This window comes from Dipteris shenzhenensis, chromosome 28 (genome assembly GCF_047967505.1).
Source record: "Dipteris shenzhenensis isolate YYH24624 ecotype China chromosome 28, Dip_SZ_1.0, whole genome shotgun sequence".
Classification (NCBI taxonomy): Eukaryota; Viridiplantae; Streptophyta; class Polypodiopsida; order Gleicheniales; family Dipteridaceae; genus Dipteris; species Dipteris shenzhenensis.
In genome coordinates, this window is record NC_141623.1 from 19,314,653 (window position 1) to 19,386,741 (window position 72,089).

The 72,089-nt window shown below is 40.9% G+C and overlaps 1 protein-coding gene across 4 annotated transcripts; it reads right to left on the minus strand.

Moving 5' to 3' along the window:
• Positions 1-17,754: 17,754 nt before the first annotated feature.
• On the minus strand, positions 17,755-25,570 carry LOC147883280 (uncharacterized). 4 transcript variants are annotated; one of them, XM_087400031.1, is made up of 5 exons: positions 25,267-25,570; positions 24,507-25,183; positions 18,688-18,833; positions 18,501-18,606; positions 17,755-18,402 (listed from the first exon to the last, which is right to left on the minus strand). In XM_087400031.1, exons 1-2 carry the CDS (start codon positions 25,484-25,486, stop codon positions 25,038-25,040), a joined length of 366 nt encoding a protein of 121 aa, XP_087256157.1. In that variant the 5' UTR covers positions 25,487-25,570; the 3' UTR covers positions 17,755-18,402; positions 18,501-18,606; positions 18,688-18,833; positions 24,507-25,037. The 4 variants fall into 4 exon arrangements, with proteins under 4 accessions (XP_087256157.1, XP_087256159.1, XP_087256158.1 ...); XM_087400030.1 differs by lacking the exon at positions 17,755-18,402 and having other exon boundaries at positions 18,460-18,606; XM_087400033.1 differs by lacking the exons at positions 18,688-18,833; positions 24,507-25,183; positions 25,267-25,570 and adding an exon at positions 18,845-18,877.
• Positions 25,571-72,089: the final 46,519 nt, after the last annotated feature.

Here is a 72,089-nt window from a genome sequence, read left to right on the forward strand (position 1 = left end):
TATGTCTCGCTCGGTGTAGTGGATTGGCCCAACAAAAGAGAGAAAACAACCCATTTTTTCAAATAAGATGTTAGTGGAAGGAGGAGATTACAAAAGCAACTTCTTGAAGGGAGGAGATTGAGGAGACAAGGAGAAAGAGAAGGAAGAGAAATACAGAAAAAAGAGGTGAGTTTTCTTTCTTTCTTGAAATCTCGTTTTTTGTTTCAATCCTTTCAAAACAAGCATGAAAACTAGTTTATAGGTTTAGCAATACAAGAAGAAACACTCACAAAACTAAAGCTAACAAACAAACAACTTACATTGTTGAAACAAACTCACCTCTTGAAGAACTTCCTTTCAAGAAACCAAAGAGGGAAAAGGATAGAGAGGGAGTACAAGAGGTAGGAGAAGAGTGAGGAGTGGAAAATAGAGTGGGAGGTTGCTTCGAATAGGTTGGAGGTCGTCGAAAATAGGTGGGAGGAGATTTTGGTTGCTTACTTGAGAGATTAGGGAATAGTATGAACAAAACACCGCGCGTTTAGCGTTTCGGGTTTTAACCCACAGCGTCGCTATAGCGTCGCTATATAGCGACGCTTATTCGTTGCTATATAGCGACGTTTTTAATTAAAAGCGTCGCTGTATAACGACGCAACAGAGGAAAGTGTCGCTATATAGCGACGCTTACTGTCACTTTTTTGATGTGGCATCAAGAGAAGCTCAAACATGCTATTTTATAACTGTTAATATGTCCTCTTCATGCTTATGTTGTGATTTTATAAGTGTAGATGGAAGGGACGAGTGGAAGCTCGTTCGATGATGCGCCAACGTCCGGGAGCACGAAGTGGCTTACGGAGAGGTTATACTGTCATTGCACTCATTGCAAGCGAGAATTACGACATCAACGTCGTATTATCATGCGTCACTTGCGGATGTATGGAGAGAAGTCGGAACCAGTATTCCCCGTTGGTGTTGCACATGTTGATGGATCATCGGTAAGTCAAAGCTATTTAAGTTCGCAATCTTATTGTATACCAGGAAATAGAAGATCTTATATTTACACGAAATCTTAAAACAGGATCAGGAGGGTGACGAGGGTACACATATAACTTCTCACTTTCAGCAAGACTAGTCTCTCGGATGACGACGAGGGTATGGTCGACATGATGGATTCTGTTTTTAGGGACACTACATCCCACGTACACGTGATGTCAGAGTCTGAGGTCAAAATGCGAGAGTTGCAATCAATACAACTGTACGAGGGTGCTAGGATGTCTAAACTACGTGCTTGTCTCTGAATCTTGAATCTACAAGTACAGTATGGGTGGTCGGATACAAGTGTCTCGGCCTTAATGAGGTTAGCCTTGCATTAATTTGACTCATTATTTGGATATTTTTTATTTTGAGAATCATCATTTAGATACTGTCTTTGTCATAGGTTGCTCCAGAAGATGTTGCCTGCACCAAATACCATGCCCGTATAAAGAGATGAAGCGAAAAAGATGCTGACAACGGTGGGTATGGATTATGATACCATATATGCTTGTTGTAATGATTGTATTTTCTTTCGTCGTGAGCATGGAGATTTGGCTAGTTGTTTAAAGTGTGGGGAACAACGATATAGAGATGACTTGCAGGGTGAGCGGATACCGGCAAAGGTCTTAAGACACTTTTTCATCATTGCAAGAATACAACACATGTTTCGATGCAAATCCATAGCGGAGTTGATGACATGGCATGCATCTCATCGGTCCACTGATGACACATTGAGGATTCTCGCAGATTGTGCAGCTTAGAAGCACATAGATAATCAGTGGTCAGACTTTGCGAGGGAGCTACACAACTTACATCTTGGGCTAGCCATGGACGGCGTGAATCCTTTCGGGTTACGCTCGACATCTTGGTCGACATGGCTCATACTCGTGAATTACAATATCCTACCATGGCTAACAATAAAAAAGAGACACCTCATGCTTGCACTACTTGTGCTAGGAAAGTATAAGACAAAAAACATGGACGTGTACATGGCACATTTGATAGAAGAGTTACAGATATTATGGAGAGGAGTGCAGGTCTTTGATATTTTCAGAGCTCCTAGACATACCAATGATATTTTGGTCAGAGATATCTTGATGTGGACCATGCATGACTACTCAGGATATGGAGAGTGCGCAGGTACGTGGTTGTGTCTTTACATGTACAATCAGGGATTATGCTTTTTTTACTCTCTTTTGCACGCATGTTTTGTACTAACACATTCATGCACGCGTGCAAGACTTGTTACAAGTGGGTACCATGCTTGTCCTGTTTGTGGACCGGCTCTAAAATCGCTTGCACGCTACTCCAAACATATGAGGAAAAATGTTTATGAAGGTCATGCTCGATACCTTCCGCTCGACCATCTCGCACGTGGAGGTCAGCTTGATCCACCACCATCATATTTGAAGTCAAGTGATTAGATTCAAGCTTGGAGGGCGAATGGAGAGGAACTTCCTCCTGGTATGAAGAGGCTATCGATCTTTCACGAGCTTCCTTATTGGGGTCAGTTATAAATCAATCATCTCTTGGATTCCATGCATATCTTCAAGAATGTGGGGGCTACTATTTGGGCACACTTGGTTGGTTCCAAGGACTCGAGAGGAGTGCGAGAAGACTTGCGTGCTATGAATAGGATGTCTCGTTTGTGGTCCCAAGTGCATGCTTCGGGAAAAGTTGTCCTTCTGAAAGCAACGTGGATCCTCTCTATGAGAGATGAGGCAGCGGTCAAGGCAGACATTGCCTCTTTTCAAACACCGACACGGTACATGCGTTGCTTGAAAGGAGCATTTTCAAAGGACAATAAGCTTAGTGGTCTCAAGTCCCATGATTGGCACAAGGTCTTATAGGTATTCCAAGTAATATTATTGTACCGATAATAGTGATGCGTTAGCATAATTATTATTATGTTATATTGTTGACATGACTTCATTGTTGCTTTGATAGTTCATCCTCCCAATTACAATAAAAGGGTACTTACAAGAACATGTTAGAAATGCTATATTCAAGATCTGTGGTATTGTGAAGTATGCTTACTATCAAATCGCATTATGTATTTTTTTCATGGACATGTGAAATAGGTGGATATCTCAAATATCTTACATATGCATGGACATGTGAAATAGGTGGATATCTCAAAAAGATATCTCTATATCGAGCATTGACAAGGCTAGGGTGGAATCCATCGAAGTCGTATGCTTGCTTGAGAAGCACTTTCCCTCGAGCATTATGACAACTCAAGTCCACTTGCTTGTGTACATAGTTGATGAGGTGGCTATAGCAGGTACCGTTCATAGTCGATGGATGTTTTTTCTCGAGCGGTTTATGAAAACTTTAAAGGGGTTTGTAAGACAAAGAGCAAGATCGGAAGCAAGCACGGCAGAGGGATGGCTTGTGTAAGAGTCATTAGTATATATCACAGAGTTTCTTGCATCCACGGATCTCGATATGCCGCAAGCTTGGCACAACAAGGATGATGATCGCATCGTTGGCGAGGTTCCCCAAGGAAAAGGGATTGAAAGAAAGATGAGCGAAGAGCAAATGGAGAAATTCAATAAGTTTTGTATCCTCAATAGCCCTGAGATGCAGAAGTGGATTGAGAGATATGAAGTGACAAAAGCAGAAAGAATAAATGCAAGGACGAGATTCAGAGTAATGTAGAGGCGATCACAACCATATTCACGAGATCTGGATATTCTCCTTACTCACATGTTACTTGATTGACTACAACTGGCTCTACATAAAGTCGAACGTGACGGAGAGACAATAAACGAGCGCGAGCGAGAGTTATCATCTGGATATATGGTGCATGTAAGTTTCTTATCTCTTGACGTAATTAAGTAATTATTTGTGGCAATATATGCTATAAAATATGTGCATCTTCATTGTTTTAATGATACTCTTTTACAGTACAAAAAGTACAGTGCATTATGGTCATATGGACGACATTTTCACGTGGAACGTATCGATTCAAAGAGAGTCACGTATGATTGTGGAGTCATGGCTAACTTCACACAAGATAGCCGAGCAAGTGCTTCGGATACCAATCTTCTCTCCTCACAGTTGGATTATTGATTGTTGTGGAACCATACGTGACATCTATGAAATTGATTTCAGACGATTTACTATTTTCATTCTTGATGTAAAATGGTTTAGAACTACTTACAACGGTCCCCATGCGACAGTGAGAAAAGATAGTAGCGGTCTCTTTGTAATAGACTCCACCAAACATTAGACCGATGAAAGTGATACTTTTGTTCTTTCCGAGCACTGTGAGCAGGTGTATACTAATGATTTAATTAGTCGAAGCTTTCGTTTTTAAAGTCCATTGATACATGTACTTGAGCATAATTTCATATATATAATTGACGACATTTGGCACCCATCTTCAATATAGGTGGTTTTTCATCCGGAGCGTTCTGATCCAAGATGGTGGTACGTGATCCAAGTTGCACCACGAAGTAAGTAAATTTTTGAAGATCGAGATGTGGATATGGAGATGCCACTACCAATGCCGGATCCAATTGATGAATCTAGCGAAGAAGATGTAGATCACCATATGAGCCAAGAGGAAGATGCGCATAATGACATCGCACGGGAGGAGGATGGAGATCACGATATTGACGAAGAAGACAACAATCATCAAGATCAATCACCACACTTAAGCTTTATTGAAGAAGATGATCAAATACTTTTAGGTGAACGTACGATCCTAGAGTACGATGATGATATAGGAGATCAACTCGGTATAGAGTTGGAGATAGACTTGCTTGGCGCCTTAGACTTTGCTCAAGATGAAACAGTTGATGTAAATGCTCTTATTTGATTTTTCTCATCTCAAACTTGGACATGAATATATGAGCTTCAAAGGCTTGATGTACACGCTCTCATTTTTTTATTCTCTATGAGCTCAAACATGTATGAAAATTTAAAAAAATTTGTTATTGGAAAAACCTAACTTTTAAGGCCTTAAAAAAAAAAAACCTCTGTGTAAAAACGTCGCTATAATATTTTGTATCAGTGTCGCTATATAGCGACTTTTACAAAAGTCGCTATATAGCGACTTTTAGCAACAGTCGCTATATAGCGACGATTTACGAAACCCGCTTTTCATACCGACGATTAACGCTAAGCGGGCGCTAAACGTCGGTACGTAAACGTCATAATAGGATCCGTGTGTAGTAGTGATTTTCGTCGAAAAATGGCCTATGTCTTGTAGTGATAGATATTTTCATTAACAACATTTCTTTATATTCAATCCTAGACATTATGGCTTTCAATTTCGAATTAATTTGAGGTCGATTTCAAACCTCTAAAAACATATTATCATCACCATTATGGAGTAGGCACATTCTTGCACAATACAAGCATGTCCATTGTAGGTTTTGAAAGATATGATGTAGGAATGTGAGAGTCATCATTGAGAGTCGATTTCAAAACTCGAAAAACACAATCTTGGCTTTGCTTACTCTCACATTATATCTCACACTACATATTTGGACTATAAGTCGACCTTGAAATGATTTCAAAACCCAAAATACATGATCATTCAATACCATTGCTTCATAGATACTTTTAGACATCACATAGTTCAAGTTCAAATAAATCTTAAGTACTTGCATGGCTCACATTTCCATATACTACTACGATGTTCATTGTAAACCAGACTTAGTTTAATTTCTAAACACAAAATACATGTTTTCATCAACACTATTGATTCATAGACACTTAGACATTAGGTCTTTCAATTGCAAATCGACCTTAGGTTTATTTCAAATCTCTAAAACCACATTCCATCATTGCTCAAATACATTTCGATGTAGTAGAAGCATGTTCATCATAAATCGACATAAATCAACCCCTTCGGTCAAATGTAGTAGAAGCATGTTATAAATCCATCTTGGGTCCATTTCAAAACTCTACAAAAAAAATTGCATCACCATTGGCTTTGGTTACTCTCCCACATCAGTGGCTCATATATATTTCCATAGAGTACACACATGTATGATTGTAAATTGACCTTGGGTCAACTTTAAAAATCTAAAAATACATTTTCATAACCATTATCTTTACTTAGTTTCCCATGTCATATCTCACATCATGTATTTGAAGTATAAATCAACCTTCAATTGATTTCAAAATTTCAAATACATGTCTTTATCAACCTAGACACTCTTTGACATCACATCTTTCAATTGCAAATCGACCTTAGGTCAACTACAGAGCTCTAAGAGTACATTATCAGCACCATCGTGTCTTAAACACATTCCTATTCAATACAAGAATTCTATACTAAATTGACCTTAGTTTGATTTAAAAACTCTAAAATGCATTCTCTTCATCGTGTTCTTTGCTAACTCTTCCATATTGTTTTTGACTACATATGCGAAGTTGAAATCAAACTTAGGTTAATTAAAAAGCAAATTGGATGTTTTTATTAATAGCATTGCTTCTAGATATCACCATTTTATATGTTCTCATCACCACTGACTCACACATTTTCACATAGCACAACTTCAAACTAAAATTAACATAAGGTCGATTTAAAAACTCTTAGCTTGCTCTTATTAGCACAATGGATCTCATGTATTTCCGCACCTTCAAATTGCAGAAAGGACGTTGGGTAGAGTCCATTATCCTCTTAATAGCATCATGTTTCACTCTCACAATAACATATTTAAATCTCAAATTGATCTTGGATTGATTTTAAAATTCTAACTTATCTTTATGATGACTCTCACATTCCTACATCATATCTTTCAAAACCTGCACTTTCTCAAACCATCATGGATCAAACACTTCACACATCATTTCTTTGAAATATAAATTGACTTTTAGTCAATTTCAAAACTCTAAAAACATGACTTCATTAGCACATGGAATATTTCTACACCTGATATCTTTTAAATACAAATTGACTTTGATTGTTTTTCAAAGCTCTAAAAGAATAGATTTATCACCAACAACACACGCCCACACCTTATTCTATCATCACATCTTTGAAATGAACATTGACCTTGGAGTTTTTTGAAAACTCAAAGGACATGTTTTCATCAGCACCATGGTTTCTTGAACACTTCCATAGACTACATCCCACATCACACCCTTGAAATGAAAATCAATCTTGGGTCATCTTAAAACTCTATAAATATGTCTTTATCACTTAATGTCTTAATGTACTCTCTCCCACATCACATCTTTTAAATGAAAATCAAACATAAGTCGATTTCAATGCTCTATGAATATGTTTTCATGAAAACCATGGCTTCATGACCCTCTCACCCATTACATCTTTCAAATATAAATCAACCTTAGGTCGATTTCAAAAATAAACTAACATGTTTTCATATACCTTAGGCTTCAAAAGTACGATAACGTGGTTTTATAAGCCTCATGGATCTACAAATGCAACACTCTCACACATCACATCATTTACATTTAAATCAATCTTGGGTCAATTCAAAACTATAAAACATGTTTTCATAATCCTCATGGATTCACACACACTTCCACAAATCACCTCGTTCAGTTTCCATTAGGCTCCCATATGTGACAACATTGCCTGTAGGCTCCTACACATGGTATATTTCAATTGCTACATTTGTTCACTCTAAAACAGCAGGTCCTAATCACCACCAAGCTCCATACTCACACATTTTGAGTTTCATTATTTTCTAATGTATAATTTTGGTCTTGTCTAGAGCATCATCAAAGAAATTTAAGGTGTAGGTTAAACTCAACAAGAGTGGAGGAGGGAATGATGGAAGTACTTGAATTAAATAGTTGTACAACTGCCATTGTATAAATTGGAAAGTGATAATATGGATACATACGGGATTGACTATGATAAGACGTTAGGAAATGCCAATCTCTTTAACCATACAAAGAAAAATGATTGAAGTAATTTGGAATAGTACTAGAGATGACTAAGGATATTAGTGATAGGGGAGTAAGTTGCCATTCAAAAGAAAAGAATGATTTTATTGAGTTTAAGGTCCCGTTTTGACACTTACAATGTTAAGATGATAGTGGCAATCTTGGGCAATAAACCAGATTCAATGAAGACTCTTGGATGTGACATAAGGGCAAGCAATACATGAGTAGGGTGTGGGATTTCTAGTATGGTAGACATTGTTTGATTAGATGTAGAGAGTTAGACACTATGACATGGATACTATCCATTTGGGTTGGAAAATATCTTCAAGATTGATGTTAGAAGTGTTTTTTGATAGATATGGGTATGCTTATAGAATAAGTGTTAAGGCTCTAGCAATGGACTTTTGTAAATCACATCTTGTGGATGCTCACAATTGCAAAAAGAGATGTTGATTTGATCAGTAATTCATCTTGTTGGTCATTATAGGGACATTATACCTCTTGCTTTGGAGGTTTGGTGCTTGGAAAAGGAGGATATCAACAAAGGAAGAGCTCAAAGAGACCGTAACACATGAAGCTAGCATCAAAATGTAGCACAGGCTTGACAATAATAGATCATGACTTCTCACCTTGGAAGCATTGGAAAGGGTTGCTGTGTTTGTAAGTATCTTTCCATACTATCTTGCTAGCTAATGCATTTTATTTCATGTATCTTTGATGTACCTTGTCATTTAACTATTCTTTATGCACATAATATGCAAGTTCTCTTTGGAAAGATTAAGATTAAAGAAGTACACCTCGATTGGGATGCAATTGTGTTTTAGACACTCTTATTTTCATAGTATAACTAGCTTCTTTTAGGTTATATAATATTGATGTACGTAATAAACTTTTTCATTTGTAAGAAGTCTAACCTAGGTGATCTCTTTGAAGAGGAGGAGGGATTTAGAGTGAACAAGTTATCGAGAGGCAATCAGGGATATGGACTAGAGATGAGGATGAGATAGATTCCTCCTCTGTGAGTTTATAGATTAACGTGATGCAGATCTCACTTTTTTATTGTATATATTATGATTTTATAGACCGTTTCTAGGATTTCTTGTTGCAGCCTTATACATGCATGCTCCTGTGAGGGAAGTTTTTTACTCATGCCTTTGAGCATTATCTATTCATACCCCTTTGAGGAGTTATTCCTTGAGAATGGTTTTGGGGAAAGTGCATGCCACTTCTATACTTGGTGTTTATTTTGCCACTTCTATACTTGGTGTTTATTTTTTTAATTTTTTACTTTTATATCCCATCAAATAATTTAGAACTTGTTTTTCTAGAGTTTCAAAATGATCTTATATTGAATAATAAATAAAGAAATAAAGGACTCAAACAATAGCTACAAAGTGGATAGATGACGTCAAGAATGTGGAATTGGATCATTGCTAATAAAAATACCAGCTATGAACTTGTATACAAGCACATGCAAAGAGAGAATATGCACTGCAATATCTACAAAATAAGAGCATACATGTAAATTCTAGTATAATCAAATTATGAATGTGGGAAATGACAAATAACTTGAAATTTACTTACCAGACTTATGGAAACATTAAAGAAGATTTGCAAAAAGAGGTCTTTGAATGAGGGCATCCAAACAATATCAACTTTACAATGTCTATAAAACTCCTACAAATCATACAAATCAAGAAGACACAAGTGAATTCTAGTATAGTTGAACTCAAAACTCACCTTAACGAAGAATTCATTGATTGTTGGCAATATGAAGTATTCATTGGTTATACTAATTTTAATATGTACTCATGAATGCAATAAATTCATATGATTGATGCTATATAGCTTAAAAAAAACTTATTTCAAAGTATATATATCTTTGTATCATGAATTGCTAAAGTTTGATATTCTTTTTTCTTAAGAAGAATTTGTTTCACAATACCTCTTTGTATTATTTCATAAATTGCTAACATTTATAAATAAAGAAATGAAATTGAAAATATGGACAAATAATAAAGGATTTGAAAACAAACTTTCCATAGATTTTTGGGAATATACCTATTGGTCCTATTAACTTCAATATGTACTACTTTTTCATACATTTTTTAGATTTACACCATGTAGCTTAAGAAAAATCCATTTCCAAAATCCTCTTTTTGTGGACCAAAGTATAGCATCCTTTAAAAAGTGGGATTTGGGATTTTTCCACTTTTCCTAATAGGGTCTTTTTTTCAACGTATGGGGCACATCTTCTTCTTCTTATCTTCTTACTGTTCCTTAAGCATCTTATCTTATCTTACTATTCCTTAAACAAAAGGTGCCGTGTGGCAAAGGAGATGCCACATGGCACCCTCTCCTTCCTCCTCTCACGTATACTCCTCTCCCACAAACACGCATGACGCATTTCAAAGCTTTGGCTGCAATCTCACATGTGCCGTAGCTAAGCCCCACCAGTCTCGAGTCTCGACATTTATAAGAGCCGTTTAAATTTGAACTTGGAGCGTCTGTCTTCAATGACCTCGATTTCTTGGAACTGTCAATAGCTCCTCTCACATAACTGCACCTCTATTTCTTCCTTGGCAAGCTTCCGGATGTGCTGCACTCATGATTCTTCAAGTAGCTCTATGTGCCCTTGGTGAAGCTCCCGAGTCCTCCTGTAGCCTTCCTTCTGTTGGAGATCCTTCTGCCTTACGTCAATGGTTTGGGGCCTTTGGGCTGCCTGGCTCCATGTCTATGTCACGCCCAAAGCATCAAGCACCATGCACGTATTCTATTTTCTAATCTTTTTAGATGTTAAGTTGTTGTTCAGTGATTTCCACATAAAAAAGACACAGGTGACAGTATGGCGGTGAAGCAAGCAACTGAGGAAGGAATAAGGGGGAAGCAAAGGTGGGATACAAAACATTATAGAAAGGTGCACAGCTAAGGTGAACTCTTTGAGCTTACATCTATATGTGTACACAAGTGATGTGCAAGAAAATGTGCAAGTGAAGCGTGAATTGCTGGAGAAATAATCATAGCAATCATTGACATGCAAAAGCTTGCTGGAACTATAGTGCATGCAGACGGATGAGCCCTGCTGACTGGAAGGTGACTGTAGTATCATGTTCGAAACGCAAGCGCTGCTCGGCTTTGTAATTTCTTAGAAGAGTTGTTGTCGGACATGAGTGTGGAAGCGGTATGCAATGCAATAGCATTTAACTTGACTTTGTTTGGCATATGAAGCACAAGTTTTGTACGACAGCAAGAGGAAGTCGAAAAGGCAGTGCGGTTGGTGCTCACTAATGGGTTCGGTGCTCTATATAGATTATTGCATCTTTTAGTTGTGGGACATTAAGGTGACCAAGATTGAGAGCAGAGCCTTGCAGCCTCAGGAATGAACTTCTGTGAAAGGTGCACACTTGGTGGATAGGCAAGTGGGGAGGAAGCGAGCATAAAAATAGTTCACGCTCTGTCAATGCGAAGGTTGCTGGCAAAATTGAAACGACGAAGCTTGCAAGAACTCTGATAGCAGTTGTCGGATGCTTGAGAATTGACGGAAATCAAGAGGATGATGCAGTCGGATGCTTGAGAATTGACCGAAATGATCATTACTGGGCATAGACTGTAATCATGGCAATCCATGAAAATAGTCAGAAGCTAAAGGCGTGGAGTAATTGTTTTAACATCACCTCTGTTGGCGATTCTATCTGTTAGATGCAATGTATCTAAATGATTGAAAGTCTGTTGTCTTTCTGGCTGCAAAAACGAAAGTCTGGTGTGTTCCCAGGTCTACAAATCGATTAATTCCCATAAGCCGAGAAAGCCTCAACGGTTACAAACCTCCAAGATGTAGACGACTTTTGGATAGACGTAAGCGGAAAATGCTTAATCGATCTCTATAAGCCGAGAAAGCCTCTCCAAATCCAGCAATCTATTTGGTTCTTTCATGCTCATTCTCTGAGTCGCAGGAGCTTCTCCTTCCTATGGATTTTCTGTTGAAATCCGGCATGGATTTTCTATTACACGACCACCACCATGGGCATCCGCATTGCAGCAATCGGTGCATTATCAAACCACATACTCACAAATGTGCTTTTGATGCAGAATCTAAACAAAAACAACCGGTGATCACTCTTGAACAGCAGCACGCTCCAGATAGCCATGCGTTTGTGCCATCAGGATAGCTAGGCATTTGTGCCGGACAACGTTGGCAAGGATAAAGACCCGAGGATGAGGTAAGAGGAAGAGGGGAACGATTGGGTTACGGTGTCTTGATGAGCCGTAGGAACAGTTTGCAGAAGAGTTTATGAGCAAGATATTCAATCTGCGTAACTCGATTTTGTCCATCCAATTTTCTTGGGCAATGCTGGTGGCAAACATTAGTTGCAAATCTGCACTACCGAATAATTATCGAGGTGCCTACCGGCGAGTAGGAAATGAGCAAGGCGGGGAGAAAAATAGCTAGGTGGTGATAGGCGCAATGCAGTAAATTTGATGGCGGGTGAGAGAAAATACACCCATATCACACTTGCTTTGTCGGAGAAATGATTGATCCCTCAAACTGCAAGCCTCTCTTGTTAGCCAGACAAAATTACACTATGTAATAAAACTGATGTCTTTCCATCAGCATCTGCAAATGTATTAGATGATGACAGCGCATTGCAGCCCAACATCTTCAAAGTCGTCAATCAGAATAAGCTGCAAGTTTCCTGGAATCAAACCACCCACATATGATCAAAAGCTTTGCGACAAAATCTGCAACTTGCTGTTGTCAATGCTTCAATGGTACTGTTCAAACTATACTTTGTTCGTATTGCACACGCCTGACAATTCTTAAAAGCATAGTCCAGGCAACAATATCGATTACCCTTGAACAAATTTGATCATGTTGTACTTGACGTGCCATGGGTTCTTGAAGTCCCTTCTATACGTATCAAAGATCAGCGATGTGCCCATTACGAGTTCTATCCATGTGCGGCCATTTCTAGAGAAACTCTTGCTAAATCGTTGGTCTTAATCCATGGTGAAAACAAAATTTTATATCAAATGAGAGGGAGATGGATTTCTTCGTGAAATTATCAAGACATCCTTTCTGATGGTGTCTCTTTGTTTTACAAAAAATTCTATGTGTTTGTCCTCCTTCAAGGTAAAGCTCTGACGGTATGATGCCTTCTAGATGATTATTGGAAACTAAATGAGTTAGCAGATTTTGAAGTTGTTTGAGTTCTGAGGTTAAGCCAGTTTTGAAATAGCTTCCATCTCCTCGTTCATTCCATCTCACGCTTTTACACCCTGAGCTAATGATGATGGTATGCATTGAGGGTGGGCTTGCAGTTAGGGCGATGAGGAAATAAAAGCGATGGGAGCAAGGAAGAATCCATGAACGAATATATACTTTTTCCTTTTGATGACGGTGCTCCAAGGATTGTAATTCTAACAGCAAGGAACTTGCACGCTCATGTTGTTATTGAAAATATTCATCAATTGTGACTAATCATTGTATTGTGGCCATTCCACTCCGAGTCCTTCAATGCTTCATCGAAATTTTACCTTCACATCCACTACTTCTCTCGGTGCCTGCTAGAATCGTGATGAGAATCCAAACATGTATTGTGTATGCGGTGGGAAGCGGTGAGTAAACAGATGAGGACTACTAGATTTGGTGCGATACAAAGAGCAACTAGACAACATGCTAGCCTCCTCATTATTGCATTTTCAATATTAGCTAGGAAGCGGTTGTTTTGTGGGGGTAGTCTTTGTTTTATGAAAAGTTCACCCCATGGGCCATGAGAGTTGAGATCTTTCATAAATTGGATGAGGAAATAAAAGCGATGGGAGCAAGGAAGAATCCATGAATGAATTTTTTTTTCCCCCTTTTCATGACGGTGCTTGGTGTTTTAAATTTAGCTCGAAGGATTGTCAATCTAACAGCAAGGAACTTGCAGGCTAATGTTGTTTTTGAAAATATTCATCAGTTGTGACTAATCGTTGTATTCGGGCCATTCCACTCCCAGTCCTTCAATGTGTCATCGATATTCTACCTTCGCATCCACTACTTCTATCGGTCCGTGCTGGAATTGTGATGAGAATCCAAACATGTATTGTGTAGGTGGTGGGAAGTGGTGAGTAAATAGATAAGGGCTACTAGATTTGGTGGGATACAAAGAGCAAGTAGACAACATCCTAGCCTCCACATTATTGCATTTTCAATATCATCTAGGAAGCCATTGTTTTGTGGGGTAGTCTTTGTTTTATGAAAAGTTCACCCCATGGGCCCTGAGAGTTAAGATCTTTCATAAATTGGATGAGGAAATAAAAGCGATGGGAGAAAGGAAGAATCCATGAACAAATTTTTTTTCCCCTTTTGATGACAGTGCTTGGAGTTTTAAATCTAGCTCCAAGGATTGTCAATCTAACAGCAAGGAACTTGCAGGCTGATGTTGTTTTTGAAAATATTCACCAATTGTGAGTAATCATTGTATTATGGCCATTCCACTCTGAGTCCTTCAATGTTTCATCGATATTCTACCAAGTTCGCATCCACTACTTTTATCGGTGCTTGCTAGAACTATGATGAGAATCCAAACATGTATTGTGTAGGTGATGGGAAATGGTAAGTAAACAGATGAGGGCTACTAGATTTGGTGGGATACAAAGAGCAACTAGACGACATGCTAGCCTTCACATTATTGCATTTTCAATATCATCTAGGAAGCAATTGTTTTGTGGGGTAGTCTTTGTTTTATGAAAAGTTCACCCCATGGGCCATGAGAGTTAAGATCTTTCATAAATTGGATGAGGAAATAAAAGTGATGGGAGCAAGGAAGAATCCATGAACGAAAAAAATTTTCCCCTTTTGATGACGATGCTTGGTGTTTTAAATTTAGCTCCAAGGATTGTCAATGTGACAGCAAGGAACTTGAAGGTTGATGTTGTTTTTGAAAATATTCATCAATTGTGACTAATCATTGTATTGTGGCCATTCCACTCCTAGTCCTTCAATATTTCATCAATATTCTACCTTTGCATCCATTACTTCTATCAATGCTTGCTAGAATTCTGATGAGAATTCAAACATGTATTGTGTAGGTGGTGGAAAGCGGTGAGTAAACAGATGAGGGCTACTATATTTGGTGGGATACAAAGAGCAACTAGAGAACATGCTAGCATCCACATTATTGCATTTTCAATATCAACTAGGAAGCGATTGTTTTGTGGGGTAGTCTTTGTTTTATGAAAAGTTCACCCCATGGGCCATGAGACATCACTAGATACCGATAAATTCTTAGGGCTTCCTCCTTCATCAAAGACTTGGCTTCTTCAATGAATTGTCACTCCTTCCATTTGGGCACCCTGTTGAAAATGTCTCAAATCTTGACCATCAAATGTATTCTTGACAATAAAATTTCCCTTACCATACCTATTGTTGACCAAATCTGAGCACATGAGTGGCCTCCTAGGTCAAGACCTCTACCAAATGCCATGAGGTGTTGAGGAGTTTGAATGGCCAAGTGAAGATGGCTTTAGAGGAAGCATTTTGAGAGAAAAAATGGCATGGCTTTCATTTGGACATTCAGTTTGCAAGTACCAAGCAGATAACTTCACCCATTTCATCTTCTAAGATTTGATACTACATCTATACTATCTATTAAGGAAGGGTTGGCTCGGGGAGCAATTCCGGAGCTTCGGCAAGATAAGACAAAGCTTCGCAGGAGGCTCGGGGGTAGGCTCAGGTCTCCCGCATTGAGTAGTCTTTGACATCCCAATAACGTCGTAGTAGAGAACTGAGCACATATGCATGATGGAGGTCATCGGGTAAACATTGTGAGCACACATCCATCATGAAGAGTTTGACTTTGCTATTGTTCATGTAGAAAATGCCCATAAATTGTAGATTGGGAACACACCTTAACATATTTGTAGGTCGCCTTGAGATGACATCAAGTATTGGAAGAGGCCATTGATGGGGAAAAACAACAATAAGCAGTGGGCATTGATGGGAATGCCATCAAAATTTTCATCGCGAGTATGGCCATTTGGGCTATCTTAGGTTCAAGATTACTATGTCAAGGAAATGGCCTTAGTGAAGTTAGAATTCTCCCGCTAGTAAAATGGAGATACAAACATGGTAAAGGCATGAGAGCGAGTACTTGGGTAATTGAGAGTCTATACAAAGGCATAATTTCTCTAAAAAGGAGAGCTTGACATGTCAACATTTTCATCATTTCTCTATTACCAATATTCAATCCTGAGGTGGATAATACTAGGGCGTGCTTGGCTCCCTACTCATAATCACCCCTTTACAAGCCCATCTACCCTATGTAAAACTAGAAACTATGACAAGTTCGAGTAGGGGTGGCCTTGAAAAGAGTTTCATTATTTCTTTCGCAAAATTTGGGGAGTGAAAATGGAGATTTATAAATCACATAGGGGTAGTTGGGGCTTAGGACATGTATAATCAAGTTTGCCAGATTTTCTAAGACAATAGAAATAAGAGTTGCCCATCCATGTAAACAAATGCACAATTGTGCACACGCATGCACACACACATATGCACATACATAAGCATAGACATGCACATGCATAGAGACACATGTGTAGCCACACCACATGCACACATACATGGATGCACTCACTCACATATGTCCAAATAATCAACACTTACATATGTTAAAATACATTTTCCATTTTGGAGTGCTTATCCCCCTACTTGATCGATTTTCTATTCTTGCTCCCATTGGATGATGGCTTTGCCCTAGGCATGATGAATTTCTTGCATGAAACCCATGGTTTCCACTTGGGGTATTCAAAAGTCTACTAAACCATGACGAATATTCCAAGCATTTGAGAGGAATAAAGGTGGCAATAACTACTTAAAATTTTTGCTTCCTCTATTTCCTAAGTAGCACTACAATGAGATTGATACTAAATTTATGGCACAATCACAACACTCGCAACTCACAAATTGAAGAGATAGGGTCTTCTAACTTGAAATTTTATTTTCTTAAAATTTAGATCCTGCCTTGAGACCCAGTGGAACGGGTCTCCCGATGGGTCATGCTACTCGTACTTTCTTAAGTTGAGAGAAACAATGATTCACACGTTGTTGAATGCACACTCAACATGCTAATTAGTGATTCACATGTTGAATGCATACTCAACAACATGCTAAGTAGTGATTCACACGTGATGCTAAATAATGATTCACACGTTGTTGTGAATGCACACCCAACATGCAAAGTAGTGATTCACACGTTGTGGAATGCACACTCAACATGGGACAAGAGCAATAAAAAATTTGAGGAGTTTCTCTTACTTTTTCTTTTTGTTCTTAATCGATATAGGAGGCTAGAGCCTCACAATGACAAAGTGCGTTTGATTAGTGCTATTTTGCATGTCGATCTACAAGAGCAGCTTGTCCTCCCCTCTCTCAATTCAAAAGCCTTGTTCTCCCCTTCTTTGAATTCAACAGCCTTGTTGTGTCTTTGCTGCACCCACATTCTTGGTGCTACTGATTAGAGAGTATGGCCTGGTTTTTCGACGAGGCAGCAGACTTGTTGGGAGATGAAGCTGGGGATCATTGTTATATCGAATTCCAATTATGGCCTAGTGGGTTCTGTGCTGAATGCAAGAGCGCCAAAGAGCTTCAACAGGTAGCTGAGTTGCTTCCCTCAACAGCCACCCTGGCTTTGTGGTGCAACAAAGACATTCCAATATCAGAGCTCACATCCTTCATGCTCTCTTCTTTAGGCAGCCGTGTTGCAACTTTATGACTCTATTTACCTGCAGATGTCCAACTGCTTTCCACTCTGCTTAACAACCCTCACTCTACCCTCTCCACTCTCCAGTTTAGATTCCTTGACTTGAATGTCATCTCCTTCCTGGCAACATTCTTGCTCAAGCAACCCCCCCACTCTCACCTCCGATACATTCGCCTCAATTCCAAACGATTCGGGAATGCTCTCCGCCCCTGGGAGGATCTCACAAAAGCTTTCCACAGCCCCCACTGCAAAGTAAATGGCAACTCGGAGAACAAGGAGGAGCAACTCCACCAACAGTACCAATAGGAGAAGCAGCCGCAATAGAAACCAGTATTTAAAATCCAACACTAGAAGCAACCGCACCAGCAGTATGAGAAACTACACCATGAAAACCTCCAATGGAACCAATATCGACAGCAATAGAAACATCACGAACATCAACCCGAATTGCCGGACATGAACCACAGGAAACAACAGAAGCCGCACTAGCAGAATCACCAGCTGAAATACCAGAAGCCATCAGCAGACCAGTTGAACAAATAACAGCAGCACCATTACCACAGCCATCGTCTCGAAAAACCATTACAGTAGACGAAGGAACCTTCTCAGCAAGACTAGGAACAGAAACACCATCAACAACATGAGCATAATCGTCCATAAACTTGCCAAGAACAGCTTCATAGCACCTCCTCTTCCCAATCTCGTCATAAGGCCGATCAATCAAACTCTTGCACACACGAAGCTGTACATCCTCTGTAGCATCATACTTCTGCAACGAAGAAACGCATCGATGCCCAAAAAATTTTGTTGCAATCTCAGACGGAACACCGACAAAAGACAAACAACTGAAAGCAGTAGAATGAAGACTTTTGTTGGTGAATGTCCCCTTTTCAGCACCACCAATACTATCAAGCATGCATGCAACCAGACCCTCCAAGGTTTTCACACCCACCCTGTTGCGATTATACCAAACCTCCAAGAAAACATAGACAAACATTACAACAACAAACAACATAACAAACAAACAAAACAAAAACTATAAACATTTAATTACAACCGATCTTGGATTATCAATAGGCTGCAGAAATGTATAAACCAGATTTTCATCACCAAGCACAATCCCGGGCATATGCTTCATCAACTGATCAAAAGTAAACATGAAATCCGGTTCGTAGCTCTTCAACGGCTTACATAGATGCTCTGCCTTGTACCTATTCAGAGTCATAGCATGGTTCTTAGTCAAACATGTAAGAAAACAATACAACGTCTGTGCTCAACAGATAACAGGATCTCGTACGCAAGAGAGAAAAACAGATAGTATGGAGAATAAAAAATTTGATTACTGTAAAACTAATACAATAGACGGCGCTGCCTCCCAGCCGTGCGCTCCTGTGAAAGAAGCTTTGATGGTGTGCTGGAAACAGTAGAGGACGGAGGCTGGATGCTAAGGAATCAGGGTTGTTGTAGCCAGTGATGAAATGGGCTTCACAGGCTTGCTCTTATATAGCCACCACTAGTAGTCGGTTAGACCCAATTGGGTGACCGACCCAGTCCGCTCAAAACGGTCGACTGGGGATTGGTCTAGAAATAGGTGACCGACCACACGATAGAACCGTGGCGCAAAATAGAGCAACTAACCTATGGTCTCTGTTCAGCCCAAAGCCATTCGGGATCATCTGAGGCTCCAAACGAGCCCCGCAACCCGAGAGTGGACTGCCTCGAGAAATGCTCCGTCTACCCTCAGTGCGGTCAGTCATGGGATGCCTTCCTATACTTGCATGTAGCCTAGTTGGTAGTGTGCCAACTCCGTCCAGCCATCAGGCCACACATGGCTCCCATCTGGTGTCCAAACTAGGACCTACTGGATAACCGAGCTACTCAAATGCCTTCTCCTCATATGGGGGGCTTACAAGTAGAGTTAGCTGGTTCCCGCGTAGTTACATGAGAGTGGAGCATTGATATCTAACACCCCCCCTCAATGTCCACCCGCAAGTGAACTTACTTTTTCGGCCCAATGCCAAGTCGATGAAGATGCCTCTCCAGCAAGTCTCTTCTAAGAGCCTTTGTGAAGATGTCCACAGCATTCTCTGTAGTCAAATAGTACACCAAGTCGACCTCTCCATCCATGATGAGCTCGCGTACAAAGTGATATTGAATCTGAATGTGTTTTGTGCGAGCATGGAATACAGGGTTCTTTGCAATTGCCATGCAAATCTGATTGTCACATGATAACTGCGTAGGCTTGTTCTGCACTGCACCCATGTCTCCTAAAATCCTCCTCAACCACACTGCCTCACAAGAAGCAAAGCATGTTGATTTGTACTCAGCCTCGGTAGAAGAAAGAGCAACTGTAGGTTGCTTCTTGCTGACCCATGACACAGCTCCAGGTCCAAGTGAGAAACAGTAACCTGTCACTGATTTCCTGCTGTCCACATCTCCTGCCCAATCCGAGTCACAGAACCCGGTCAAGATGTTGCCCTTGGTATAGGTGATGCCATAATCAAGTGTGCCTTTGATGTATTTCAGCACCCGTATCCCTGCCCTCCAATGGTTCTCCCGGGGCTTATTGGAAAACTTGCTTAGTATACCAATCGCAAAGCTGATGTCTGGCCGCGTGGTGTTGCACAAGTAAATCAAACTGCCCCCAAGCCTTCTGTACTTCATTTCATCCACCAGTGGTGATGAATCCTCGTTTGAGAGCTTCACGTGAACCTCCATAGGGGTACCAACTGTCTTGCACTCAGCCATGCCAAATGCCTTCAGTATCTCCCCAGCATACTTCGGCTGTGAGATGAAGATCTGTTTTGGCTCTTGCCAAACTTCAATCCCCAAACAGAAATGCATCAGTCCGAGGTCTGTCATTTCAAACTCTCTTCCTAGCAAATGCTTTGTCTATGAGATCTTCTCTTCAGGGTTCCCTGTTATGACAAGATCATCCACATAAAGGACCACAATCATACACCTGTCTCCTTCTTTGAAGATATACAAATTTGCATGAGATGGGCTCCTCCTGAACTCGTTTTGCAGAAAGTAGGCATCAATTCGCTGGTACCACGCTCGTGGGGCCTGTTTTAGCTTGTAAAGTATCTTCTTCAGTTTAGAGACTTTACCTTCTGAACCGGGGATCACAAAACCTGGTGGTTGTTCCACGTATACCTCCTTGAGATCTCCATTCAGAAAGGCAGATTTTACATCCATCTGAAACATGGGCCAACTTCCCTGGGCAGCTAAAGCCAAAACACTGCGAATTGTGGTTAGTTGAGCTGTGGGAGCAAAAGTATCTTGATAATCAAAACCATGTACCTGTGCGAATCCTTTTGCCATGAACCGAGCCTTGTACTTATCCAACGTTCCGTCAGACTTGTACTTGGTCTTGTACACCCATTGGTGCCGATTACCTTGCATTTTGGTGGATGATCCACAAGGTCCCAAGTGTTGTTCTTCATTATGGAGCCATACTCTGAGTACATAGCCTCCATCCACCTATCATCACCCTATGCCTCTTCAAGACACTTAGGTTCATCAGCACGGATCACCTGTGTCATCAAAGTGTAGTTGACCAAGTGTTCCTATGCCCTTCTTTGCTCCTCTAATCTCTTGGACCGGTAGTGTTTGGATGGTTCCTCCTCAATGGCTGGAGGTTCTCTGCCATCCAAAAGCTACTTTATCCACTTCAGGAATGGCTGTTGCCATTGTGGTTCTACAGGCTCTTCTTCCTCTTCTTTATCTTGAATCCTCCCAAGCACCATTGGGGGAGTTCGGTCTACTGTTGGTGGTTGTACTGGATGGATATCCTGGTCTTCGTTGTCTGGGAAGGAAGCATCCTCCTCCAATTGATGCGGCTGTTCTGAGAAGACCACATTGCAACTCACTATTACCTTCTTGGTAACAGGGTTATAGAGACGGTAACCCTTCGCCTCTTCACTGTAGCCCAAGAAAATACACTTTCGGCTCTTCGGCTCTCATTTGGTCCTGTTAGCATTAGGGACATGCACAAAACAGTCACATCCAAAAACTCTGAAATGTGCAGCTGAAGGTTTCTTACCAGAAAAGGCATGCAGTGGAGTCATCCCGTTCATAGCCTTTGTGTAGCTACGATTCAGAATGTAAACTGCCATGTTACATGCTTCAGCCCAGAAAGTCTTTGGCAAATCTTTCCCTTTCATCATACTCCTGCCCATTTCGCAGATTACGTGCATCTTGCGTTTTGCTACTCCATTTTGCTGTGATGTATGTGGCGGGGGTTTCTACCTCATGATCCCGTGACTTTTGCAGTAACTTTTGAATTTAGTTGATGTGAACTCTCCACCTCTGTCTGATCTCAATTTCTTCACCTTCCTCCTCGTTTCTTTCTCGACCATTACATGCCATTCCTTGAACTTACTAAAAGGCTCATCTTTAGTCTTCAGGAAGTATATCCATATCCTTCTACTGTAGTCGTCGATCAGCGTCATGAAGTAGTAGGAACCACCCAAAGCTTCTATCTCCATCTTTTTGCAGAGGTCCGTGTGAACGAGCTCTAGAGGAGCCTTTGCCCTGCTGGCCTCTTTAGGAAAGGGATGCCGATGCTGCTTGCCCATCATGCAAGCTTTACATACATTGGGCAGATCTATAATTTCTGGTAGGTCTGCAATCATTCCACTTTTATGCATCTCCTTTAAAGAACTAAGGTTTAGATGACCAAACCTCTCATGCCACAGCTTAGTGTTCTTCACATCGGCTCGAGCACTGAAAGATGAGAGTTCGTAGATGTTGTTGCGCCAGGTACCTTTACCAATGACCTTCCCTTGAAGATCCAAAATCTATGCACCATTCTTATCGAATTGAACTTTGACGTCTCGATCCGTGATCGCAGAAACGGACAAGTTCCTCTTGATATCTGGCACATAAAGAACATCGGACAACTGTTTTACAAGTCCATCTGACTTGAGAGCAATCGTACCTTTTCCTTTTGCTAGACATTTTGCATCATTACCGGCTATAGAGAGGTATATCAATCCTTCCGACTGGTCATGTGGCTCGATGCACCACTGTTTATAATCCAAGCTTCATCCGCAGGTACATGAACTGCCTCCGTGCAAATCTCCTCAATTGCTACGAACAGCTCTACTGGTACTACCTACGCACTATTGCTGGACTCTTTCTTTACTCCGTTCTTCTCATATGCAATCTTCTTTTGGCACTCATTCTGCTTGTGCCCTGCCTTGTTGCAATAGAAACACTTGATCTTCTTCTTTCTCTTTTTATCATAAGAAGAAGATGGGTTACCAGAGTCCTTACCCTTACCTTTCTTTAATCTAGCATAGAAAGCTAAGTCCTCATCTTTTGACGCATCTCCTCCTCCAGAAGCATTGCGCTGAAATCCTCAAAGTTGAGGGGCGGATTTTTGTTATGCGTATTCAGCGCTGTAACAAGACCGTCATACTTTGGTGGGAGAATCTGTATGCACCTTCGTGCTAGATTCTCGCTGGTGATGGTGATGCCAATCGCAGTCATCTGATCGCGCAGATTCTTCACCCTGGTGAACTTCTCTGCCGTTTTAGACTCAGACAGTTTCTCGTTCACAAGTTGAGTCTCCAGATTCTGAATCCGCGTCTGATTTGTGGTCTCGTACTGATTTTTCAAGACCGTCCATGCCTCCTCCGCTGTGGTGACATGTTGACAGAGTCAACATGTCAACAGAGTCCTCTGATGTGGTGACATGTTGACAGAGTTAACGCCATGACAGAGTCACTTACACTGCAGACAATAGAACATAGCGCATCTGCATTTCTTCTTGTCCACACGAGAATCTCATCCACAATTGGTACTATCTGTTGTGCTGCATTGGCTGGATTCGGTCTCGGAACCGGCTTCATGTCCACCCCAGTAGCAGTGTCCCAAAGCTCGTATGCGCTTAGGATGGTATTCATCTTGAACTTCCAGAGTGGATAGTTAGAGCCGTCCAACTTTTTGCTTTCGCCGAACGGTGGGATTCGTAGTCTTGCGGACTGGGCCATCTCTCACAATCTGCTCACAAATAGAAACACACTACCAAATCTTCTTGCTAGAGCCCAAGCTCTGATACCATGTAAGAAAACAATACAACGCCTATGCTCAACAGATAATAGGATCTCGTACGCAAGAGAGAAAAACAGATAGTATGGAGAATCAAAAATTTGATTACTGTAAAATTGATACAATAGATGGCACTACCTCCCAGCCGTGCGCTCCTGTGAAAGAAGCTTCGATGGCATGCTGGAAACAGTAGAGGACGGAGGTTGGATGCTAAGGAATTAGGATTGCTATAGCTAGTGATGAAATGGGCTTCACGGGCTTGCTCTTATATAGCCACCACTAGTAGTTGGTTAGACCCAATTGGGTGACTGACCCAGACCACCCAAAATGGTCGACTAGGGGTCGGTCCCAAAATAGGCCACCGACCGCACGATAGAAGCGTGGCACAAAATAGAGCAACTAACCTACGGCCTCCGTTCGGCCTAGAGCCATCCGGGATCATCTGAGGCTCCAAACAGGCCTCGCAACCTGAGAGTGGGCTGCCCCGAGAAATGCTCTATCTACCCTTAGTGGGGTCAGTCATGGGATGCCTTCCTGCACTTGCATGTAGCCTAGTTGGCAGTGTGCCAACTTCGTTCAGCCATCATGCCACACATGGCCCTCATCTAGTGTCCAAACCAGGACCTACCGCGGATAACCGAGCACTGAAATGCATTCTCCTCATATGGGGGCCTTACAAGTAGAGTTAGTTGGTTATCGCGTAGTTACACGAGAGTGGAGCATTGAGATCTAATAAAACACTCGTCAAACCTGCAAAACATACAGAAACATTAGAATACACAAAAAACATAGAAAAATCCATACGAGTACTAAAACGATACACTTAATGTAGAAACTCCCCAAAAGTATCATGCCCACAAACAAACTGCGCACGTTGGATAGAATACAGTTCGTTTCCTCCACGCATAGCAAAACGCAACATTAGATAGAAGGCGAATCGCTTCTGCAACCTGCGAGGATCAAAAGGCGAGAAATCCACATCACTCAGTACCAGCAATCGTCCTTCAGCCCAATAACATCACTTTCTTTCACAGTTTTTAAGCCTTCAACACGAACAGACCGGTTCATAGCACTTGTCAATGACGAACGAGCTTTCCCAAACAACGGATTCTTGAAAATATCAAAGGGTGCCTCCACAACACCAATACTTGCAACCTGACAATCTTGATTCCTATGAATGATTCGGTTGAAGGCTTTAAACAAAGCAACAAGCGTAGAAGGAGGATAAAGCCCACCCTCCCCTTTCTTTTTACAAACTTGCTGAATAAACCGACTCAACAAGTCAGCAAAAACTCTCAAATCCAGCTCCTCTATTCGAACAGAAGTGTCAAGACCCTCAAGAGCACACTAGCTATCAAACCTCCTCCTTGCCCAATTATCCTTCTCAAACGAACGATTAGGTCCGCCTTGATCCGCCTCATTTTCCAAACTCGGATCCAAAGGAATGAAATGGACAACAAATGCCACAGCTCTAGAACCGATAATCTTATCACCTACAACAAACTCTAAACAATCAGAAATCAAACCAAACAAACCAATACCTGGATCTCTGAACACGTAAAATCATGAAACCAACCTACAACACCGCCTCCACGATCCCAAAAATCTTCTGCGACACCACATGCAACGACCGGTAAACTCCTAGACTCACATAGATCATCTCCCTCATCCAAACACACAACCAAGGAATCATAGGAAACATCACGAATAGGAACAACGTCGTCACGACCATCAGCAGAACAAATGACTACATCGTCCACACCAAGTGAGAAAGGACCGTCAGAAGTCCCAACCATAGCCAACGAACACGAAGATTAAACCTCGAAAACAATGCACACACTCAAACGAACCAAGTACACCATCGTAATAAATGCACCACTACACGCCAATAGCCACAACGCGTCAAACCAACCACATAACGCCACGCATACCACTCGACAAAATATAGCCCACCCAAATTTTGAACCTCGCCTCCACGATCGGTAAACTGACAAGTGTCAGTTCAACTACTCCCGCCACCATGCATGCCCTCCCTTAAAACCTCGACGCTCGAGAAATGCTCGAGGTCAGCATTTCTCGGCCGCTCGCCGGTTCTCGACCACTTCCGGGCAGGGAAATGCCTCCCCTGGGCATTCCCCTAAGAGCTTCATGTTTGATGGTCAGGGTTTCTCTTCTAAGGTTTGTGAGCTTCTCGTTACTCATCTTCTGCAACCACACTCCAACCTCTGCAAGCTTGGATGGTTTGGGCTTGGGTTAGTGCCCTTTCCTACAAAAGCCGTAAAAAGCTTACAAAGCCCTGTCTCCCAGGTATCGGAAGTCAACTTCTATAACTCTCTCGATCCTGAATCGGATTTCCAATCTCTTGAAATTTTGGCAGCTACTCTTCGACACCCCTGTTGTAAACTTAGGGGCTTAGCACATGGGAAGAAATAAGATGGGAATGGGAAAAGGTGGTCCCAAGTGGTCCCATGCATATTTCTATCCTATTCCAATCCCAACATGTGCTAACAAAAAAAGAACTAGGTATGGGTTTAGGAGGAAGGGGACACATGGCATCATTTCATGTGTTTAAGAGGTGGGGACCTTGTGGGGACAAGGACACATGTCATCCTTCCATGTTTTCGAATCCCTAAAAAAGGGGAACCCATTCTTGCTGCCAGGGTCTAGAGGCCATGGTCCAGGATGGGAGAAAAAGTGGCTACTCCCATTCTAAATCCATCTTAGACCACTTGGTGTAGGATGGGAGTAATGATGACAAAAATATTCCCATCCTAAACCCATGCTAGTCCCATCCATGTGCTAAGGCCCTTAGATGCCTCAACTTTCGCGAATGCCCATTTGATTCTAAGGGACTCAAATTGTTGTTTCAAGCGCTCCACCACTCCACCTGCGAGCTAAAAGTGCTCACTCTTTTCCCCTTCACTGACTTCAAAAGAGGTATACCTCAGCTCTTGGAAGGTCTTCAAAGCCCACAGTGTCACTCTGGTGGAAGCGAATTACCACATACAGGCCTTTCGATATACCTGGATTGATTCTGCCGCAAAAGGTCGCATTGACTGACCTTCAAGCTGGATCACTAAGCTGCTCCTATAGCCAAGTCCTCTAGCTCTCCACACAAGCAGCTGTCGACCTCTAAGCAGGATCCCCCCTCCCTCTCACAGCCACTCTTTTCCGCATAGAGCTCCCCCACACTTTTTGACCCCAAGCCTCTAGCTTCAAAGCATGTGCCTCTCTCTTCTAGCAGAATCCGACATCGCCATAACTGCCTCCTGCCAGCTCATCATCTAGAAGCCGCCCTTCTTCCTCATGTAGCCACATTTGCATGCATGCCTTTTTGACAAGAGCCACGTCATTCTTGATTAGCCACCTCATGTTTTCCTTTTTACCACTCTCCAAGTTTTCCCAAACTTAGACCAAAACTTTAATTCCCAACCTTAGACTTTGTGCACACTATTGCATGCCACAAGCACATAGTATCTAATTGCCCACCCGACTATCCACATATGATATAATCCCGACACAATCAATTTACAATACACCCACAACAAAAAACGCTCATGCTTTCATGCACATATGACTCGGGACAACCATTAAAAACATTTGTCATCCCACACAAAGACACAGTCACACTCTACATAGCATGCTCTGGAATGTTTAGTGCACCCACACTGCACATCATCATTTCCCAAGAGTTCTTGCAAAAGCATTTACAATCTCAGAAAATTTTTTTACATTAGTATAGAGTCTTTTGATGAGAGTGTCCAAACTCAAAACTACCACCCACTAGCTATGTGCCTACCCACCAACATGCAACGAGTGGAAAACTTATTTACAATTTCATCCACACACCGTGTGGGCTCAAGTGCCATGTAAAAATGAGAGAGAGAGGGAGTGGTAGGAAAGAATAGCCTTGGAACTCCCTTCAAAATGTGGAATGTATAAATAGCTAAAGGTTTGACTTTGGTCTTCATTGTTATATGCACAAGTTTGGAATACAAGCTCCCTCTTGTCTTCCATGAATATTTTTGGTGTTCCCTTGTTTCTATCGTAGCACCCTTGCGATTGCCACTCCACCCCCCATCATTCCCCCCTTTTCTTCTTCCATCTCCCCTTCCCCTTTCCCCTTTTGTGGAATCACATTGCAATAATCCATTGCAATAATCCAGGAGTCGCTTGAGTGACACATGCGGACGCCTCATCCTTTCATTGCTCCCACAAGGAGTAGATAAGAGGAGCGGTTCCCTTGACATTCCTTCAAGATCCCCACAACACATGAGTCACCATCAAGACTATACACCCTCAAGAACTCCTCTCTCTCAAGGTAGCCCTCAACCACTCAAAAAAGTTGAGGGTTGCTTTCCTTTCCTCTTTTTTTTTTTGTCGGGTCGAGAGGAAAATCTAAATACGAGAGGTCAACTTCTCAACAAAAACAATCCATTTAGATATATGAGAATACTCTAAACTCTCATTTACCACTTGTCCAACTAGAAAGGAAGGGGGGGCATATTTGGTAGCGATTTCATGTACAAGATAGGTTGGGAAAACAGTGCACTTGACTATAGAAGGGGAAAGGGGGGGATTTCATGCACAAACTAGGGATAAGGAACTTGAATAGAGTAGGGACAAAAGCGGGGGGAAATGGGGTTTCACATACAAACTAGGGATGGAAAACAAACTAGGGGGGTTAAGGTACAAACTAGGGAAGGAAAACAAGGCACTTGACTATAGAAGGGGAGCGAGGGGGGGAGAGGTTTCACATACAAAATAGGGAGGGAAAACAAGGCACTTTTTTAATCTTTTGTGGGAAAGGTCAAATATATTGGAAGATGGCCAGCCTTGCCAAAAAGAAGAATCGGTTACAAAATGTGGCAATGGGTGGGTTAACTATCACGTGACCAATGCTATAAGCAATAGGGGATCACTCCTTCCTTAAGTATAAAGTTAGTATTTACTTCCAAGAGGCTACGACTAACTAAGGGGGTCCTTGCCACTGACCAGATAGCTAAGGTCCCTCATGTTACTTTTCACTAGGGCCAAGATGGGTGACTCCTTACAATGCTCTTGGGATCTCTGCTAGAACACTATCTTGTTGTGAACCTCCCTCATGATAGCTACCCATGAGCACTATCCTCCATTGTTAGCTCCAAGGAAGAACCGTGCCATAAGGCCAGCTTTATGAATTGCACCTTCAACCTTGTACCTTATACTCATAATGACCATACAATTTCAATCAAGTGGCATACAACTTGTGTTGATCAGCCATAAACAAGGTAGCATAGATTGATGAGGAAGTGTTTTGCTAACTTGCCTCTAGCAAACAAGCAAGCATTGGTTCATGAACTTCCACAAGAGGAAGTTGGATTTCTCGAATGTATGCTTTACAAAACTTCAATCTTTCTTTCCGCCACACTCGACCTCTCCTCATCCACCACACCTGACGTGTTGTTTTTGATAGCCTGCGACAAATTGTTTTGGTTGTAACTTGCCTTGGAAAACCTTTCTTACATGCTATTGATTGACTTTACATGCCTAGGATAGACCAATATTGGGGGGCTAGGAGTTCAGTATCCTCTCCAACTCTTCTCGGATGAGGTCCGTCTCACCTTGGTTGAGCTTGTACATGGCAAGCACTTGCTCCTCCAAAAGCCAGTGACAAGTCCTACCAAACCCAGATCCCTTTCTTTGAAACATTGCGATCTCTCACCAAGTCGTGCTTGGCGAAGGGGATGACACCTCTATGACATGCCAGGCTCCACCAAATGTTCTATAAGAGATTGGCATTGCCTCTTAATCCGATGCACCCTTTCCAAGTCATTATCCCAATGCACACTTTTCATGCTGCTACTAGCTCAATCGCCAACTCAGAGTTAAAACTCATAAGGCTAATTCCAGACAGAGTCATTCGCTCGACCATTCGTACCAGGATAAGTCTTTCCATGCCCTGTAACACCCTTGCCTCGACCCTTGGCCATGAATTCTTTAGTTACCTTGATCCAAGGAGAGGTCCCTCAAAAAACTGAGGAAGCCATTTATAGATGAGGGTTGTATTCTTCCAACGAATGTCGAGTAGACTCAGGCTCGTTGGAGTTCGGGGACCTTCAAAGCCTCCCATAGGATGAAGTGCATATTTCTTCTACCTCCTTCTTTGGCCCAAATGAAGGCCCTGAACATCTGCTCCACTTCGAGCCAATGGCACTTTAAAAAACAAGGTAGTTCACTAGTAAGGGATTTGTTGAGGTTGGATCTCAAGGAGAAAGGGTATGCACATCAAGGGGGTAAGGGAGGTTGTAGGGTTGAGATATAGGTACAAGAAGAAGGTAACGGATGAAGGGAATGCAAAAGAGCACATTTGGGCTGGGGAAATCGGCCCTCGGACATGTGAGATAGGGTGATGTGGGTGATGATGCAAGTAAGTTATCCAAGAGGTCATGTCAAAGGTGATAAGCCAAGGGTTGTAGGTGGGTCCTATTTGAGACAAAAGGCAAGAAAGGCATTCACACATTTTATTTTATTTTTGCAGGGAATAGAGACAAATTTTATTTATAAGAAAGAAAATGTACATAAGGAGAAAATTTTTGCCTCTTCAACTAGAGGTCAAGGTCTACTCAACTAACAAGGCTATTACCCTATATTTTCATGCTTCCCGCGAAAGTACAGCATAGTCTCTCTCACATTCTTAATCACCTCATGGACATTTATAACTTCAAGAGAAGCTTTCCAAAAAACCACTTTGCTTCTATAGGTGCAAATATACCACATCACCAAACCTCTAATTAGCTGCCAAACTTCAAAAAGTACATCATTAAAAGAGATCCTTTATCTCCTGAAAGAGCAACCTACCAAGTTGATCTCACATAGCTCTGCATTCCCTCCAAACATAGGTCACTGCACGCCACTTTTTTTGCACTACCATGCAATCCCACATGATGTGTCTATGGATTTCTTTGTTTACACGGCAAGGGACGAAGAAGGGGGACACTCTCGGGTCCATCTAGAAAGCCTTTCCCTCACTGACAGTTTGCACACAACAACCCTCCACAGCATCAAATTAAGTTTATGAGAAGGAGTTGTTGAACTCCTTAGCAGCCTTCGTTTCCATACCTCACAAGTATCAAAAGGAACCAAACATTTCCACTTTTGGTGAGCTAGTCCAGCAATAAAACACTGAGGCGGAGCTCTAAAGTCGTTGATAGTACATTTGGTTGGTTGCTTCCTGATGCAATCACAATGTCCTTAAAGTCATTGCCCGTTCTACCGGTTGGCTAGTTGTCCCAGATTTCATCAAAGAGTGCTTGTAGTACTCTCCTTTTAGCAATTGATAAACCATATTTCACCACTCAGAAATCAATGGAGTGCCACTGAGCTCCACCCGGGTCCCAAATATCACGATAGACCTTCATCCCCTTTCTGAATAATCTGGCTGCTACTCTCGGATGGCTTCTCAAGAAATATGATTCGTGCTAGAGAGGCCTATCTGTCAACCATAAAAACCCGCCCAAAGACCCATCTCTGTAGAGCAGCCTTAGTCCTCTCCAATGGGCTCCTCGCACTTTTCCCTTCCACACCCGCACTATTATAGCAAGGATTTCTAATTGTGGAATGCAAAAAAGGAAATCCAAAATTATCAAGTCTTGCCAAGGATCATTAATCCCTCTAGGTGCATTCCTGCACACGAAGGATCTAGCAATTATTTGGAGTCTGATCATGGCGCATGGTAAAGGGGAAAGGTTTCATTTTAGGCTTACTTTTAACTTGTTGGTACTTTAAGGCTAACTCCTTAGTATTGCTTTTGGCCGCTTGAAGTGACTTTGTTGCATCAAGTTTATCTCCTCGATCAAACCTCGTGTAGCCCTATCTTTCTATTAAGATTTGTTGTATCTAGCTATAGTGCATCTTTTTATTCAAGCTGGAAATATGACTCTTAGGGAAGGAAGGAGAATTAGAAAAATATTTTGTTTCTGTCTACCATCTAGTTGGAAATTAATTAGGAGGTGGATCAAAGCGTTCAAATGAGTGCTTAGTATTGTATTTACAATCTTGCATCAGTTTTTCAGAGAAATCATTTTAGAGACCAAAAGAAGGGAAGTTATGGAATACTAAACATGGAAAATAAAGAGTTCTATTTACAGAGGTAATTTTGGATGATTATGTTTTCAGAGATGAGGCAAATACAACAAAATAAAGACATATATTAACAGGAGATGGTTAGATGATAAATAGAAAAACCAAAAGTATATCAAAACAGGTAAGAAACGAATAAGATACAAAAAGGACGAGTTAGAGTATTTACAAACATGCATTGAGAGAGAGAGAGAGAGAGAGAGTCATTGTAATGTTCGATTAAAATCTATCTCTAATAAGATACAAAAAGGACAAGTCAAATTATTTACAAAACACACACACATATATATGTATATATATATATATATATATATAGAGAGAGAGAGAGAGAGAGAGAGAGAGAGAGAGAGAGAGAGTGTGTAATATACACTATATATTCATAATTAAACTTCTATCAAGGATAGTATTCGGTACTTTTGTAATTCATTAGCTTAGTATGAGCTCATTAGCTTAGTATGAGCGTAGATTATGATAAACAAACCTTTATGGTTTTATCAGGCCTTTTCATATGCCATAATAAAAGAATTTGCCTGGCTTATTTATGCTTTTTGAAGGATATACACGATTGATCAAGCACTATCTTTACAAGCTACATAATTCTTAGATGCATTTGTATTCACAAGCAATAGGTGATGTTAAAAGATAACATTACTTGCTGTCAAACAAATCCAACGAGAACATCATGGAATGCTTAATAGGGTTATTTACTTTCATTCTTTAAGGATTCTTCTTAAACAAAACATAGAATTATAATTGCTCATCAAGATATCATTCTTCCTCTTTATACAAGCCCAAACATGTGGCTATGTCATGGGTCCCAAAGATAGTACCGATACAATACATTTAAGATTGGTGAGCAGATATAAGGCCTTATAAAAATGGATTTTTAATGGTCGACTGTCTCTTTCCTCCACTCATATGCTCCTTGCAAACCCATGAAATTCTACTACCACCCTTTTGGGCAAAGGCAACCCTGTACATTAGGAAATCTCTTTCCATGTCGACATCTTTGCCTTTCAACACATGTTACACATAACGCATCACACCTTTCACTAACCTTTCTTGAATAGGTTGCTCTGTGAGTCTCTTTTCTAGACCAGGTGCCCCGTCCACAAAAGCATTTATAGCTTTGGGTAGAATCTTGTGCTGGCCACTCAAGCCCAATGCTTCACACCAAGCAGCTGAGGGGATGAAAACATGACTTCCAGGCAGATAAACATTGGCAACAATTCTTGCTGCACAACAGAACAGTTTCAAGGAAGGCAGCAACACGGGAGCAATACGATGTAGCCACTCTGGTTGGTCTATGAGTACTGAAACTCCTTTCTGATCTGCAATCTCATGGCAACCTGTGGGTGACTCGCACAAGAAGTGGAGCTGGACACTTTTCCCAAGTAAAGCTTTCAGCTTTTGCCATTTTCCATTTTGATCAGCTGTGTAAGGAAAGAGGGGGAGTGTACCTTCGAGGAGCTGTATGACCAAATGAGTTGAACAAGTCGACAGAATGTTTCTCTCTACTTGCTTAAAATTTTCTACAAATCCTTTCGAATGTTTTTTAGCACGTCTTGAAATCTCGAGATGCCTCCTCTCAGCTTGAGTGTTAAGCCATTTGCATTCTCCCTTGATTAATTTGCAAATGATTTGTCCTTCACGACTGATATCAGAAATATCTTCCTCACAATCTACAGACCCATTTCCCTGCCCAGTATCTTCCTTTCCATCACCAAATTCCTCTATAATATCTTCTATTGCACAACTCTGTTTTGTAACCAGTCTTTCCAGTTCTCCGGGCAAGAAGAAATCTATTATAGGACTGCTGCTCCCATCAGACCAATCCCAATGGTATACAATCCCCTTGTCGCGAACTCTTTGTTCGATCTTCGGAAAGGCAACAACGTCCCCACGGGCTGTTTCCCTGTTTCTCAAAACACATTCCTGAAGGATCACAGAAGGACAACCCCGTTCATTGCCTTGGCATGTTTCATGTAGCAGATCTTTGAATGTCATGGTGTGCCAATGACATTGGATAACAAAGCACGACATCTACCCAATGGCGATCTTCCCACCTCCTAGTATCGCCTCCAAACTTCACTACAGTAACAACAGAGTTTTCTGTAAATGATATCCAGCCACACCCTACCTTGTAGCTGCTGTTTTGACTGTAGAAATTGTGTAGTTTGACTTGCAATCTTGAAAACACTCCCGATGGACGCAAAGTTCTTGCCAGGTCAGGGCATTCCAAAAAATGCATATTCAGAAGAAGATTCCTCCGGCCAATGGACTGCTCGCTCTTCTAGAAGAGCTGGAAACAAGAGTTTTTTGGGAGTGCCTGAAGGATCCCCGTTCAGGACATAACACAAATCAAGTTTCATCAAGTATCTCAAAACTTGATCAACGTAATCATCCTCACAAAGCTGTTGCCTGAGCAATTCCTTGATGTCTTCTTCACGCCGATCTGTTTTGCATTTTCCACCGGCTCATCATCTCTCTTGGCTCCAAAAGAGTTCCGATTAGATGTTGACAAAACCATGTAGAGTCAGCAATGATGATTTCACGGCTTATGTCATTTTCTTCAATGGGAAAAAATATTAGAGAGCATTCCCGCGAGCTCCCTGGAGAATAGGAGGCTTTCACGGCAGATTTTCTGGAAGGAAACGAGGGAACACAACGCTGCCTTCTTTGCAGCGATTTTCAAGGTGCTCTCATCTCTGCTCCAGGCGCTGCAGCTCTTTCCAATTCGCCAGAATGCTCCGAAACTTTAGCAAATCCTATTTATCCGCTTAACGTCCATGGATTTTGCGATTTTAGTGGGAGGATTGCTACGACCGAGTTCGCAGGCGAAATTCTGGGAAGCAAACTATTTTCTGCCTTCACGCTGCTTGGAAAGTTTCTCTTGGCGGACCAATATCTCTTTCTTTGCAGAATCGGTCGACATACATTTCACAAATCCGTGGATAAGGTAGGAATAGTACGTACCTTTTTAGTGGAGAAAAGCGTAGGTTTGGAGAGCTTCGATAGAATGCCAGAGGAAATATCATCACATATTTTAGGAATTGTAGATCTCCCATCCAATAACTGCTCAAGTAGAACTTGGAGTTTGTTTCTGATCGAGATGGCATGAGAAGTCTTTGTTGCTACGACCCCAAAAACGTTTCTTTCACTCGGAATGCCAAAATCAAGCACATCATCATACTGACTTACAAGATGGCTAGTCCTATTGAGTGCAGCCTGCGTCCTCTCCCGCACGTCTCCAGCTCGGTAGAAAAAATTGACGGCGATTACAACTTTAGGTTTGGGTTGGCTTGTGGTCCGAGGAGAGACAATAAATTTGAGCCAATACTGGAGTTTGGCGTCGAAATCATCTTGATCATGCCGTAGATCATATCGGCACACCACAAGGAAGAGATCCTTGTTGCTGCCAGTGACAAAGTATTGGTGGAAGGCATGGTATTCTTTCTGACCCGCCAGATCACAGAGCACAAGCTTTTGATTTCCAAAGTAGAGGCTTTCCAGCTCCATTCCTCGCGTGCGAGGCTCGCTGGGTCTGCAGGAATGGATCAAAAAAGACAGATCGATCGGTCGTGAAGCCCTTCGCAAATCCTTGCGAAGAGTGGTTTTCCCTACCTTCGCGTGGCCACAGAAGAAGAGCTTTGCTGCACACGGTTTCACTTGGGGTTGCTGTAGCAGTCGTCCCGTCCAAATGAGTCGGTTCCTCTTTAGCAAGAAAGAGGAACCGACTACTGTGGGAGCGTGTAGAGTTCTGGAAGGAGGAGTTGTTGCTATCTACGGCGTAGAGGTGATGGGCGACAGAGACCATGAGCTCCATGAACTCCGTGAGCAAGAGAGGAGTAGCAACGCTTGTGATCATCACATGAAGGAGAGGCGACGAGCTGAAGTAGGCTGATAATCACGCGAGCTGATGGATGAGCCAAGTATCAGTGGTGGTGAGCTGATGGCGCGTGCAAAGCAGATAGGCTGGGAGCTTTGAGGCTGGGGTCTTCTGGACGGAGGTGTAGCATCACTAATATGTGGGTTGGGAGAGCCATGGAAGAGCTCAGTGAACTCTACAAGCAAGAGAGAGCTATTGGGTGGATGCAAGACTAGAGAAGCCGCAATGTTGGAGTATCTTGACAGGAGGCCACTGAGCAAGGAAGGAACTGTGATGCTATCTGTGATTATGTGAGACACTGTATAAGCAGCATATGTCATGGAAAGGTGAAGAGCCAACTGTGCGTGCAGGAGATATAAGGGCTGAGGTGTTGCTACTATGGAGGCTGTGGCTCAGGCTAGAAATTGATGGACAAAGAATGAATGAATGATCCTATTGTGAGGGGAAGGAGAAGATACGTGATCACAGCTCTGGAGTCCTGAAAGAGTGGCTATTAGAAGCGACTAGAAAGATGGTATAACATGGATCGTGAACTTTGAGCAAGAATTGATGCAGCCTATTTATAAGCTAGTTAGTCGTCAATTGCAGGGGATGCCAGGAGAGATTCCTTGGCTCCGGGTGTAGAGTGCTTGCCTCGAAGTTTTGAGCAGGAGAGAAGACGTGATGGCGGGATTTCAACAGCAAGACTATGGCCATGAATAATTCCATGTTTTGTTTTGAAAGTTTTAGTATATGATAGGCTAATTGTAGGAAGCCAATGCACATAGTTGTTAATGCAAGAGGCTTTGCATGTGGCAACACAGACTATAGGTTGTAGATGGCTGTCCAGGCAGTCCAGAAAAGCCAAATCCATTAAGTGCTTAAAAAGCTATTGAAGTGGGTTCACTTGCATGGTGTTAGTTTTGGATACATAAGGCAATTGGCAACTTGAAGATCAAACCGGGACTCTTCAAGTGAGGTCTTGTCATGGGATACATGATGCGAGGACAATGGCAATCATGTATATATAAAAGTCTTTATGTTGTGCATATTTGAGATGTGGTTTTGTATATGTCAGAGTCTTTTCTCAATCTGACTGCAAGAGTCTGTTTAGAGTCCTAGTTCTATGGATACATGCTGTGGTTGCTGGGATATTGCTCTATCTATAAGCTACCCACACTATACTAGTTCCATTGGGTCCTAGCCTTAAATATTTTTGCTGTTATAGTCAAAGAGGGAAATGATTATATCACTTGAGCTTGGGCTGGGGATATGTGGTCTTTCATTTGAGGGACTCCATGTTGAGATTTTGCTCTTGGTGCTCCATGGTAATTATTGGACTTTAGTGATACATGTGAGTAATGAGTGGGTAGAGGTTGTATGGCTTCCTGATGATATGTGGCTAGAGGATGTGTTGAGTGTAGATGTGTGTAGGGATGAATATTTTGAGTGAATGTCATTTTGCTTTGTGATTGTGTTGTCCAGTAGCTTTTATAGTGGATGAGAGTGGCTGTAAAGGCATGGTAGGCTCTATCTTTTTTTGTTCATCCACGTTTTGGTGCCTCCATGGAGTTGTGCACTTCAGTTTACAACACTGAGCTAATGCTGGTAGTTTGCAGTGTTTGTAGAGCTGAGAAAGATGGCAGAGGATTTTCATGAATTTTGGGGGATGCCTTATGAAGATGCAATAAGATTTTTGGAGAAAATGGAGTTTACAACCATTATGAAGGATATAGTAGTTGCCTCCACAAATGATCAAAAGAGATCGCTTCATAGCAGGTCTAAAGCCTACACTAAGATTAAAGGTATCTAGAGCTGAAGAATTTAAATAGCTTTGAAGATGCAGTCAGAGTCACCAGAGAAAAGGATTGGAAGGTTAAGAGAGTACGGCAATTAATCATGTAGAAAGAGCCGAAGACATTGGTTAGTAGTCATGAAGTGGTAAAGGCATATGCAGAGAGGGAGATTGTATCTGCTCTTGTGTAGGAGGATTCTCTCATGAAAGATTTGCATGAGGTAGTAGAATGATTGATGAAGTCATTGAGCTTGAATTGGATGTAGACAAGTGGGGAGGAAGAGGCTGAGTTGCACATAATAATCGGAGGGATGCATTTGCAGGAGGTGAGGAAAGCTCATCTGGAGTAGGAAGAGGACGGGGTTACATGAGTAATGTGAACTTTTGTAACTGTGGAGAGTGGGGACATATCAGCCCTCAATGTGATAAACCAACCAGAGCAGGTGGAGAAGTCTACCCCGTAATGTAGAAGACAAATGATAGGTCAGGAGACTTTAATGTGGAAGTGAGGGATCTTAATCAGCCATCTACCAGTGTAGTCAAATGGGAAGATAAGGGAAAAGGAAAGGCAATCAGCCTGATTAGCACATGGAGACTATTCCATACATCATGCTTATGGCCAAGAGAACAAGGAGTGCAATAGGAGAAAATGGACCCTCTACAAAGAAAGGGAAGCATGTCGACTTTGATCTCAGCTCTCATCCAAGAAAGAAGAGTCGGAAGCCCAAAAAACATTATAAAACTTCAGATTTGCATATTGGTTAAGGTCAAGAGGAATACACACTGAAGAATGATTTGAAGGGAAGGAAAGCCAATATAACGTTTGCACAGTTACTTGGTTTCTGCTCGAAGCTCAAGAGAGAATGAAAGAAATTGGCTGATTCCCTGGAAAGGTAATGAGCAGGAGCCTACGAGAGGAGAGATGGAGATGATGTCTGTGGAAGATCTTCCAGATATATGCCCATTAGTGGATGCATGGTGTGGAGGTATGAGTGTTGGAGAGGCATATGTTGATGGTGGTGCATAGATAAGTGTCATGATTCAAGAATGTATGGAGAGGTTCAGACTAAAATTGAATGCACATTCAGATTTTAGGCTCCGATTGGCAACCCATGCGAAGGTGAAGTGTTTGGGTTTATGCACGGGAGTAGCAGTGGATTCTTTTGGAGTGTCATGTTGCATTAATTGCCACATTATGCTTGCTAGTTTGGGAGCATACCCGCAGAGCTGATTTTGGGTAGACCTTGGATTAGACAGGTGGGAGCAATAGAAAACTAGAAGATGGGTACAATTACAGTGCATAATAAGAAGGGAAAGGCCAAAAAGTTTGATATGAGCAGTAGATGGGAAATAGAGGAAGAGCCAGAAGAAACAAGCATGGAAGAGGAGTCAGATACTGAGACAGAAGAAGAGAGTACTACATCTGAGGAGGAAGGGCAAGTATCATTTTTATTGAAAGATTCTGATGCATATGAGTTGCATGCAGGCAATGGAGATACAAGAAGCTAAAGAGAAGAGTAAGCTTGAAGAAATGGATAATTTGATGCAACCCCCACCTTCCCAGATAGAGAGAGAAAAGATATTTCTATCCATGTTGAATTCTAGTTTGGAGCGAGTGGAGAAGGAGTATATGAAGGTCATTCATTAGTATCCAAATCTATTTATTACCTCACATGAAGAGATCAAGGGTTTTAGATGTGACCTGGTGCACATTGAGTTAAAAGAGGGCAGCAGATTTGTTTTTCAAAAGTTGAGAAGGATACACAGAGAGCTCTTGCCTATGCTAAAGGAGGAGTTAAATAAGTTGCTCAAAGGCGGGCTGATTTATGAAGTGGAGCATTCAGATTGGGGCAATTCAGTGGTCATCATTCCCAAGCACATATGAGGATGGAGAGTATGCATTGATTACAAACCTCTTAATGTGGTAACAAAAAGCAATCATTATCCTCTTCCTTTTATTGATGATATATTGGATAGAGTGGAAGGGTATGAAAAATACAGTGTGTGTGATGGATATTCTGGGTATTTCTAGATCTCAATTGTAGAGGAAGATCAAATCAAAACTACATTTATCACACCTTGGGGTTGCTTTTGTTACAGAGTTGTACCATTTGGATTGAAGAATGCATCGGCATGCTATCAGGAGAGCACTGATGAAGTGTTGGCCCCTTTTATTGATAAATTTGTGAGAGAATTTATGGATGATATATGTGTATATAGTTCCAAGAGAGAGCATGCATGGAGGCTTGGATCAAGTGTTCCACAGAATGGATGATGCAGAAGAATAATTCAATCCACGGAAGTGTCATTTGGGATGCTCCAAAGTGAAGTTATTGGGACACATAGTGTCTCAAAATGGCATGGAACCTGATCCAGAGAAGGTGAAATCACTTATCTTACTACCAGCTCCCTCTACATCTAAACGGTTGCAGATTTTTGTGCAGAAAGTCAAGTATATGACAAGGTTCATACATTTGGTCTCTCAATTGTTGTACCCTTTGCAACAAGCTATGAAAGAAGAGCCTCTGCAATGGAGTGAGGATTGTGAAGCAGTGTTCAATAGAGTGAAGGAAGTGTTGGGAGAGATTTCATGTGTTAAAGCTCCAGATTTCTCTTAGACCTTTTATGTAAACCCTTGTTTTGGACCAGATGCTGTGGGAGACATCTTATTGCAGAAAGGAGAGGAGTCCCGTTATATGAGGCCTTTGTATTATGATAGCAGAGTTAAGACATAAGAAAAGGGGAGATATACACAGGTAGATGTATGCTTGCAAGAAATTCAGGGCATGTCTTATCTCGAAGCCATTTGTTGTTTTGTCTTGCTACACTTTATTGCCTTAGTTGGTTAATAATTCAACACTTTCTAGGAGTATGATGAAGTGATTGGTTGAGCTACAAGAGTATAATTTCTCATTTCTGTGGAGAGCACTTCTAGAGCCACATTGGCAGATCTATTAACATACAAAGAAGGTCCCATTTGGTGAAAGAAGTGTCGGAAGAGAATAGATAAAGAGGAGCATGCTATCATTCTAGGAGCATCTATCTTGCATTTTGATGGCTCATAAAAGAAGAGTTTACATTAGGCTAAAGGAGGCTATGTGATTAGTGATTCAGAGGGCAAGCTGATTCAGAAGGAGGGAGTACATCTAGAAGCTGGAAGTAATAATGAGGTGGAGTACGCAGCATTATGTGAAGGGTTGCAAGCTGCTCTAAAACTGAGAATTTAGAAGTTAATGAATTAAAGGGGATTCTCTATTAGTGGTGAAGCAGGTCGTGGGAAGTTGGCAAGCAAGAAACCCAAAGTTGAGAGGGTATCTAGCCAAGGTTAGAAGGTTGATGCATCAGTTTACAACATGGAATATCCAGCATGTGCGAAGGGAGGATAATAAAATGGCACATGAATTGGCTCAGGAAATGAGTGATCAAGACCTAATGATAGCAAAGCTTGAAGATCCATTGTACAGAAAGAGAGAATACCTGGCCCAGATAGTGGATTTCTTACTCACTGGTCATTTAACTTAGGAGTAGGAAGAGTCACAAGTATCACTTCATACAAAAGTGTAGATAGTATATGATGATTGATGATGAGCTTTACATGAGACGGGATGATCAAGTTTTGAGGAGAGTGCCTTGGAGAGAAGAGATATATTATATAATGTCATCCATTTAGGAAGGAGCTTTGTGGAGGACACTATGCTTTGAAGATTACATTGCAGAAGATACTTCCGGAGGGTTATGTGTGGCCTTCAATACAAAAGGATATGCAGCACTGGTGTAGATCATGACATGAATGCTAGAGATGGGAAGAAGAATTCTTAAAATGGAGCCAAGAAATATAATATTGGTTTATGATATTTTGAGAGATGGCGTATAGATGCAGTCGGTCTTCTACCCAGGACTGTTAGAGGGAAGTGTTACATGCTTACTGCAGTGGAGTACTAAGTGCTTGTAGCATGCAATAGTGTGCACAAAGTCTAAGGTTGGGCATTAAAGTCTTGGTCTAAGTTTTGCGAAAGCTTAGAGAGTGGTAAAAAGGAAAACATGAGGTGGCTAATAAAGAATGGCGTGGCTCTTTTCAAAAAGGCATGCATGTAAATGTGGCTACATGAGGAAGAAGGGGAGCTTCTAGATGATGACTTGGTAGGAGAAAGTTGTGGCGACGTCTGATTCTGCCTAGAAGAGAGAGGTGCATGCTTTGAAGCTACTAGAGGCTTGGGGTCAGAAAGTGTGGAGGAGCTTTATGAGGAAAAGGGCGGCTGTGAGAGGGAAGGGGGTGTTAGATATCAATGCTCCACTCTCGTGTAACTACACGGGAACCAGCTAACTCTACTTGTAAGCCCCCATATGAGGAGATTCAGGCATTTGAGTAGCTAGGTTATCCGGTAGGTCCTAGTTTGGACACCAGATGGGGGCCATGTGTGGCCTGATGGCTGGACGGCTTCAGATAGAGTTGGCACATTGCCAACTAGGCTACATGCAAGTGCGGGAAGGCATCCCATGACTGACTGCACTGAGGGTAGATGAAGCGTTTCCCAGGGCAGCCCACTCTCAGGTTGCAGGGCCTGTTTGGAGCCTCATATGATCCCAGATGGCTCTAGGCCAAACGGACACCGTAAGTTAGTTGCTCTATTTTGTGCCATGGTTCTAACGTGTGGTCGATGGCCTATTTTGAGACCGACCTCCAATCGACCGTTTTGGGCCGACTGGCTCGGCGGTCTCCCAATTGGGTCTAACTGACTACGACTAGTGGCTATATAAGAGCAAGCCCGTGAAGCCCATATTTATCACTGGCTATAGCAACCCTGATTCCTTAGCATCCAGCCACCATCCTCTACTATTTCCAGCATGCCATCGAAGCTTCTCACATAGGAGCACACGGCTAGGAGGCAGTGCCATCTATTGTATCAATTTTATAGTAATCAAATTTTTTATTCTCCATACTATCTGTTTTTCTCTCTTGCATACGAGATCCTGTTATCTGTTGAGCACAAACGTTGTATTGTTTTCTTACATGGTATCAGAGCTTGGGCTCTAGCAGGAAGATTTGGTAGTGTGTTTTTGTTTGCAAGCAGATTTTGCAAGCAGATTATGAGAGATGGCCCAGCCTGCAAGACTGTGAATCCCACCGTTTGGCGAAAGTAGAAAGTTGGACGGCACTTATTATCCAATTTGGAAGTTCAAGATGAAGACCAGCCTAAGCGCATATGAGCTTTGGGATACTTCTACTAGGGTGGACGTGAAGTCGGTTGCGAGACCAGATCCAGCTAATGCAGGACAACAGATAGTACCAACTGCGGATCAGATTCTCACGTGGACAAGAAGAAATGCAGATGCGCTGTGTTCTATTGTCTGCATTGTAAGTGATTTTGTCATGGTGTTAATTCAACATGTCACCACAGTGGAAGAGGCATGGACGGTCTTGAAAAATCAATACGAGACCATGAATCAGATGCAGATTCAGAATCTGGAGACTCAACTCGCGAACGAGAAACTATCTGAGTCTGAAATGGCAGAGAAGTTCATCACCAGGGTGAAGAATCTGCGCGATCAGATGACTACGATCGGCATCACCATCACCAGCGAGAATCTAGCATGAAGGTGCATACAGATGCACCCACCAAAGTACGATGGTCTTGTTATGGCGCTGAATATGCAGAATAGAAATCCGCCCTTCAACTTTGAGGATTTTAGCGCGATGCTTCTAGAGGAGGAGATGCATCAAAAGACGAGGACTGGAGAAGATTCGACTTTCTCGACTGGATCAAAGAAAGGTAAGGGTAAGGACTCTGGTAACCCATCTTCTTCTGATGATAAAAAGAGAAAGAAGAAGATCAAGTGCTTTTATTGTAACAAGGTAGGGCACAAGCAGAATGAGTGCCGGAAGAAGATTGTAAATGAGAAGAATGGAGTAAAGAAAGAGTCCAGCAACAACATGCAGGTAGTCTCTGTAGAGCTATTCGTAGCAATTGAGGAGATTTGCACGGAGGTAGTTCATGTACCCACGGATGAATCTTAGATTATTGACAGTGGTGCATCGCACCACATGGCCAGTCGTAAGGATTGGTATACCTCTCTACATCCGATAGGGAATGACATCCTAGTAGCAGTCGGCAATGATGCAAAATGTCTAGCAAAAGGAAAAGGTACGATTGCTCTCAAGTCAGATGGAGTTGTAAAACAATTGTCCAATGTTCTTTATGTGCCAGATATCAAGAGGAACTTCTTGTCCGCTTCTGCGATCACGGATCGGGACCTCAAAGTTCACTTCGATAAGAATGGTGCACAGATTTTGGATCTTCAATGGAAGGTCATTGGTAAAGGTACACGATGCAACAACATCTACGAACTCTAAGCTGTGCTCGAGCCGATGTGAGCAACACTAAGCTATGGCATGAGAGGTTTGGTCATCTAAACCTTAGTTCTTTAAAGGAGATGCATAAAAGTGGAACGATTACAGACCTACCAAAAATTACAGATCTTCTCGATGTATGTGAAGCTTGCATGATGGGCAAGCAACATCAGCAGCCCTTTCCTAAAGAGGCTAGCAGGGCAAAGGCTCCTCTAGAGCTCATTCACACGGACCTCTGCGGAAAGATGGAGACAGAAGCTTTGGGTGGTTCCTACCACTTCATGACGCTGATCGACGACTACAGTAGAAGGATATGGATATACTTCCTGAAGACTAAAGATAAGGCTTTTAGTAAGCTGAAAGAATGGCATGTAATGGTCGAGAAAGAAACGGGGAGGAAGGTGAAGAAGTTGGATCAGACAGAGGTGGAAAGTTCACATCAAGTGAATTCGAAAGTTACTGCAAAAGTCATGGGATCAAGAGGCAGAAACCCCTGCCACATACACCACAGCAAAATGGAGTAGTAGAGCACAAGATGCTGATCAATGACTACAGTAGAAGGATATGGATATACTTTCTGAAGACTAAAGATGAGGCTTTTAGTAAGTTCCTACTACTTCATGACGCTGATCGATGACTACAGTAGAAGCATATGGATATACTTCCTAAGACTAAAGATGAGGCTTTTAGTAAGTTCAAAGAATGGCATGTAATCGTTGAGAAAGAACCGGGGAGAAAGGTGAAGAAGTTGAGATCAGACAGAGGTGGAGAGTTCACATCAAGTGAATTCAAAAGTTACTGCAAAAGTCATGGGATCAAGAGGCAGAAACCCTTGCCACATACACCACAGCAAAATGGAGTAGTAGAGTGCAAGATGCACGTCATCTGCAAAATGGGCAGGAGTATGATGAAAGGGAAAGATTTGCCAAAGACTTTCTAGGCTGAAGCATGTAACATGGCAGTTTACATTCTGAATCGTAGCTACACGAAGGCTGTGAATGGGATGACTCCACTGCAGGCCTTTTCTAGTAAGAAACCTTCAGCTGCACATTTCAGAGTTTTTGGATGTGACTGTTTTGTGCATGTTCCTGATGCGAACAAGACCAAATGGGAACCGAAGAGCCGGAAGTGTATTTTCTTGGGCTACAGAGAAGAGGCGAAGGGTTACCGTCTCTATAATCCTATTATCAAGAAGGTAATAGTAAGTCACGATGTGGTCTTCTTAGAACAGCCGCATCAATTGGAGGAGGATGCTTCCTTCCCAGACAACCAGGACCAGGATATCCATCCAGTACAACCACCAAGAGCAGACCGAACTCCCTCAATGGTGCTTGGGAGGATTCAAGATAAAGAAGAGGAAGAAGAGCCTGTAGAACCACAATGGCAATGGCCACTCCCAAAGTGGGCAAAGCAGCTTTTGGACGGCAGAGAACCTGTAGGCATTGAGGAGGAGCTATCGAACACCGCCGGTCCAAGAGATTAGAGGAGCAAAGAAGGGCGGAAAGTTCAAGGGGTAGACATTATTATTGAACTTTTGTACATAGATGATCTGATTGTGACTAGAAGCAATGATAGCTTCATCAACAAGTTGAAACAAGACTTATGTGTAGAGTTTGACATGAAAGATCTTGGACTTATGTTGTTTTGTCTTGGTATTGAGTTCTAGAGAGACTCAAACAACACCTTCATGAGTCAGCTAAAATATGTTGATAGTCTCCTAGAGAAGTTTCATATGGAAGATTGTAATATTGAAGCTGCTCCCATGGAACATAGTTTGAAACTTACTAAATATTGTGGTAAGCCTTCAATAAATGATAGGTCTTATCGGCAATTCATCAGATCTCTTTATGTATCTAACTATCACACGACAACATATTTGTTATGCAGTAAGTTTACTAGCACAGTTTATGGCAAATCCAAAACTGTCTCACTGGAATGCAGCCAAAAGAGTCTTGGGATACATCAAAGGTATAAGATAGTCTAGAATAGAATACAGAGGAATTCATCCAAGGTTGCATGGATACTATGATAGTGACTATGCAGGAGATTGTGAGACTAGGAGGTCCACACAAGGATATTTATTTTTCCTTGGTCAAGGTGCTATATCATGGTTGTCAAATAAACAACCAACTATTTCTTTGTCTTCAAATTAAGAAGAATATAGGTCACTTACAACAGGTGCATGTGAGGCTATATGGCTCAAAATACTGTTGTCAAAAATCGATTACTTTGATGAATCAAAGCCAACAACAATATACTGTGATAATAAATCCGCTAAATCATTGGCCAAGAATACAGTATATCACTCTAGGACAAAGCACATTGATGTCAGAGAAAGAGTGTTACTTGGTGATATCACACTGTAGCTTTGTGATAGCAAAGAGAATGTTGTAGACATCTTCACCAAACCACTTGGCAAAGAGATTTTTGAGAAGCATCGACAAGATCTTGGTTTGAAGTAGGGGAAGGAAATTCCCATTAAAGGGGTGTGATGGAATTTAATGCTAAGTCTTAAATTCCCTAGAATCAAGACTTAGCATGGTTGAGGAATGGTTGGGGAGTCAAGACTGTGAAGAAAATTTAGCGAGTCAAGGAATCCTAATAGTGTGTAGAATTATTTCCAATTGGTGGGGCCTTTATATATATTGGCATATCTAAGGTCCAAATTTGGATCGACTCTTCCTTAACACCCCACCCTTTTTTAGGAGATCCTATGCATCATCCCTCTAGCCCTCATTTTACCATGGCTCCTTAATGTAACATGACCTTATAATAACTTCTCTAGATATCCCTTCATACTTTTGTCTTTTGTTTTTTGTTGACAATTATTTTTTGGGGCAAAAAGAAGCAGCATTATATTATCAAAAAAGAATTTGTACATGATGTTCCTATTACATTTAGTGCTCACATAGAGTTTAGGATCAAAACAATATAAATTGAGATTATAAATGGGCCTTGGGAGAAGACACTAGTAGACATGATCACTCAGATTCCAAAGTAGACTCAAGCATCCCATGAGACTGACATTCCTTGTGATAGGACCTCTAGAACTCATCTTCATATTGAACTAAATTTTAGTGCATAGTATTTTCTGGTCCTTTTTGTAAAGTTGACTCACCTAGGACAATCTTGTTCTTTCCTGTTAGCTAGTCCAACAACAAAAGCTCAGCATTCATGTTTTCATGATTAAGATGGAAAGTATTTTTGGAAAGACAAAGAAACCATAATGCATTAGCCCTAGTAGCTATCCATACACCCTGTTTGACTTTTACAGCATCACCCAAGAGTATAGATTTCCAATTTATAGTCTCCCCTAACCATATCTTAATATATTCCCAAATCTTTCTAGCCTAAGGGCATCCTACAAATAGGTAGAAAATGTCCTCCTAGGGCTTGAGGAAATGCTTTTAGTGAACATTACCATCCCCTATTCTTAGACCCCTTGCATTGGTCCAAAGAGCCTTATGTAGTGTAAGCCAAAGGAGTGTAGAGTTTTTTCATGGGATGTCCTTGTTCCAAATCTCATGGAACCTACCCTTCCAATAGGGCTTGACTGTCATAAAGGTTCCATCTAGAATTTAAAACCCTATACACCTCCTCTATGTCTTCAAAAAATGTAGGCATGGGAAGCAAGAAGAGTGCAGCCAAATAAATTCATGGTCATATATCAAGATTGCACCTCCTTTCCATTGAATGTTCCCTTCCCATAAAGATAGATGTTCCCTTATTAAAGCCGCATGCTGGTTTGAGATAGATGTTCCCTTATTATTAAAGATGCATGCTAGTTTGAGAGACCAAATTCCCTTCTAATGTTAGTCCATGTTTTCCATCTTCTTTGTTCCCTATGCCATAGTTGGCCCCAACTCTATAGCCCTTTTTTCAAAATACCATAAGTTGTTGGTAAAATCCTCATCCTTTAAGGGGGAAGATCTATGCACAAAGGAGATCCATGTGGAATCTAGAGCCTTGAATGACCACTTGCTAGACAACTTGATTTGGGTTTTGAATGGAGCCATGAAGGACCACTTGCCAGAGAGCTTGATTTGGGTTTTGAATGTTTCAAAGTAGCCCACAAGGATCTCTAGGGATGACTACCTTTAGAGATGCAAGGTTTTGTATTGAAGATAGCTGATAGAGAGGGGAAGTTCTTCCATTGTTTTTTTCGTAGGGGTCAAACTTGCAAAATGTTTTTGGAGAGAAGATGGGCCCACATGCTTTATAAGGGCTTTGATGATCCATGAGGCAACAAGTTTAGTAGAAGAGAGAGAAATGTTCACAACCCCTAGGCCTCTTGCCTTAGGTCTAGTTTAGAAATCACACTTTTACTACTAACTCCCCAAAGGAAGGATCTACATTTTGAGATCAACTAAGTTAAACCCTTATTGCTAGGGGGCCCATAGGACAAATAGAAAATGGTGATGGGATATAAAAAATTGTGGTTAGGAACCATCCTCTTGTCAGACAAGTGAGCTTGAAAGCCCTTCCATTTCTTTAGTTTGGAACCAAATCTATCAAGAAACCCATCCCATCTAATATCCAAGGTAATCCCAAACCCCATGGGGATTCCCAAACCCTAAGCCTCCTTCTACCTTAGGCCTCTACCTTAGGCCTAGTGTAGAAATCACACTTGACCTTAGGTATTTTGATACTAACTCCCCAAAGGTAGGATCTGCACTTTGAGATCAACTAAGTGAAACCCTTATTGCTAGGGTGCCCATAGGACACATAGAAAATGGTGATGGGATATAAACAATGGTGGTTAAGAACCACCTTCTTGTCAGCTTTGATGGTGTCTTAACGTGGAAAAACTATCCACGCCAAATTTTATCCAAGGTTACCCTTGAAATCACGCTCTCTTCTCTATCTTGTTAATTTTTATTGAATGTTTCTAGCACATCTTTGTCTTTTACCTCTACCCAGATGGTCCAATATGTACCATGTAATAGTCTAGTTAACCATTGATATCCTCCATTACATATAGATGTCCCATTAACCATGGGTTTCAATTTGGGTTTACAGTGTCTTGTCCTTGAGTCCTTATCACCTTGATGAAGAAAACAAGAAAACTCTTGAAGAAGATAATTATGTCTATTAGTCTGTGTCTTACTCCAAATGCTGATGCGCATGCTTCACAATCATCTTTTGCAACTTTTCTTATGCAAAGTTTCCTACAACAAGCGTGCATAAGAGTCATTTCTATATTCTTCTCAGATAATATTACATGTCTCTTGGTTTTGGAATTGGTGCCATGATTCGTCGCCTCTTGACACTCACATACTTTCTTTTTGTGAATAGTGTCTTGCATTTCTGAGTTGTGGGCCCATTATCTGGCATTGAATCTATTTCTCTTGAATCTTCATCTCTAAAATCAAATGCAGTGTGCCCTTGAGAATTATTTGATGTTACTTTATAATATACTGGAAGTGGAAATCTAGTAGACAACTTGTTCATTAAAGTCAACCTGTGCCGATGCCTCTTGAATTTTGTGGTTGAACTATTTCTCCTTCACAATTAGATGTTCTACCATCCATATGCTCCATGCTAGTAAGTACATTAGGACGATCATAAGTCTTAGATGTTTTGCCATCTCTATCCTCCATTCTAATCACAACATGATGATCATGATCATTTTAATATCGACAATTCTAGTGAGCATGTTTGAGTCGTTTGCAATACAAGACAAGTCTTCCATACCCGTGAGCATGTTTGAGTTGCTTGCAATACAAGACAAGTCTTCTATATTAGTGAGCATGTTTGGGTCACTTGCAACACTAGACAAGTCTTCTATACCAGTGAACATGTTCGAGTCACTTGCAATACAAGACAAGTCTTCTATATCAATGAGCATGTTTGGGTCACTTGCAACACCAGAAAAGTCTTCTATACTAGTGAACATGTTCGAGTCACTTGCAACACAAGACCTGTCCTCTATACCAGTGAGCATATTGGAGTCACTTACAACTTCTCTTGCATCAACATCACTTATTATAATGTCCTCAATAATGCCACTTTGGTAGTCTTTAGAGTTGCCATGATTTCTTAATTTTGAGCTCGTTTGTGTAGTTCTTTTCTTCTCATAATACTTTCCTGTATCTTTCACCACATTGAATGAAACTTTCTTAATAGGTAAATTTGATTTCAAGAAAGCTAACCCCCATTTGACAATGTTATGAACCTGAAGATGAGATGTAGTATTAAGGGCCTCTAGCTGCTGTAACATATTATCCATTGCATTTTGAACGACCCCTTCACTAGTAAGCTTAATTACCTCCACCATACAAAGAAGATTCTGAGCATAGCCCTTAAATATGCCAAGTGCTAACACTTCTCCTGAGCAAGACAACATCTCAACTTTTTCCCCCTCAATAAAAGTTCTCTTGATATCTTGAAAGTATATCTTAGGAACGATTTCATATCAGTCCCAAACAGTTCTATGTGCTTGCATATAAAAAATGTCACATTGTAAGATATCACCCAATGTTTCAAAGTCTCCATGTGGTATTTTAAATTCACTGTAGGACTTAGCACGTTGGTCATTTTCACTACACATCTTCTCTCACCACAACGTTGAAAATGACACAGATTCATAGAATCAAGACTATGTAATTGTCCAACGCCTACGACTTCATTCTTCTCATATAACACCATCTCTAAACCGTCTGTTAGGGTAAATACCTGTAACAATTAAAAAAAAAAAGCATTAGCAACAGTACAAAAGCCCAACAAATCTCACACTTGAAATCAAAATACAAAATATATTGATGTGCACCCCAGCCTAAACCATGAACCCTAAATCCTAAACCCTAAACCATAAACCTAAACTCCAAACCCAAAATCGTAAACGTACCTCCAACCTATTACATATGCAATAGGTTTTGGTGGGTGCACCCCAACCTGTTGCACAAATCACCAAATTTTGGCGATTTATGCAACAGGTGGAGGGTGCACCCACCGACCTTTTGCACATGCAACAAGTTCGGGGGGGACTTGCACAAGTCACAAAATTTTGGTGATTTGTACAACAAGTTGGGGTTGCACACACCAACCTGTTGCACATGCAATAGGTTGGGGGCTCATGCCAAACCTATTGCACATAAATCACCAAATTTTTTTGATTTGTGTGCAACAGGTTGGGGGTACACCCCAAACCTGTTGCACAAATCATCGAAATTTATAAATTATTGTTTGTATTTTAGGGTTCATCTAGGGTTTATAATCTAGAGTCTATGGTTTTGAGATTATGTTTTAGGGTATAAGATATAGGTTCTAAGGTTTAGGATCTAGGTTGTAGGGTTTAAGGTTTAGGGTTTAGGGTTTAGGGTCTAGGGTTTAGGGTTTAGGGTTAAGGGTCTAGGGTTTAGGGTTTAGGACTAAGATATTCAGCTTTATATCTAAGGTTAAGAGTTTAGAATATAGAAAGTAAGTTGTATGGTTTACGGTTTACGATTTATGATTTAGAGTTTAGGGTTTAGGATCTAGGATTTATAGCTTTGTATCTAAGGTTAAGAATTTAGAATATAGAAAGTAACTTATATGGTTTATGGTTTATGATTTAGGGTCTAGGGTTTAGGGTTTAAGGGGTAATGGGGGTAAGAGTTTAGGATGTATAATATGGGTTGAACGATTTAGGGACTAGGTTCAAGGGTTTAGGGTTTATAATTTAGGATGTAGGGTTTAGGGTTAAGGATAATTGTAAAATCTACATTCTAAATCATGCCAAAGAATGGTTTGATACTTTGCACAAGCCTTAAGTTTAACGTTTGTACAAAGTATCATACCCATCGAAAACATGTACATAGGCTAAGGAGCACATGAATGTATTTCTTGACACTCTTGCACGATGCATGCTAAGAAACGAGAAAGATGCATTTTAAACCATAGACTAAATGATATCATTTAGGTATGATAATTTATAGAGGTCCTACACTAACATAGTGTAAATCTTATGCAAAGTATCATATCCATTGGAGATGGGAACCTAGTCTAAAAGCCAACTGAGTGCGCAATGTTTTTGAACACTCATGAATGATGCATGGTACAAAACAGAAAATATGCATTCCAAACAACTCAAATGATATGTAATGGGTATGGAACTCTGCACAAGCCTTATTGAACTAAGAAAATCTAAGGCCTCTATACATACCCCTAAATTTATGATGTACTTGTACTCAATTGTTTGAAAGAATATTATTTTAATTGCAAAGTAATTTTTAAATATGTTAAATGTTTATTAATAAAATATATTTGACTGTCATTCTTATTTTATATCAATAATATAAATTTTAAACTAGTTAGTTTAATATATCTCTAATGTATATGTTAATTACTTTTATTTAATTATTAGTTATCATTAATTTTTATTTTATATAAATAATAATAATAAATTTTAAAAATAATATCTTATAAATATATCATATTTATAGAGTAATATAGAATATAATATGTTTTAATATATTCTTATATAATTCTTAATATATTATTGTATTATATTATAGATAATATATTTTTATATAATTTTTAATATATTATATTATAGATAAATAATACTATTAGTAAAGAGTTTTTGAAGTCCAAATAAAAAAAGCCTTTCTAAGTTGTTGAGGATGCAATATGTTACAGGACTTTTTAAAAAATATTGTAAAATTTGGAAAATCCCAAAGGATTGGAGTTGTTGCGTACGCAATAGCTTAGGAGAGTTTTTTGGGAAATCGTTTAAAAGAGAAAAGGAGTTGTTGTGTACGAATAGGTTAATAGAATTTTTTTAAGTTTGGAAAGTTTTTTTATAAATCTTGAAAAGTTAAAAAAAGTAAAAGCAAAGAAACTTTTGGAGATACAAAATATTTACAAAAATTCAAAATTCAAAAAGCTTGATAGGTGGAAGATGTGGCGTACACAATAGGCTAGAAAGATCTTCACCTGTTGCATGAATTGGAAATTTTAGTTGATTTGTGCAACAGGTTGAGATGAAGATAGAACTGAGAAAAATGAAGAATGAGCTCGGAATGAAAGAGTGGCTTATACTTATGCTAAAAAGCCTAAAAAAGCTGCCTTAACCCAAATTATATCCCACTTCCTTATAAAATCTCAACCTCGGGCCTCCTCATTCTCTCCTTCTCCCTCTTTTTTTCTCAAATCATCCTCCCTCCATTGGACGGACTCTTATTCTCTTGAGGTGTTCCCTCTCCTCCCTCTCCCCTTCTCCTCTACTCCTTGCTTCCTCTCCCCTCCTTCTCCATCCGCTCGACTCTCCTCTCCCTCTCTCCATCTCCCTCTCTCGCCCCTCCCTCCGCTCGATCGCCCTTCCCTCTCCCCTTCGCTCTACTGCTGCCCTTCCTCCTCTCTCCCTCTCCCTCTCCCTCTCCCCTCTGCTCGGTCGCTCCCCTCCCTTCGCTCAGCCCCTCCCTCTACTAAGACTCCCCCTTCCTCCGCTCGGCCGCTCCCTCTCCCTCTCTCCCCCTCCCTCAGCTTAGCCGCCCCTCCCTCCTCTCTCCCTCTCCCTCTCTCCTCCGCTCCTGAATCCCTCTCCCTCTCTCCCCCTCCCTCCGCTCAGTTGCTCCCTCCCTCCTCTCTCCCTCTCCCTCTCTCCTCTGCTTGGCCTCCCCTCCCTCCTCTCTCCCTCTGCTCGGCCTCTTGCTCTCTCTCCCTCTCCCTCCACTTGGCTGGGTGATGTAGGCCTCTCTCTCTCTCTCTCTCTCTCTCTCTTTCTCTCCATGGGAAGTGTCATTGGGTGGCATCGGGCATCATCGGGTGTCATCAGATGGTAAGCGAGGGCATTATGCCTCCCTCCCCACCTATTGCATAGGCAACGAGTGCTAATGCTCTCGCTTATTAGGTCCCAACCCAAAGGGAGGGCATTAGCCCTCCCCCCCTTTGTTGCACGTGCAACAGGTGGGGAGGGAGGTCTAATGCCCTCCTTTATTAGGACCCCCCATTAACCTTCCCCTTAGACCCTCCTTAACCACCCCCTTAACCACTCTCCCTTAACCACCCCTTAGACCCCCTTAACCACCTACTCCTTAACCATCCTTTAGGACCCCCTTAACCGCCCCTCCTTAACCACTTCCCTTTAACCACCCCCTTAGACCCCTCCTTAACTACTCCCTCCTTAATCACTCACCTCCTCCTTTACCATCCCTTCAAGACCCCCCTTAACCACCCCCCCTCAACCACTTCCCTTTAACCACTCTCTAGACCCCTCCTTAACCACTCCCTCATTAATCACCCCCTTAGACCCCTCCTTAACCACCTCTCCTTAACCAACCCTTAGACCCCCCTTAACCACCCCTCCTTAACCATTCCCTTGGGCTCCTCTTAACCCCCTTAGTTCCCTAATTAAATTAAGTTTAATTAGAAATAAATTTACATTTACATTTTATTTAATTTTAATTTAAAAATAATTAGAAATCACGTTTGATTTTATTTTATTTTTGAAAAAAGTAATTAATATTTATAACCAATTAAATAATTGAATTTTTATGTTCTTATTATTTAATTTTGAATTACATTTAGATAAAGTTACTTAATTTTATTTTAAATTAAATAATTATTAAATATATAGTTAAATTATTTGGTTTGAAATATAATTAAACATTTATATTTGTTTAATTATAGAGAATCATGGCTCCCAAAGTTGCTTTCAAGGCGTTATTAAGAGACGACATCTCCTAGAAGCCATTATCAATCTGTGGGAAGGTTGTGAGTATGCTAGAGACACCAAACATGATGTATGCTTCATCAAGGTTGATTTGATAAAGCTTATACCAGACTGGATTGGGATTTTCTAATTCAATCCCTCCAGGACATGAGTCTCAGCCTAGAATATCTGCTTACATCAAACTCCTAAGTTGTCACACTAAAGAGAGGAAATAAGTGGCAGGTTTGCATGGACTTTCATCCTTTGAAAGCATGCACTAAGAGGGATCATTTTCCTTTGCCATTCCAAGATGAAATACTAGACCAAGTAGTAAGGCATGAGATGTATTTTGTATGTGATGGGTATTTTGGGTACTTTCAAATTTGCATTTGGGAGGAAGATCAAAAGAAGACATCATTTGTCACACCTTGGGGAGTTTTTGCTTATAGAGTGATGCCTTTTGGGTTGACCAATGCACCAGCTACATTTCAAAGGTTCATGAGTCAAGTGCTTAATCCTTACTTGGGAAAGTTCATAAGGGTGTTTTCGGATGATTTCTGCATTTATTCTTAGCACATAGATCACATGGACAAGTTAAAGATGTACTTAGCTAGGATTGATTTGGCAAAAGGGTGCTAAATCCTAGCAAGTGTCACTTGGCTTTAAAAAAAGTAGTCTAAAGAAGGCTTGCAAAAGGCTTGCAAATGGATCCTAACAAGGTTCAAGCAATTATGTCATTGCCACAAGTCCTGACAGTGTGACTAGTGTTCGCAGAATTCTAGGGAAGAGCAAGTATTATCGACACTTTTGTGATGATTTCATAGAGATAGTGCATCCCATGAACTTTTTGACAAGAAAATGAGTTTCTTTCCAATGGGGTGTGGAGCAACAAGAGTCTTTTAGCAACTTAAGGAGGCCATGAGTAAGGGCCCAATATTGAAGCCCCTTGATAGGGTCTCAAGACTTTTATGTAAATCCAAGTGTATCTTTGCATTGTATTGGCGCTATATTGCTACAAAAAGGAGAGGCAGATAGAATGCAACCCATCTATTATGCTAGGCGACAGCTTATATAGGTGGAAACAAGGTATGAAGAAATGGAGCAACAAGCTCTCTCTTTGGTATTTTTAGTCTGGAATTTTCGCACCTTTTTATTGCCTCAAGTCTTTTTCTTCCTTATCTCTCAATCTATATTAGCATATGTAGTTCACAAGCCTAATCCAGGTGAGAGATTTGCAAAATGGTTGTTAGAGCTTTAGGAGTCCTCTTTCTCTTTTGTCACTAAAAATACCACTAGGTCCACTATGGGAGATTTGCTCACAGGATGGGAGGATCTAGGAGAAGAAAAGAAATGTAAGGAGAACATTAAAGATTAAAGGGAGACACCACCACCAACTTCTATATTGTATTTTGATGGGGCTCTAGTCCTTCATGCCAACAAGGAGTCGGGTGGATGATCTTGATGAATTTTGAAGGTCAAGAGGTATGGGCAAGAGGACAAGAGCTTCTAGGTATCACAACTAATAATGCAGCTGAGTATAATGCTTTGATTTTTGGTTTGGAGGATTGTCTTTAAATTCAAGTTAAAGCATTGGAAATAAGAGGAGATTCTCAGCTTGTTATAAAGCAAATGCAAGGTCATTACAAGACAAGAAGTCATCATTTGAAGGAGCTTAATCAGAAGGCTATGGCAAAAGAAATGGCAAAGAAGAGGACCTACTTTGGATGTTGCCAAAGATAAGTGCAAAAGAAATGCCAAAGAAGAGGACCTACTTTGGATTTTGCCAAAGGATGTCAAAATGCAAGACGTGATGAATTGAAAAATTCCATTGAACATAGTAAATGTGAGCAGAAGTGAGGAAAATATATAAAATGGCAAAAAATCCATTTAATTCATGTGCAAGATGCTAGATTGTTGTATGCCTCTTGGAGAGAGGAAGCTATTGTGCATGTCAAAAAGTCCATGCGCATTACCATTGATGGCGTGGATTAGAATACAACAATATTAGCAAGGTATAGACGTACCCCATTGCCATTGGAGGGTAAACGTGGAACTAAAACACAATTTTGTGGAGTATTAGTGCATGGATTTTGACTGTTTTGTGATGTATGGATTGATTGCTTGCATGAATCGGTCAATGTTTGCTTGGCTATAGCCAATCACAGAACTATTTTTGGGGCCACTTTGTGGCCATGATGCGATGCGCTTCTAGGTGAATATTTGACTTCTGTGTGGACCCACGCTCTCGTCGAAAATTTTCCCGACATGATGAAGGCACACTGGCATAATAATGAGATGCAATCTTATCATTTCTAATAACAAAATTTGAAGTACCTAAGGCAAGTTTACCACCTTCTAAACTAGGCTAGCTAGTTTGGTGGACCACAGTCCACCATTGGTTGCCTTCAATATTTGGAGCTCATCCTCATCAACACTGCCTGGGTCCTTGGCACTTCCTCTTTGCCTACAACCTCATCTTGATGGTCCAAGTTCTGTGTTTCTAGAAGCTTGAGTCATTTGATACCTAGTGGTTAGTAGAATGCCTTCCCCAAAAACAACCAAAGGAAAAAAAGAAAATTTATTGAACCATATATGCATTGAATCATATGTGAGAAAATAAAGGAAATGCCAATGGTAAGGAACAAACATAGCCTACATGACCAAACAAAGAAGTGGATGGGGGGTATTTGTGCTCTAGAGACATGGTGTGTGTGTGTATTTAGATTTAAAAATCCCATCAATTATTGAGCCATAAAATTAATTTCATCAATTGGATAAAAAGTAAAAAAAGGAAAACATATAAGGAAAAATGCTGGAGACATCTAAATTGAACAATGCAAAAGCTAAAGTTGGCAAAAATTTCGACCAAAGTTAAGAAATTTTAATAATATTGTGTTTGACAAAGACAATATTGAAAAAAGATGTCGAATCCTCAGGTAGTCTAGGTTCCGAGGTCGGGGTCCACTTACCTACCACCATCCAAACAAACTAGGTGTTAGAACATCATAGTTATGTTTGGGTAGATACATAATGCATGTTTTCCCCGTCTTGTTATTGCTTTACCTAGGAATATAGACAACCAAATGGATTCTTAGATAATTTATTAAACTTAAAAAATAAAAAATATATATAAGTTGAAGTCACAAGTAAAGTTTAAGTCACAAGTGGAGTAAGGAGCGAATAAGTGCATGGGTTAAGATGGGCTTAAAGGAGATATGGGAGGATTAGTAGGCTTGGTGTGGGGGGTGGTTAAAAAGAGAGTGTAAAGGGGAGATTTCACAAGGGGCACATAAAAGAATAATTCATAGATGGGGAAGCATACTTGTGTGTGTGTGTGTGTGCATGCATAAAGAAATAAGTGTCTATGTGTGTGAGATACATTTACTAATCAAAATGTGTGTGTGTGTGTGTGGCCCACCCCCAACCCAGAGGGTAAGACCACATGGTGGGGAGTAAGCCCACCATGTGGAATAAAAGTGATTTGTATGATAAGTGTCAAAATGAAAAAATGATGCCAATACTAAACGCGTAAACCACTTCTGTAAAATAGAAAGAAAAGTTAGTAAAAACTAAGGTAGATCACAAAATGACTACGGATTATCCATGCTAAAGAATTATCCAATGGGATGTGAATTAATTGTATGGTACTAGCCTGACAAAGGCGAGTTGGGAAATCAAGGTGTGTGTTTAGATTTACAAAACCCATCAATATTTGAGCCATACAATTAATTCCATCAATTGGATAAAAAGTAAAAAAAGGAAAACATATAAGGAAAAATGTTGGAGACATCTAAGTTGAATAATGCAAAAACTAAAGTTGGCAAAGATTTCTACCAAAGTCAAGAAATTTTATTTGACAAAGACAATATTGAAAAAAGATGCCAAATCCTCAAGTAGTCCAGGTTGCAAGGTCGGTCGACTTACCTGCTACCACCATCCAAATAAACTAGGTGTTAAAACATCATAGTTATGTTTGGGTAGACAGGTAATGCTTTTTTCCCCAGTCTGTTATCGTTTTACCTAGGAATATAGACAACCATATGGATTCTTAGATAATTTATTAAATTTAAAAAATTATATATATATATATATATATATATATATATAAGTTGAAGTCACAAGTGAAGTTTAAGTCACAAGTGGAGTAAGGAGTGAATGAGTGCATGGGTTGAGATGGGCTTAAAGGAGATATGGGAGGATTAGTAGGCTTGGTATGGGGGTTGGCTAAAAAGAGAGTGTAAAGGGGAGATTTCACATGGGGTATATTAAAGAATAATTCATAGATGGGGAAGCATACTTATGTGTGTGTGTGCACGCATGCATAAAGAAATAAGTGTCTATGTGTGCGAGATACATTTATTTACTAATCAAAATGTGTGTGTGTGTGTGGAGAGAGAGAGAGAGAGAGAGAGAGAGAGAGAGAGAGAGAGAGAGAGAGAGAGAGAGAGAGAGAGATGATCATGGAATTGAGAGAGGAAGAGAAGTGGAGTGCACACAAGATAGCTAACTATACACTAAGTTGTGTTCCATGAAAACTGAGAATATATACTTGGACCCCTTAGAGTTAGGGATAGGGTTTGTCCCATAACCCTATGGTGCAATTTACATACCATTCTCAACACCCCCTCTTCTTAATGCACTGCATAAGAAGAGGGTGCTTTACAAAACACAAATTTTTGAATTTTTAAATGTTGCATAACGGCAACAGAAATAAAGATGAGAAAAGATGCACAAGAGTGCAAAAATAGCATAGTGGAAAAAAGTATGTACAAGGGTGTAAAAATTAACTTTCACCTCCCCCTCTTTAAGTTGCAATTGGGAAAGACCAAGCTGATGTCAAAAGTGTACAAACTTATCATATAAAAGTGTCTTGGTGAAGATATGTACAACCTATTCTTGTGTCAAAGAATATATCAAGTCGATTTCTTCACTAATAGCTTTCTCAATGATGAAGTGATAATGCACTTCAATGTTTTGGGAGGAAACACACTGAGTTCTTTTTCAATTGGATGATGCTCATATTGAGGCATTCCCCATCTAGGTGTTCTTGAGAGATTGTGAGAGATCTTCTCAAAGAGACAGAAATCATTAAGAACTTATAGTTCATTTCTTTGAGAGAATTTTTTGTCATTTGAGAGAGAGACTTCTGTTGGTTCTTTATGAGAATTTTGGTTGTGATAATGGAGGTGAATACAAGTCCACAGACTTCAATGCCTTTTGCAGATATCATGGGGCATTACACATCAATTCACATGCTAATATACCCCTCAACAAAATGGGCTTGGTGAACAAAAGAACAGGGTGATTGTAGAGTCATCTACATGCATGCTTGATGAGAAGAATGTTTCAAGACAGTATCGGCGGGCCGAGGCATGTGACACAACTATGTACTTGATGAACATGAGTCCCACTGCTTCATTGCAAAACATGACACCAAAAGAGCCATTCAGAGGAACTAAGTCCTCTATTGGTCACTTGAGAGTATTTGTATCTCCTTCTTATGCTCATGGTTGGGGTCTCGACACACTTCAAACTAAACTTGATGTCAAATCAAAAGTGTGTTTTTCTTGGATATGCTACAGAGTTTAACGTATATCGACTCTATGATCTAGTCAAGAAGAAGTTGATTATATCTAGGGATGTTATCATTGATGAGGTTTCATCATACTTTGATAGTTCAACTATAGTTTCTACTCTGCCTCAGCTAGCAGTGCTAGCAATACATCAGCTTTCTTTGTCTATAGAGTCAGATAGTATGCAATCCATAGTGACCACTCAAAGTAAAAGCAAAGAGATGGTCCTTGACATAGTGGATACAGTAATAACTACCACGGTCATCACCAAGATTCCTAAAAGTTCCAATTCCAATCTCAGAAGATCTTCTCATGATTGAAAGACACCTGAGAGTTGGACCTAAAGGAGCAATTATGCATTCATGGAAAAAGTGATGGAATTTTATGAGCCAACCTCCTTCAAAAATGGAGTGCAATTTTGTGAGTGGCAACATGCAATGGATGAAGAGTACAATGCTCTTCTCAAGAACCAGACTTGGACCTTGGTATATCTTCCTACAGAGAAGAAGCTAATCGGATGCAAATGGGTTTACAAAGTCAAACTTAACTCAAATGGTAAGGTTGAAACATATAAGGCCGGGTTGGTAGCCAAGGGATATGCGGAGGGGGTTTCCATTTTCCGAGCGAAAACCCTCAATCGACAAGAAGACAAAAGGTGGGAGGGGTCAAAATATATAGGCTCAAGTCATTTTTGGGAAGCACAAAATTCCAAACTATTTCAAGGAATATGTAAGTAAATTTGAAATGTTGATGAACAGAGATAGATATAAATATACATTTATATAATATACATATAAATGTCCAAATGGTGACTTAATTTATGACTTTCAAATATCCTTTCTTTTCCTTTCACCATTGGTTGGATCATAAAATTTTGAGCAAATATCCTCTTTATAGCTCCTCAGAATGAGCTAAGAAAATATATAATGTCTTTTTAATAGACCCTCTAATTGTATTCTACTAAAGGAATATGGTTTGAAGAGCTTGCCCCAACACTATTCCACTGGCAGAATACCCTTGGAGAACCTACAAAGAATGGGTCATAACTTTTGCTCCTTACTCAGATTGAGGAGCTGTAAAAAGGAAAAATATTCAAAATGTCATGATCTATGCAATGGTAGGCTTAAAGTTATAAATTTTATAGGTATAGAAGAGATAAATTGGAAATTTTAAGATGTATATGAGAGTTACAACTTTTTACTAATTCATATTATGGTAGGAAGGAGTTCAGTAGGGACCATATTTCCTTAAAAATACTTAGGTTTGGAGAATTGGGAATATTTTGAAAATACCTCCCTTGCATTCCCATATCTGATAATGTATTAGAGATTTATTTATGATCGATAATAATGGCTTCAATTATGAGATTTTCAATATCCTTTTCCTACTCATCCAAGGAATATGGTATACATTGTTACATGAGAGCTTCTCAATACTTCAAATATGGGATTGCTAAAGCTAAGGGAAACCCTTTTAAATTGATTGAATTACCATAATCCTCAAAAGAGAGTATGGTAGGGAGGGATTTATAAGAGTTTCTAAAGTGTTCACTATTTGTTCATATATAGATGATGTTCTCTGAAATGAGGGTTATAATGATAAATAAGTAAGTATATGGTTCCATAAATGAGAAATTAAGAAAGAGCTGTATATTCCTTTGACAAATATTCTAGTAGAAGATATCCTTCTTGTAGTGCTTTATGTTGATGACCTAATCATCACTAGCTCCAATGGACATCTCATCTTAGAAGCAAAGAGTCATCTTACCTCAGAGTTTGACATGAAGGATATGGGAGAAGTCTGTGATTTTCTTTGGATAGAAATATGGAGAGATGACACATGGATTACACTCCCTTAGGGAAAGTACACTTAGAAGGTTCTTAAGAAGTTTCATCTACATGACTGCAAGCCACTACCTACTCCTATGGAATGCAATATTAAGTTGTTACCACTTGACTCTTCTTCAGCTTCAGATCCTCTACACTACAAAAAACTCATTGGTAGCTTGATCTATTTGACTATCACCATACTAGACATCTCATATGCAGTTGGTGTACTCAGTCACTTCATGCAAAATCCCAATAAGACTCACCTCCTTATAGCAAAGAGAGGTCTCCTCATAATTTATAGCATACTCTTGGGCATATCCTTTGGCTACCAACCTGGCCTTGCATATGTCAACCTCACCATCTAAGTTGAATTTAACTTTATAAACCCATTTGCATCATATGGGATTCATCTATGTAGGAAGATATATCAAGGTCCAAGTGTGGTTCTTGAGAAGACAATTGTACTCTCCATCCATTGGATGTTGCCACTCAAGGACTTGCATTGGATCTTTGAAGGAGGTCAGCTCATCAAATTCCATCACTTTAGCCATGACTGTGTAGTTGCTCTTGTAGGTCCACCTCTTAGGTGCCTTTCAATCATGAGCAGACCTTCTGATATTGGAAGTGGAACTCTCAGGGATATTTGAAATGAAGTTCCATCACTTTGGCCATGAAAGCATAGCTTCTCTTGTAGGTCCACCTCTTAGCTGCCTTTCAATCACAAGAAGATCTTCTGAGATTGGAAGTGGAACTCTTAGGGATCTCAGTGATGGTTGTGGTAGTTGCTATATCCACTATGTCAAGAACCATTTCTTTTCCTTTACTCTGAGTGGTCACTGTGGAATGCATACTATTTGACTCTATAGGCAAAGAAATCTGATGTATCATTGGCACTACTAGCGGAGGTGGAGTAGAAATTGTAGTCAAACTATCAAAGTATGATGAATCCTCATCAGTGATAACATCCTTGGATATAATCACTTCTTCTTGACTAGATAATGGAGTTTGTATGCCTTCGACTCTGCAGCATATTCAAGAAAAACACACTTGATTGACTTAACATCAATTTTAGTCCTAAGTGTGTTGGCAAGAAAATGAGCATAAGAAAGAGAGCCAAATACTCTCAAGTAACCAATATAGGGCTTAGTTCCCAATGACTGGGAGGAAACGGATTGATCATGGACCTCATGATTATTACCCTTACAATGAGAAAAGTGGAGCCCTGGCTCACTACCTCCTGCCAGAGGATCAACAAGTCCTCGTATTCTAGATTGCCATCGTAAATGCAAGGGCAAGAGATCTAAACTCAATTGCTTGGAGGCCCTCGCTCCAATATTATACTTGCCAAGGTCCCCATAGAGCAAGTGAATGCCCCTACCGAGGCACTTCAAACCCACTACTGTCCTATTTCAAATGCTAAGGCCCATACTTCTTAAAGAATTTTCCATATAGGGATCGTATTCCCACTGCCCCAACCGCAACAGCCCCTCCCTTGTGCGTGGGATGTGGCACATAGCATCTATTCCAGGACTATCTCATGAGAAGGCCAACCACTCCACTCACCCCACTAAAGAGCACCAGCCTCAATCTGCTTAGCATCGAACAAGGCCATGTGGCCACAGTGCCACTACAAGTCATTACAACGATGCAGGCCAAACCACTATGCAAGGCCATGAAGAAGATCACCAAGAAGGGTAAGGTATCCCTGTTGCCTGGGTCTTGAGATTCCTCTACAACCTCTAACTCATTCCAAGAAGGCCATTCAAGTAGGTGATGGTTCTGATCACGTGTTCATCCAAGATGGTTTTGATGAGGAGATCGCTACCCTTGCCACCTCCTGTGCTTCCGAACAGTCTTCCATCCAGGGTGACCTTGAGGTACCCTCGATTCTAGAAATGAAAAAACCAATGCAGGCTCAGGGCTTGGCACCGGCACCCACTTATAAAGAGACCTACCTTGACCCGGTCTTAGAGAAGAAATACATAAAGGATGCCCAGAACCTGGTGCATGAGTGCCAAGATAAGTTCGAGGCATCGACTAAAGGCTAGTAGGGGGCCAGATACTATCCATCCGGCCCACCTGATGGGGCATCGAGGGACGAAATCGCTCAAGGTCCCAGGAAGAGTGGAGGAAGAGGAACACCTTAGCTTAGAGCAGTTAGAAGCTCTGGATCTATTGCAGAAGATGTTCCAAGAAGACTCAGTGCTGCAGAGCCTCCAAGACAAAGGAGACCTATACGGCTTCTATGACATGTTGTCCATGGAGGAAGAAGCTTCACCAGAACCCTGCGATAGTACCGGGTTGGCTGTCTTCCTATCTACAGAAATGAAACTGCCAATTGCATCTCTGCTAAGAGGAAATCCCATCCTATGGCATGATCTATCCAATTGGATGAACAAGCCGTTCCTACCTCCAACCCCTATTAGCCCTAGGTCCAACCAATCAATGCTAGATAAGGGGCAAAACCTACCCAAGATTCTCAATAAGCTAGACCAGTATTTCGAGGGTGATGACACAAACGCCTCAATCCCCATAGTCTACCAAATCCAGAAGGTGGAAGCCATCCTGGATGGGGGAGTAGGAGTGAGTGTCTACACCAAGGAATGCTGGGAAAAATGGGGAAAACCTGCACTCAAGTAGGCCCATCTGGTAGTGAATCTAGCTGATGGAGGAACCGATGAACCTCTAGGAGTACTGACTAGCATAAACATTAAGGTGTTTGGATTCATGTACCCTGTCAAGTTTGTGGTCATGGACTTCACTCAATAGCTCGGATATGAAGCTATCCTAGGCAGACCCTTCTTACGAATGTCGGACTCATGCATGATTGGCGTAATGATAATATCTACTTGCAGCACCAGGAGCAAACCATGAGAGTGGACCTACATACCTACACAACCCACCCATTGTCAGGACAGCTCTTTGCTGTAGAGTCCAACACCACCACCCGAACCACCTCCATGAAGCTATTCCAACCCTGTGTGACAAGGAAGAGGATGATAAGGAGTCTAACGACCTCTGGTATGCACCTCTTCCTGAGCTAAAATTCTCGCAAAAGTGGATGCACATCTTAGCCAACATAGATGTCCCAAAAAGAGTAGGGTTTCAGATCACCACCCCAGGGCTCGAGGGTTTGACCTCGATGGTTCCCTTAAGGATGTTCAATATGCTCAAACCATGAGAGGTAAGCAAGGGAATAGTAAGTGTAAAATCAGATCTTCACTGTTGACCTACATAGGCACCACGACCGCCCACCATGAGTTTTCCTCTAATTGGGGAAACAGGGTGAGTAAGGTGACCACCCCCATCAGCTCTATAAGTACAAGGGAAGAGCCCCCTTCAGGTCCCAAATCCCCTGCATCCCAAAAGCAAGGCTAAGGCCAAAAAGTCCATTGCCCCGGCAAAAAATGAGAAGGAGATTGAGGATAAAGAAGACCTACGGTAGGTGCCAGCCCACTACAAGGCCTATACTATTCAAAATTGCAAGATCTTATACCAACAAGCCAAAAGATCCTGAGAGGATGGTTGTTCTCAAGGATATGATGGACCAACCCCGGTCAAGGAAGTAAACTTAGCCCTGAAAGGCTAGGACCCACAACTCGTATTTGTTGGCAATGACCTCACTCCCAATGAGGAGAATGCCTTAATAGCTCTCCTACGGGAATATAAGGATTGCATGGCCTAGAAGTACACGGACATGAAAGGAGTACCTCTTGCAGTAGTGCAACATACAATCCCCATGATGGATGATGCCAGGCCAGTATGACAATGGGGCGCCCCTTCCTATGAATCCTAAATATGCACTCATAGTGAGGGAAGAAATCTAGAAACTCATAGATGTAGGATTCATCTATGAGATTGAGTATACAGACTGGGTATCACCCATTGTGATAGTTCTAAAGAAGAATGGAAAAATCAAAGCATGTGTGGATTTGAAGAAGGTTAATGCGGCCATAAGACATGACCACTACCCCTTGCCATTCACGGAACATGTTCTAGAAAGGGCTCGGGGGATTCACAAGAGGAAACTTATGATATTAGGTGAGTGTACAATAGGGGGGTTTTTTTAAATGAGGCATAAACTTATACATTAGGGGTGGGGGGCCTTTTATTTTTTTCCAATATTGAATTTAAGTTAGGGGGGCCATGCCATATTTAAGAGGGGGGGACATAGTATAGGCTACCTTGGGTAACTAGTCCAAACAAGTTTGGTTTTGTGTATGGTTTTAAATAGTCATAGGGAAAGTAATCTAAATTTACTTATTGTGTGATCTAAATGCTTGAGAAAGAATGTAGATTTAAGGAAAGGGGGGCATAATAGAATTTTGGTGGTATCTTATAAGCTTAAATAGGGGTGTTTTATCATCCTACATGAATCTTAAATAGGGGGTTTTCTTGAAGTTTATGCATGCACGTGACGTCCCCCTTTCATGAAGAGTGAATCCCCCGAGAGAAAGGGTAGCCGAAAAGGAAGCTTATAGCTTCCTATATGGATTTTCGGGTTACAACCAAGTCTCAATCGTCCCCCAAGATCAACATAAGACCGCCTTTGCAACCGAATGGGGACTATATGTAGCCAGAGTTATGATATTTGGATTAACCAATGCCCCAACTACCTTCTAACATATGATGATCATGGTATTCAAGGAATACATGAGGGAATTTTTGGAAGTATTCTTGGATGATATCTGCATGAACGCAAAATGGGATGATGACCTGAAGTATCTCAGGCTCATCCTCGAGAAGTGCCACTTACAACGCATATCCCTCAACCTCCTTAAGTGCTAGTTTTGGGTCAAACATGGTGTCATCCCGGGTCACATAGTGTCTTGGAATGCAATCTCTTTGGACCACAATAAAATCAAACTCATCTTGGAGTTACCGCCTATGACATTAAGTTGGGGGTAATAAACTTCACGCACCTCTTCACTTCCTACTGCTTTTAAAGTGAGTAATAGATATATTTATTACTCAAAAAGGGACATTAAAAATAAGCTTTTATGCCAAGATACCACACCATAATTTCCTCCCTTAGATGAGAATGAAGATGGTAACATCCTAAGTGATGTTGTACTCAAAGAATAAGGAGATAGAAAGGATTAGCAGAGGCCATAATCTCAGGAAGCTAGTCTATGCCAAAGAGAAGAGCGATACGTTGCTGAAAGAAGATCTTGTGGCTCAACATGACATGAACTGATATATATCAATGAATTTGAAGGGGTTGATTGGGTTGGATGGGTAGGTTCTGAGGAAACATTGCACCTCCTTCATAGATACCTTTACAATTAGCTCAAAACACTATGCAAACTATCATTAGACACAAAGGCTTATAAATTTCAATAGAGACATGATATCAAAGATTCAAACATAGATAGAGATGTGCTTAGAGATGGGCTTCATGCTGATATACATTTCATAAGAAACAAAGAAGCAGCCAAAAAGTTATGGATGGTTTACTAGACGGGGGTAAAAACTATCATGAAAATAGACAATCAAACACAGAGACTCATAACTTTTTTTTGTAGTATTCGATTCAAGCTATAATCACATACAAATATGTATCTTGAAGAGAGCTTCACGCTAATATAAGCTTCATCAAAATCAAACTACCGAGCGTAAAGTTATGAGCAAAACACTAACAGGGGGTCAAACTGTCATAAAAAGTGCCCTCCACCCATGCTAATTTCGCGTGAGCAGGATGCTCCCTCAACACTTCACCTTCATCAATGATCCACTACTCATAGATTTTGTCTAGAAGAGGGTAAGTAACTCCCTTGGTGGCTCCTGGAATGGATGGACCATGTGTGTGCAATGAGCGGCCGAATAGAAAGAACTTTTAAGGCTTTGAAAGAAAGAAAAGGGAAGAGAGACTCAAGAGAGGGAATACAAAGTGATCTTCATTATCTTCATTGTCAATAGAGTGAGAATACACTCCAATGCAACTCAAAATACTACAAGCACAAGGGAGAAGAAGAGGTTTCATACATACAAGAGGGAGCAGAAGCTCCAAGACTACTCATAGAGAGAGAATGAACTAGAGAGAGATGGACTCAAGAGTCTACATAAGAGAATATCTACAAGAGGGAGAGATGGCTCATGGAAGAGGCTTGAAGAGACTAGAGCTATAGCAACATGAGGCCTAATGGTGGAAGAGATAATGAACAAGGGAGAGGAGGGCTCCTTTTATAGAGATTGGAACCCTCCTTCACCCATTTACAATTGCTGCCTGTAGATTCCTTTCCCCATCAATCACATAAGCCTGTATGTCACCATCCATGTCCTTTTTGGCTACTCTTGCCATGTGTCCCATCAAAGGATGCTCAATACTCTTAAAATATTGAGAAAGTCTAGAAGGATTCTTCTTGACTCCACACTCCTCCACATACCTTCCACACGCTTGGCATTTGATCTCTCTTATATTATTGGAACACATGGACATGAGCCCACCTCTTTATATGACTCACTCTTCCTATTTTCTAAAAAACCCCATAATATCCCATACACAAATAGCTCTCACTCCATACCAAGGTATTTATAACTCATACACATGGTATTTACAATGATCCATTCCACTCATCCTCTCAATCCCATACAATATCTTAGAAAATAGAAATAAGTGAGAGCCGCTAGGCTGTAACTTGATACTCAAACTCTTATCAAACATAGAGAAAAACAATACCAATTCCAAATAAAAAATATCAATTTTTGGCATCACATTTTCCCACCCCAGCAGAACCTCTCTAGTGCCCTCAAGGTGGTCGAGCATAGAAGAATTTAAGGCGATACTCATTGGTGCTTCTGGGTATCACCATGCTGTCAACATCCTCAAGCTGATAGGTTCCATTGGTGAACTCCTTCTTGAGTCAATATGGTCCCTGTCATCGGTCGATAAACTTTTTGTCTAGCTACTTGTCCAAATGGCTATCAAATCTCATGACCAAATCTGCTGCAATATCTTTCTTCTTGCGTAATTTGGTGTCAAAATGGGCCTTGCGCCTTTTTTGAGAAGCTTCCATGTTTTGTAAGGCTTGTAATCTGCATTCATCCAAGGCTTCTAGTTGTACCAAGCATTGAGCATAGGCATCCTCCTGTCCTTCTTTTCCTGCAACAATAGTGCGAAGACTATGTATCTCCAATTCAATGGGCAAAATGGCTTCTTTTCCATACACTAGTTGGAATGGTGTAATCCCGATAGTAGCTTGTGTGTGGTCCTGTAAGCCCATGAAACTTCTGCCAAATGCCTATCCCAACGCCTTTTCTTGGTGTCTAAAAGATTTCCCATTGAATTGCACAACAATCCATTTGTTTTCTCAGCCAAGCCATTACATTGGGGATACTATGGCGTGGACATGCTATGATTTATCTTTAGCTTATGCACCACATCTTCAATTACTTCATTTCTAACGGAGGTTTCTCCATTAGTGAGAATTTCCAAAGGACAACCAAAGCGTGAAAAATTTTGATCAAAGAAAAATTTTGCAACTGTGCTTGCCTTGCTATTGACTATGGCCTTGGCCTCTGCCCACCGAGTCGCATAATCTGTGGCCACCAATAAATAATGTTTGCCCTGCGATGAGCAAGGGAGTGGTCCCACAAAGTCCAAACCCCACCTCTCAAATGGTCCATATGCTGGAATAGGCTTCAAGGGCCCAGGAATCAACTGTGGCCTTCCAAACTTTTGGCATACTTTACAACTTCAACACCATTCATATACATCCTTATGAAGGCGTGGCCAAAAGTAACCTGCATTAAGAATTCTCGTAGCTATGCTCACTGAAGCAAAATAAGTGGAGCATTCATGATACATTTTTAGGATTCTCCTAGTCTCCATGGGATGGACCACCTCATGGAGCACCTTATCTTTTCCCAATTTATAAAGAATGTCATCGACAATAGTATAGGGGCAAGCCTTCCTTGCCAATCTCTGCTTCTGTTGTGGAGTTAACCCTCGAGGAAACATGCCTTCTTCCACATATTGCTGAACATCTTGCAGTTCTGGCCATCCAGTGTCTACCAAAGAAACCACCCCCCAGTCTTGTACTACAATGGCTTGAGTAGCTAACTCATCTACCTTTGATTTTCTTTTTTGTTTATATGAACAAACTTGCAAAAATCAACTGACTACATAGTGCCATAGCCTTTTGATTAAGCTCCTTCAAATGAGGACTTCTTGTATTCTAATGCCCTTGCATTTGCTTTATAATAAGTTGAGAATCTCCTCTAACTTCCAATTCTTTAACTTGACTTTGAAGACAACCCTCCAAACCAAGAATCAAAGCATTATACTCAGCTACATTGTTAGTTGTGATACCTGGAAGCTCTTGTCCTCTTGCCCACACATCTTGACCTTCAGAATTCATTAAGACTATCCCCCTGGCTCCTTGTTGGCGTGAAGGACTAAAAGCCCCATCAAAACACAAGACAAAAGTTGTTGGTGGTTTCTCCCTTTCATCATTAATGTCCTCCTTATATTTCCTTTCTTCTCTTAGATCCTGTCGTCTTGTGAGCAAATCTGCCATAGTGGACCTAGTGGTATTTTCAGTGATAAAAGAGAAAGAGAACTCTTGAAGCTCTGACAACCATTTTGCAAATATCCTCCCAGGATTAGGCTTGCAAGCTAGATATGCTAATACAGACTGAGAGGTAAGGAAGAAAAATGATCGAGGTAATAAATAGGAGCGAAACTTTCTGACTGAAAACACCAAAGAGAGGGCTTGTTGCTCCATTTCTTCATACCTTGTTTCCACCTCTGTAAGCTGTCGGTTGGCATAATAGATGGGTTGCATTCTACCTGCCTCTCCTTTTTGCAACAATACACCACCAACTAAATGCAAAGATACACTTGGATTTACATAAAAGTCTTGAGACCGACAAGGGGGCTTCAATATTGGGCCCTTACTCATGGCCTCCTTAAGTTGCTGAAAAGACTCTTATTGCTCCGCACCCCATTGGGAAAAAACTTTTGTTCATGGGATGCACTATCTCTGTGAAATCATCACAAAAGCATTGATAATACTTGCTCTTTCCTAGAATTCTGTGAACACCAGTCACACTCTCAGGACTTGGCAATGCCATGATTGCTTGAACCTTGTCAAGATCCATTTGCAGGCCTTCTTCAGACACAATATGCCCCAACAAGACTACTTTTGTCTAAGCCAAATGACACTTGCTAGGATTTAGACACCCTTTTGCTTCATCAATCCTAGTAGCTAAGGCCACTTTAACTTCTCCATGTGATCTATGCACCGAGAATAAATGCGAAAATCATCCAAAAAGACCCTTATGAATTTTCCCATGTAAGGCTCAAGGACTTGACTCATGAACCTTTGAAATGTAGCTGGTGCATTGGTCAACCCAAAAAGCATCACTCTATAAGCAAAAACTCCCTAAGGTGTGACAAATGAAAGTACCCAGAATACCCATCACATACAGAATACATCTCATGCCCTACTACTTGGTCTAGTATTTCATCTTGGAATGGTAAAGGAAAATGATCCCTCTTAGTGCATGCATTCAAAGGATGAAAGTCCACACAAACCCGCCCCTTATTTCCTTTCTTTGGTGTGACAACTATAAGAGATATCCATTCTAAATCATCAATGGGAAAGATGAATCCCGCCTCAAGTAGTTGTGTTACCTCTTTCTTTAGTGCCTCAGCTTGGATCATCACTCCCAATCTCGTCTTAAGCATTGCACAACTGGCTTGCTTTTTGACTTCAACTCAATCTTGTGCTCCACAAGAGAGACTGGTTGAACCTGTGAATATCTTGTTGCAAAGAGACATGAAAAATCATCTAACATATCCAGGTACTGGAGCTTCTCACTACTTGATAGAGAATCACCAAGAAGCTCTTCAGTGCATTGGCATCGTTTAGTATGCTCCACAGCCTCCACATGAAGTGTCTCTACAAGATCTTCTTGTACCACCACCTTGTTTCCTCTTGACTCATCCCGATCAACAGCACCAAGAAAAAGACCAATGGCCACTCCTTCCACCTCACCCTCTGAGCTGGACTCCTCGGAGCTACACCCTCTCTCCTTCTTCATCGGTTAAGTTAGAGCTCGCGAGCTCTCTGATGTTGAAGACTCTTCCTTGACAACTTCCTTTTTGCGATTTCTGATGTTGTAGCACGCCTTCTTATCATTTCCCTGCAAAATCAATTCTCCAGTATACTCTTCTCCTTATTTTAATAGTATCTCTTAGACTATACACAACTAGTCTACATTGGTC

What these genes read in the sequence shown, in the direction of transcription:
- LOC147883280 (XM_087400031.1), bottom strand. Translation starts at nt 25,486, where the DNA reads ATGGTTGGGACTTCTGACGGTCCTTTCTCACTTGGTGTGGACGATGTA. An exon ending in TCGTGGAGGCGGTGTTGTAG is followed by an intron (nt 25,184 to 25,266) that starts GTTGGTTTCATG and finishes AGTTTGTTGTAG; the next exon opens with GTGATAAGATTATCGGTTCT.